The 71,111-nt window shown below is 37.9% G+C and overlaps 3 protein-coding genes and 1 long non-coding RNA gene across 10 annotated transcripts; 2 read left to right on the plus strand and 2 right to left on the minus strand.

The window, feature by feature from the left end:
- Window positions 1–4,691: 4,691 nt before the first annotated feature.
- LOC106699976 (beta-nerve growth factor-like) lies at window positions 4,692–19,122 on the plus strand. 3 transcript variants are annotated; one of them, XM_023349708.1, is made up of 2 exons: window positions 4,692–5,133; window positions 15,783–19,122. In XM_023349708.1, the coding sequence occupies exon 2, from the start codon at window positions 15,802–15,804 to the stop codon at window positions 16,819–16,821; it is 1,020 nt and encodes a 339-aa protein (XP_023205476.1). In that variant the 5' UTR covers window positions 4,692–5,133; window positions 15,783–15,801; the 3' UTR covers window positions 16,822–19,122. The 3 variants fall into 3 exon arrangements, with proteins under 3 accessions (XP_023205476.1, XP_023205477.1, XP_023205478.1); XM_023349709.1 differs by lacking the exon at window positions 4,692–5,133 and adding an exon at window positions 5,379–5,454; XM_023349710.1 differs by lacking the exon at window positions 4,692–5,133 and adding an exon at window positions 13,958–14,407.
- On the minus strand, window positions 13,247–16,170 carry LOC111611739. Its single transcript, XR_002754195.1, has 3 exons — window positions 15,938–16,170; window positions 14,382–14,507; window positions 13,247–13,414 (listed from the first exon to the last, which is right to left on the minus strand). It is a non-coding gene; the product is annotated as an uncharacterized LOC111611739 (long non-coding RNA).
- A 1,109-nt stretch (window positions 19,123–20,231) lies between the features above and the next one.
- Window positions 20,232–59,525, minus strand: LOC102220290 (liprin-alpha-3-like). Of its 3 annotated transcripts, XM_023349303.1 has the most exons (32): window positions 59,353–59,525; window positions 56,773–56,809; window positions 56,208–56,659; window positions 49,410–49,511; window positions 49,072–49,311; window positions 48,939–48,998; window positions 44,489–44,617; window positions 43,250–43,342; window positions 42,350–42,402; window positions 42,172–42,265; window positions 41,963–42,097; window positions 41,101–41,184; window positions 40,843–40,974; window positions 40,230–40,292; window positions 40,068–40,147; window positions 38,483–38,651; window positions 36,171–36,361; window positions 34,960–35,197; window positions 33,850–33,983; window positions 33,174–33,328; window positions 32,998–33,097; window positions 32,296–32,377; window positions 32,017–32,217; window positions 28,469–28,534; window positions 28,025–28,051; window positions 27,690–27,865; window positions 26,703–26,800; window positions 26,196–26,371; window positions 25,568–25,636; window positions 25,331–25,493; window positions 24,035–24,099; window positions 20,232–22,732 (listed from the first exon to the last, which is right to left on the minus strand). In XM_023349303.1, exons 3-31 carry the CDS (start codon window positions 56,553–56,555, stop codon window positions 24,044–24,046), a joined length of 3,714 nt encoding a protein of 1,237 aa, XP_023205071.1. In that variant the 5' UTR covers window positions 56,556–56,659; window positions 56,773–56,809; window positions 59,353–59,525; the 3' UTR covers window positions 20,232–22,732; window positions 24,035–24,043. The 3 variants fall into 3 exon arrangements, with proteins under 3 accessions (XP_023205071.1, XP_023205072.1, XP_023205073.1); XM_023349304.1 differs by having other exon boundaries at window positions 24,035–24,096; window positions 56,208–56,809; XM_023349305.1 differs by lacking the exons at window positions 20,232–22,732; window positions 24,035–24,099; window positions 25,331–25,493; ... (1 more) ...; window positions 26,196–26,371; window positions 26,703–26,800 and having other exon boundaries at window positions 27,793–27,865; window positions 28,025–28,311; window positions 56,208–56,809.
- Window positions 59,526–63,964: 4,439 nt separating this feature from the next.
- Window positions 63,965–69,049, plus strand: LOC111611721. Of its 3 annotated transcripts, none has more exons than XM_023349584.1 (7): window positions 63,965–64,282; window positions 64,987–65,043; window positions 65,156–65,212; window positions 65,315–65,389; window positions 65,477–65,533; window positions 65,886–65,933; window positions 66,009–69,049. In XM_023349584.1, the coding sequence occupies exons 1-7, from the start codon at window positions 64,055–64,057 to the stop codon at window positions 68,235–68,237; spliced, it is 2,751 nt and encodes a 916-aa protein (XP_023205352.1). In that variant the 5' UTR covers window positions 63,965–64,054; the 3' UTR covers window positions 68,238–69,049. The 3 variants fall into 3 exon arrangements, with proteins under 3 accessions (XP_023205352.1, XP_023205353.1, XP_023205354.1); XM_023349585.1 differs by having other exon boundaries at window positions 64,987–65,034; XM_023349586.1 differs by lacking the exon at window positions 64,987–65,043.
- Window positions 69,050–71,111: the final 2,062 nt, after the last annotated feature.

Raw genomic sequence — 71,111 nt, forward strand, 5'->3', positions numbered from 1 at the left:
ATCAACGGTTGCTTCCATTTGAGGGCACTGGCAGTGTTAAATGTCTCGTTCCCTGAGTGAAGACTGCACTTTAGTCTGTCTCTCTATACAGAATAACCCGTTTTAGCAGCTTGAAAACCCTCTTTTCATGACCCCCCTCCCCAACCCGTCTCCTCTCTGGTCCCTATCTCTCTCATCCCTAAACTCTTTCATGAGCAGTCTCTCAGGGGCACGGCGGTAACTCAACCCAACGCTCTTTTGTCTCCATTCTTTCCCTTATCCTTTCATCTTTTTAAACATTCAAGGGAAAAGGGGTTCGGTGAGACAGAAACCACCAATTGGTAAAGGAAAGAAAGAGATAGCATGTGAGAGAGTGACAGAAAAAACAGGGGGAGGCAGAGTTTCTTCCACTTTGTGCTCATCATCCAGTTTATGGCTCTCCTTTTCAACAAGGCCATTCAAGGTGGGGAGGCTCAGTGGCCATTCTCGCAGGTCAATGGCACTGAACTCTTGTCTGGTATGTGCTGCGCCGAGGACCCGCTGAACTGTCTGCCGGCCTGTTTGTCCCTCCACGGACCTCCGCTGCGTCTCCTTTCCCCCAGAGACCCGTTGGTGTACGGAGCAGCCAGCCAGCTGCTCCCGTTTCCAGACATTTACCTTTAAAGGTGATCTGTTAAACTTCCTTGAACAAGTTATGATAGGTCTATTAACTATATAAAAAAATGTTTTTAACTTTTTGTAAAAAAAACAAAATTACCCTTAAGCCGTGATGTTTCGCTCACACATGAAAATGGCTGCAAAACGGTTGCACAATTACACAACTGTACATCATTGAAAAGCAGAAGTGGATCCTCCTGCACAACCAACAAGTTTAATTTAATTTATTTGGTTGGTACAAGTCACATTAATTTTTCTTGCTACAAACAAACAAAGGTTAAAATGAAAAATGTTGTTGAGGATTTAACAAGAATGCATCAAATGTTTTCTGGTGGGTAAGTCAACAAAAAAACACTTGCCTTTTCCAGCAGCCATTGTACAGCGTATTTAGTGGTAAAACCACTAGCCTGACCTCTAAGCCTGTCACAGGTTGCTAAGTGACAGGCTAAGCTTGGCTGGAGTTGCTAGGCATCAGAGCAGTGCCAGTTGAATGAGACTTAATCAGGAGGATTTTGAAACACCTAATTTTCCAGACACCAACCAAAACATTAACCGGCTGTCAACAGCTGGGTCATTTTTTAACCGCTTGGGCTGTTTTTCAGTTGAGACCCAAACCAACCATGTAAAATGTGAATTATACATAACATGTCTCCTTTAAAGACAATCGCAAAACAATTTATGTGAAAATAAATCCTTACATTAACAAAAGTACGTTTCACACCAAAACAAAACTTAAAAAGGTGCGGAAAGACCTCAGCAATGATCTTCGAGAAGAAATAGTTTCTTAGCATCAATCTGGAAAGGCTTAGTCAGCCAAGTTAGCAAATTTTCAGCAGCCATTGTACAGAGCATACAATGGTAAAACCAGCTGACCAAACAAACTGGAGCTCAGCTTAAGTTGCTAGGTAACGGATGGAACTCTGCTGGGGTTGCTAGGTAAATGGCACAGTGCCTGCTGAACTGTTACATTATAATGTTTTTGAAAAAGATCTCCAAAAAAAACATTAATTTATTGGCAAAAACTGACTGGCTGTTGTTTTTGTTCTTTTTTAATCATTTGTTTTTAGAAGCAGCTGAAACCCAAATGGACGTATAAAAACAGTCACAATATGAATTTTGCATAAGGCCAAGATGTCCGTGCTCATCCCACCTGCGCTGCAAGAAAATACACGCCTGTTTGTGCTGCAGCCTCTGCCAAATCACATAGCACTGCAGCACTTAACCATGAAACCAGCGCCTCTAGAAATCTGCACGGCCACAGGTGGCTGAGCCGAGCAGCAGAAGGAAAAACACCCAAGAATGAAACTCAAACGCAGGACAACAGTCTGTTCAAAATCCGTTGCAACGTAATGCATTGGAAAAAAAAAAAAAAAACTTTGCCTGCAGTGCCAATAAGTATTTTTGTTTAACAACCAACTGACTTTATGCTGCTACCGTCTGGATCCAGACCAGACGTTATTATGATCTCACTAAGTGACATTTCTTTCTGAATTAGGAACATGGAAATCTCAGTTTTGCATATTTCAGTTGATCTGCAGCAGCTTTTCGACAGTTTATCTGATAATTTTTTTACCGGTGAAGTTGTTTTGATACAGAGGGCCCTCACCCATTGCCGGTTCAGTAATTCAGTAAAGAAATTCTCCTGTAGTTGTGGATTTTTCATAAAGGAAATCTAAAATATTGAAAAGAAACTGCAGCTTGAGAAGCTGAAATATGCACAGCGCACAATTCAAGGATAAATGAAATAAATTAGGACAAAACTGCGACTTTTAAATAAAAATCTACTCACAAAAATGTTAATGCAACAGTGATTACCTTGTTGTCATGGTAACAAGGAACACATCCACCTGTTGACTTATAGTCTAAATATCTTCTTTTAATTGCTGTATTAAAATTTGACTAAATAGTTCATGCACCTGTTGATTTCTTCATTATAAAAGCCACACAGTATAATGCTGCCACTTCCTTGCTCATTTAGAGCATTGTGATTTATTTTCTTCTTTTAAAATAACATCTATTAAACTGCAAAGAACTGATCCGAAGCAAATAGCAGAAATACGAAAGTGTGAAAGAATCCAAAGGGAGGTTGGTACACATGATCCGTAAGCATGTCCTAACTATTATCATTAATTTAGTTGTTTTTATTATTATCAGTAAGGTAATCAAGAACTTTATGTATTTTTTTACTTTCTTTTTCTACCTTATCAACAAAACCCCATTTTGTACTACCTAATGGACCGCACTGCGCTCTGTTTATAATTTTTTTCCCCAACACATTTTGTTTTGTTTCTGTTTATTCACTTAATCTTGATACATGCATTTAATTTGTTTACATCACAATAATGAAAATTTTTTTTAAAAGGCATGTTCCACACTTGTGAAGATGCACAATTTATCACTATGATCTAAGATGGATTATCATATAGTGGTTTAAAAATGCAGTTATTCTGACATATTTTATTAAAGTAACTCATGAATTAGGAAGAGGGGGGCAGTAAGGACCCCCAGGCCTCAGAAGTCTTGCGTACACCCCTGTTGCAACCAGAAATAAGGATTTAAAGGAAAAAATTTTAAAGGTCTAAATTATGTTTCTCTCATGTTAATTTTTTCCCACATGTGCACCTTTGTTTGATTTGTAAAAGCCAGAATCAGTCATGTTTGCCACATGTTGTGATACTGAAAATCTGGCAGAAGCAACCAGGAAGCAATCTCCACGCAGACTGTTATTTGGCACTAAACTGAAGGTTACATCCTCCGGTTGGCTTGTGCCAAAAGGAATCATGTTGCAGCTCCTTGCGCTTGCAGATGGGAACCTTAATGAGTTTGGGCTTCCAACTTTGCTACAGCCTGTTTGCAATAAGTAACTCAAATACAAGATCATATAAAACTGAAACGTTTCTGGCTGCAGGCCAAAACCGCGTTGGTTTCTATTGCAGTTTGAGATAAAGTGAGCAGAAAAAAATGACAAATGCACATTAATATTGTAAAGATTTATAGCGTTTAGCATAAAAAGCCTTGATTGTTTCTGTTTTGTATTACTGTTTAAGTCAGAAGTTTACATACACTCATCTTGTGTTTTAATGAATTTACAAAAATACATGCAAAGGTCTCAACTTATAATGGATTTAATTTATTTGACTCTGGGTCAAAATTATACATACACCCCTGTTGATTTTGTTTGTTTTTGTTTCAAAAAGTCCTGAAACATCCCAACCAATTTCCTTTCATCTGAGGGTGACAGTTGGAGAATCCCTCTAGAGTATGACAAAATGTAGATTTTAATAACTTTGCTTTTTATTGTTGTTTAAATTAATGATCATGGAATATTTTGTTGTTTAGAAATAACTTCAGAGTGTAAATCAACATTTTTCTGCCTTAAGAGCAACTCACGCATCCTGTCAGGTTCCTGTGTGTTTTTGTTGACCAGAAAATGCACAAACTGGAATTACAAAAATTAATTTACTTAATGTAAACACACCAATTCCAATAAATAAATTTCTGTTGTGTCAAAACTAACTTTTTGATCATTCTTGAATTACAATCAGGGTCCGCACAAAATCGATCCACAAATGGGCCACACTTTGAAAACTGTAAAACTTTCAGTACCACTTGAGAAAATCCACAATAAAATGTAACTTTTGCAGCCAATTCTTGATATAAAAAAATATTTGAATTAGTAAATAATATACTTGATTTACTCTTTAGATAAAGACGTCAAACGCAAGTTTCAAATGAATAACTTCCGTGATTGGTGTATATAAACTTCTGACCGCATGTGTTTATGTTAATATTACAGTTTACATTTGTTGTATGACTTCTACAAGTGTTTCTCGTTTAACACCGTCTTCCCCTCCCAAAAAAAGGTTAGTTGAGTCAAGTTAGCATATAACACCGGAAGTGTCCTATTTCAGCTTCAAAATAAAAGCACTCCGTCGCTCCTACACAGGCGCCGCTCTGAAAAGAGTTTTATTCAGAAGTTCCAAACCGGAAGTGTTGTTGGTAGCTTAAGCTAGCTTGTAGCGTGGGTTTCAGGCGGAGCTCAGAGCCATAAAACATTAGCCGAACTTCTTCCCCAGCTCCACTCGCTCACCTATTTGAACTGAAACACACTTTCCGAGAAAGCGCCCTCCACGGCGGACCAACATATGGGAATATTTCGAGGCTCACTTCCATTTTTAAAACTTCCCACGTTGCATTTTCCCCCTCCTTTCATTGGAAGCGCTCCCTGGAGAACAGGAGTTTTTTAAAAATAGTTTCTCAAGCTGCGCTACTTTTATTTATTCCATTCTTCCAAGTGGGCTCCTCTCTTTGCACGCATGCGATGTCACGGATTACCAAAAGGAGAAAGAAATGTTTGACTTTGTATCCAGTGTTTCCAAGTGAAAGTGATTTTTGAGTATTTTTTTTTAAAGAAACCAGTTGAGCAACTGGCGACAGGACTCTATAATCAATGTGGTGTCAGCTGGAAGGACGCGGGGTCCGGATCTCACCTAAACGGTACGCATATAAATCCTCCTTATTGTTACTACTATTATTTACATGAATAAATGTTTTAAACTAATGCAAACTGCTAGAAAAATAATCACATTTAGCTCCATAAACTTTAATTAATCTATTTTCCTCATGTTCAGACATGCGGAGACATGCAAGCTTTGTAGCATTATTCTCCCGCTGTGTTTTTGTTGCGGTACTTCTCCCACTTCATTTTTTTGCATTTATCTTGGCCGTCTTGCGCCTTTTAGGCTGCTGCGCATTTTGTTTTCTTTGGCAGTCACTCAGGTGAGGTGAGAGCTACGGAGTCACGGTCCCGACCCGCAGGTAGATCACACACACACAACGCCGTGTTGATGTCTAAACTCCGGCTTGTCAGCGAGATAATGGGCCGAGCTGGCGCTGTGGGTGGCATTCCGCTTTTTAGCGAAAAAATGCAAGTGCGAACAGCGCAAGGAGAAAGTTTTTCTCTTATAGTTGGGGTTCTTTGCATGGCTTGAAACGATCATAAAGTTTGAATTAATTGGGTGTTTGCACGGCGGGACGCCAAACATTAACCTGGATGGGTTTTTCCCTCCCTATGTCACTAAATTAGAAACATGCAGAAGTTGCACCCGTCTGAGTTTCAGAGGGTTTCTGAACAAATATGTGCAAAAATAGAATGAAAAAAACCTGGAAAGTGAGACAAAAATCATGTGGAATGTGTTTAAATTGGCATTAGAGGTTGCAAAAGTTGATCCAAAACATATAAAATCTTTTGGATGCAAACCAAACATTCAAAAAAAATAACCTTCTGCCTTTTTAGAGATTAGAGAAAGTTTCTGTTTTGGTGGAAAGTTCGACTTCTTTAACAAAAGGTCACCCATTTTCCAAAGATTTAAAAACCAGAACTTTTCAGGATTAAAACCAGACAAACTCAGCATCTCCTCAATCAGATCAATTAGCTTTTAGTGTAAAGGTGCTTAAATTTAAAAACCTGTTCATCTCTTCTGGTGAATTAAAGTTCAGTTTCATTGGAGCAAAAGGTTAAATTATCAGAACAGGAAAACTCAAAAAGCAAATTAAAAGCTTAATAAAGAGACTGTGATGATTTTATTACAGATTTTTAACCCATAAAAGAGAAATTAAGATTATTTGCAAGAGAGAATCCAGAAAAATTAATCGCTGGATGTTATTTGTTTATGCATGAAAGAAGTATTTGCTCTTCACCTTTATGGGCTTTTTAAGCTTAAAGGAAAGTAAAAGAAAATCCCTGCTGCTGGTGATGCATTTATGGCTCAAAAGATGTGGGATTTCTTAGCTTTGATGCATTCATTGAGGAGGAGAAAACTTTTTTGCCTCTAGTTTTTAAGAGGGAACTGCTTCAGTTTCCTGCAGCTCCTCGAGTTGCACAACTTCAAAGAGTCCTGATTAGCGCAGGACGGGGCGCAGTCGCAACTCTGAGCACGCAGAGCGCGTTACGGGGCCGCCAGGCTGACGTTCGCCACGCCGGAGGAGGGCGACTACTCTGCAAACACGCTAACGAGCAGCAGCCTCCGCCAGGCGCGGAGCTGCTTTGTGGCGTCTGCTCGCCATAAAGCACCACCATTTACGTAAAAATATTCAGTTCAGCTCACGTTTCCCATGTTTCTCCATGAAGTTGAATGTATTTTGTAACTCTGGAGGAGCTGCAGAGATTCACAGCGGCAGGAAAAACAGCCAGCAGCATCATGCTGTGGGGAAGACACAGATCAGGCAAACCTGAAAGTACCTCGAGTTTCACCCTGCAACATACAGAGTGGGTTAAGTCGAACCATGAGCATGCATTAGAATGGCCTAGTCAAAGCCCAGATCAGAATCTGTGGCAACACCAGAAAACTCAGGTTTATAAATGATCTCCATACATTCTGACTGAGCTGCAACTACTGGGCGGCTCTGCAAAATAAATGTTTCACATTTTTATTAGTGCACAACTTTAAAGCTTTCTGCACTGCAAAAACACAAAGTCTTACCAAGTAGTTTAATCTAGTTTCTAGTGCAAATAAGAAATAAGACAAAACTAATTTACAAGTAACTTTTAATCAATATTAAAGAATTAAAACAAGATCCTATATCTTGGTGAAAAGTTACTTTTTAGTTAGGTTTTACTTTTTTAAGTGCATTAAGATATTTGGACAAGAAACTAGACCAAAAATACTTGGTACGATTCTTTGTTTTTACAGTGAATATAAGTAAACCACATTAAGATCTGTTACGATTTGTGAATAATTTTGCAACATCCTGCTAGATGTTTGTTTTTTGTTTCACTTTTATTTGTTTTCTATTGTAACGAAGAAATTGTTATTCAAATGAATCAAAATGTAAAATGTTTTATCTAAATGTGTCTAACTACAGCTCTCCTTCAAATATTTGTTCAAAAAATTGAAAAATCTGGTAAATTTGTTGAAATTTTGTTGGATTACGCTTATAGAAATAATCCAATTAAGTTTGACCAAGTAAATATATTAAGTTATAACGGTAAACAAAGGAAGTTTGACAAAACATTTTTGATTAAAAGTGTTTTCATTTTTCAGTGTACATAAGGAGGGAAAAGTTGATATTTTGACACATTTTTATGGTATTTACTCACACAAAAGGCAGTTAAAGAGTTAAAAGAAGCACGAATGTTCAAACTTCTTCTGTTTCTGAGCATTTCCATGCAAGACATCTAATTAATCTGCAGTCATCGTCTGCGCTAACGCAAACAATAAGATCACTGAAATTAATTCTGGTTAAGGTCATAGTTGGGTCTGTTTATGGGTTTCATGTTTGATTCAGGGTTTTTTCCCCTCTTCTTCTCTTCATTTCAAAGAAAATCAAACATGGAGGTCAGGATCTTTATGCAGACCGGTTGGGTCTGAGCCAGAAGGGGTGGAGGAGCGTCGTGGTCGTCGGTTAGCGCCGCGGCTAAATGATGCGCGTCATTGTAGCAAATGGAGCGCGGCGATGAAGTGCCGCCGCGTTTTTACAAAAACAACACTTACAGGGGGAAAAGCCTGCCTGTCTGCTTTCAACAGTCTGAGAAATACTGAGCTTAGGATGGTTTCTCAGGTCTGGATAAGTAAGAAAGCAGCGATTCTTCTAGAGTTTACTCACAATTCTGTTATTTAGAACTTAAGAAATATACATTTTGTCAAATAAACAACAATTAAAGCTCAAATATCAACATCCACCTTTGATTTGCCACATTAAACCTGAGTTTTTGATCAAAATTTGTTGATAAACACAATCAAAAATAGAAATTGACCATTTTACTGTCTTTTTTTAGATCCTTTCATGGTTTTGAACTGGATATTTGACAAGAAAAATAAATTTATTCATAGAAAATCAACCTGTTCTTTAAAGAATCATCATCCAGTTCTGATTTGAGCCAAATTCAGCCAGTTTTTGCAGTGCAAAAACTATTCCAAAACTAACTTGGAAGTAACTTTTCAGCAAGATATAAAAGCTTGTTTTAAGTAAATAATTTGTTAATATTGGTAGTTCCACTAGCAGATCATTTCATTGGCAACAGGGGAAAAATGTCTTGTTGTAACTGAATTCATTTCCAAGTAGAACTAGTATTTTTTTTTTAATCAATATTAAGAATTATTGATTTTAAATAAGCTCCTATATCTTGCTAAAAAGTTACTCCTAAGTCAGTTTTGTCTTATTTCAAATGTACTAAGATATCTGCTCTAAAGATTAGACCAAAATCTGGGTAAGATTTGAGTTTTTGCAGTGCGATTCATGGTTTCTGTAACATACAACTCAAAAAAAAAAAACATTTTAGTGCCTGAATTTATAGAATAGTTATTAAGGAACATAGTAGTGGCAGAATAATGCTGTGGGATTCCGGTCCTTGATAGAAGTTGATGGAAACCAGTAATAGGATGCAAAACTTTAAAGACTGAGGTGGAGGCTCACAAACAAGCAAATCTACCAAGCAAAGCATATTTATATGTTGGAACGGCCTAGTCAAAGTCCAGACCTAAATTCAATTAGGAATATGTTGCAGAACTTTAAATTGACGTTGGCATTCATTTTCCATTTGAATTAATTTGTAATTGTTTGACATTTCACTGTCTGGTTGAGACAAAGTACTGACCCGGTTCGACAGAACAGAACTGATTACAGACATTCACACATAGATTTACAGCAAAAACATCTCAGAGGTCAATTTTTACAAATCTAACGTCACAAACATCACGATTCTGGATATAAATGTAGAACAAAACAGTCACTGCCCAACTGGAAGACGATGTTCATAAGGTCCAGGGCCGGCCAAAGCCTTTGTGGGGCCTTCAACAGATTTTCATTTGGGGCCCTCATTCCAACATGTCAACACTAGATGCTAAGCTTTTTTAAATAAACATTTCATCGCCTGAAATGCAATAACACAGCATTTCTTTAGCCATAATTATGCCATTTGAAGACTTCTGGGTGGAACATATTTGCAGAAAAATAAGTTGTTGTTTTTTTATCTCAAACTTGATATTTTTGTATTTGTACAGTTTTGGCTTAACGTTTGCTCTAAATATGTTGTTCTACCATCAGTTATATATTTTTTTGCTTTCTAGAGCCTCGTTACTTAATTAGTTGACGATTATTTAAATAGTCCAATTTATCACAATTAATCTGATTATTCATGCTTGCTTGATGCTGTTGAGGGGCCCCTAGTTGTGTGAAGGCCTTAAGGAGCCGCTTAACTCGCATATATCTTGGGCTGACTATGTTTGTGGATCATATCAATAACAAAAACCCAATTAGTAAATTTTCTATAATCAAAACCTGCAAAGCCGAGTAATTAATAGTCGGAAAATGCTGGAATCCTGGCTCAGCGCCACCCAACTGGCACGCTTCTCCATCGTTTAGAGATCTGTCAACATTTGTAGCTTATATGCAAATTTTCCCTTCATTAAAAGTGAAATTTGGCAGACTGGATGGATCGGTTGCTGGCTTGATGTGATTTATGTTCGGAGCACCCGAGGGAACCTGGTCCCTTCCCCTGCTGCCACACGCATTGTGTCCGGGGCGCGGCTGACGATACGTCCATCAGTCGTCACAGCAACTCCCTCACTTTTTATCTCGCGTCCACCTGAGCTTAGCGCCCGGCTCCCCGCAGCCCGAGGAAACTACGATCGGCGCTCCAGTCATGCATCGCTGACATTCCCGTCATTCCGACAGTTTCAGCTCTTTCTTCTCGCAAACAACCAAATCGGTGCTGCGTAGGCAGATGCACTGCAAAAACAGAAAGTAGTAGTTTTATCTAGATTCTAGTGCAAATATAGTTCAGTTTCAATAAGAGAAAACTAACTTACAAGTAACTTTTCAGCAAGAAACAGGAGCTTTGTTTCAGTAAAACATTCATTTAAAACATAGCAGTTCCTCTGGCAGATTATTCCACTTATAACAAGACATTTTTGCAAAGTTATAAAGAGAAATAATTTATCAATAAAACTAGAACTTTATCAATATTAAGTAATATTTGCCTTAAAACAAGCTCATATCTTGCTAGAAAAAAGTTACTTTTAAGTCAGTTCTGTCTTAAAGATTTCAAGCCAACTTGTTCCTGGACTTTATTTACTACACTGTAAAAATACAAACTTTTAGTAGGTATTTTTGGTCTAGTTTCTACAACAAATGTCTTATACTTGAAATAAGAAAAAACAAGCATATATGTAGCTTTTTAGTCACATATAGGAGTTTGTTTTAAGTCAAGACTTCCTTAAGACTGCCAGATTATTTCAGTTATGGGGAAATGTTTTGTTAAGTTAAATAATCTGCCAATTTTAATCAAAATTAGGGAAATATTGGCTTAAAACAAGTCATCTTGATGAAAACTTACTTATAAGTTAGTTTTGTCTTATTTCAAGTTTACTAGAAAGAAAACCAAAACCACTTTAGGATTTGTGTTTTTGCAGTGTACCAGTAGAACAAATAAGTCAATTTTGTTTTATCTGTTTTTATTGACTGTTTAATTTAACTACACTGCAATGAAAAAAAATCTTACAAAGTGTTTTTGGTCTAGTTTCTAGTGCAAATATTTTAGTACACTTGAAATGAGACAAAACTAATTTACAAGTAACTTTTCAACAAGATATAGTAACTTGTTTTAAGTTAATAATCCCTCAATGTTGATAATAAAAATATTATTTCACTTGTAAGTGAAATACAGTGGAACTAGTTCTTTATCAATATTAAGTAATTATTGACTTAAATAAACCTCCTATCTTACTAAAAAGTCACCTGTAAGTTAGTTTTGTCTTATTTCCAGTGTACTAAGATATTAGCATTCTAAATTAAACACACTTGGTTTGATTTCGTGTTTTTGCAGTGTGAATGAAAGTCCGCTGTGGCTGCCACAAAGACGGGGGTGACTGGAATATTTGTCGTGTTAGTCAGAGGGCAACCTCGTGTTGAAATGCGGATGAATCATGCCTTCCCGCCTCGCCGCGCTTCATTTCATCCACACAGACTCACGGACGGCTGAAAGCGTCCGTCTCCGTCCCGGGAAATGTTTACATTTTTTAATGGCTGTGTAACCGTTATCACAGCTCCTGGGAGCGCCCTGGGAGTCGGTACTGGCTCCGTTTGTAATAACAGTTACAGCTGAAATGATGCAGGTTATGGCATGCAGGATATTTAATGTTGCCATCTCTCAATAACGGAAGCTCATTCAGCCTAATGAATCAGTCGTTTGACGTTCCAGAGTAGAACAGAATCGCCCTGCGGCTGAGTTCAGCAAGGATACCTGAGGTTTAGGCGTCGTGTGATCTGGTGTTTGAGTTACAACTAAAATCCTGTTAGTCTTACAAGAGCTACTGGCAAAAAGAAGCAGCATTTTTCAGATTTTATGTCAATAAAACCTCCACCTTGTGCTCACAAGTTCAGCTTCCAGGTAAAACAATGCCAAAACACAGAAATAAGTCAGTTTTGTATTTTTCATGTTCACTGGAAAAACATTACATTTTACCAAGTATTTTTATACTTCAAATATCTTCAGACACTTGAAAAATGATAGAAACCAGCTTACAAGTAACTTTTCAGCAAGATATAGCTTTTTATAAGAGAGTAATTCCTTAATATTGATGAAAAAGTTCTTGCTAAGTGAAATAATCTGCTATTGGAACAAGTACTTTTTTATTTTAATCAATATTAAGCGATTATTGACTCAAAACAAGATTCTATTTCTTGCTGAAAAGTTATTTACTAGACCAAAAGTACTTTTAAAGAAGACTGGGACAAAATTTCTGTTCAGCAGCAAGGCAAAAAAACAAAACAACCTTTTTGTATTTTTGGTCTAGTTTTTAGTGCAAATATTTCAATCCACTTAAAATAAGACAAAACTAACTTACAAGTAACTGTTCAGCAATATATGAGCAAATAATTGCTTAATATTGATTAAAACAAAAACCACTAGTTCCACCAGCAGATTATTTAACTTACATCTAGTATTTTTTCATCAATATTAAATAATTATTAACTTAAAGTCTTATTTCTAACTGGAAAGTTACCTATAAGTTAGTTTTGCCCTTTTTTAAGTGTACAAAGATATTTACACTAGAAACTTTACCAAAAATACTTAAAATCAGTTTTTTTTGCATCATTGCTGTTAAGGAATTTATTTATATTTTCTTTAGAGTGTTACTTTAAGTCAAAGGGTGTCCAAAGTGTGGTCTGGGGGCCACTTTGTGGCCCTTGAAATGTTCCTGTGCAGCCCCCAACCACAGGACACAAATATGACCAAGAAAATAGGAAAAAAAGGAAATCTGTATGCCTTCTACTTAAGAAAGCAGATTACTCTGTTAATATTTTAGTAGTAAAGTTTAAAAAAACAACTTATTTTTTTATTTAAAAAATAATTCCATTTAGGGCAATTGAAAAGGGCAAACAAAGTTCAAGTCACATCATTCAAGCATCTTCAAAGAGGAGAGATCTCCAGTAGCAGTCAGTCTTGCAACTATTCTGGAGAGACCTCTGACTGAAGACAGTCTCATTACAGTCATGACATGCTAGCAGCTCAACATGAAGTAGCAGAGATGATATTTCATTGCAAAAATGTCCTGTATGACAGCATCAGTTGTTGGGAAGCTCTGCTCTGCTCATCCTCAGTTGCTTTTGCTGCGCCTCGTTAAATCTGTCAGGTTAGAGAGATGAAGTCTGGGATACGATCCTGACCCGTTGTGATGGGTGGATGAAGTGGTTTGAATTTCTTTTTCAACTCCTCTGGGGTTTGGGGTCGTAGTTCAAGTATTATTTGAGCTTTGAAGGTGCTAATCAGATCCTCCTGAACAAAACAAAGAAAAAAGGCACCTTGTTGCCACAGTTACGCATCATAACAATAATCCTAACGTAAAAAAGTAGGAGTAAAAATCCTTCCAGCTGCACAGCTGGAGGGATACCAGGGATCAAAAAACCAGAAGGAATAATTGCACAAAAAAAAGCAACGCCTAGATCGTAGAGAGAGAAAAGTTTCCTTTCTTTCTGTCCTCATAAAGCATAAAATACTAACTTACCTTCTTAAGTTTTGAATTTGGTGTGAAAGCCGATTTTGTTCGTCTCAGGGCATATGTCACATAAATCCTTGTAAAGAAATCTAACAATTTTTGTAAGAAATTCACATTTTGCACGTTTTGTACTTCCATTTGGATCTTTACTGCTTCTGCATTGAGGTGAGCCGTTTCAAAAAACTTCAGAATGTAAACTTCACAAAGTATCAGTGACAGCCGTTACCTAGCAACCGCAGCGGAGCTCTGCCCGTCACCTAGCAACTCAAACTGAGCTCCAGCACGTTTGGTCAGCTAGTTTCATCTCTGTATGCGCTGCATAATGGCTGCTGGAAAAGAGAAGTATTTCATTGTTGACTTACCATCCACAAAACACTCACTGCATTATTGTTGGTTGTGCAGGAGGCTCCACTTCTGCTTCTCAGAGATGTACTGTTGTATAATTTTTCATTTGTTTGAAGCCATTTTTACACGCGAGTGTAAACACTGAGCCAGCAGCAAATTATTTGGATGTAAAATGACTAGAGGCCCTAACACTGCTAATTTTGAACCAAGCTAAATGTAATGAACATGCTTTGTATAGACCGTAGATCTAAACTAATCCGTTCAAGGAAGTATAATAGGTCACCTTTAACAGGAAACTTTAGATTTTCAGGGTAAAAAGTAACAGCTCTGAATTAGTAAAACTCTAATTTATTCTCTCTGGTTCTCTTCCATTGATTTAACGAGTCTGAGTTGAGCACATACCAGATTGTCAGCGTCTCCATTTGAAGGTCAGTTCCTCATTCAGCAGAATCTCCAGCATTCCCCTCCTGGGCTCCACATGAAGAAAAGTGCGATCTCTCTGTTCTTGGTCCTGTTTTTCCACAAGTTCTGCCAAGATTTTAAGCCATACGTCAGCAGCTGAAGCTCTTCAGTCATAAAGCTGAGAGCCGCCAGTAAAAACACTCGTTTTACACCCTAATTGGGCCTCACTGTTTCACCGTCAAAGCTGCCAGAGCCGGCCCAAAGTATATGTGAGTTAAATGGCTGCTTAAGGCCCCCACGCCACTAGGGGGCCCCAAAGAGCATCAAGCTAGCATAATAAAATATTTATATTCAAAACAACATTGAATAATACAAACTAAATGGTATTACACATGGAAAAACTATTTCTATATTATTATTATTTATAGTTGCCAACCTTTGGTTACCTAGCAACTCACTCACTCTTTTGTTGCCTAGCAACAACTTGTTCACTAAATTGCAAAGCAGCAGTTTCAGGTTTCGCCAGGATTCCTCGTTGTTCTTAAAAAATAAAAATAAAAAACAACGGAGTGGAGTGAAAACTGAGGATAAAACAAGAAAGATCCCGCCACCAGTTTTTACAGTATTTCAGACATTTAAAACAAAAAACGAATCAATAGTTATCGGTAGATTGATATGAAATGCTTATGTCAGGATACGTGTCTCAGCCATAACGTCCAGCCCAAAGTTTAAAATACTTAAAATAATATGGCACACTTAAATACCATTCAGCATTTCAAAATTATTGAAGTTTTTTAGTTTCCTGCTCCTGTAAGGTTAAAATCATCAGTCATAACACTGGTATAATGTAAGCTAAATACAAATAATGATGACAGAAGCCTGGGAATGATAAATCATCTGGTATGAACATGTTGGTGTGGGGGGCCCAAATGAAATCTGCTTAGGGCCCCAAAAAGGCTTTGGTCATCCCTGTCCACAAATTCTTAAAGTTATAATAATAATAATACATAAAATTTTTGGAGCACATTTTCAGAAACAAAGACACTGATATTGTCTCAGGTGAAGTTTGTGACATTTGGTTTGTAAAAATTAAGTTCTAAGATGTTATATCTAATTATTTTTTTTATCCATTATGAAGGGCCCAAAATGAAAATCTGCCCAGGGCCCCAAAAACGCTTGGGCAGGCTGTGTAAAATATGAACGTTGTCTTCGTAATGGGCAGTTATCGTTTTTGTCCTACATTTATATCAAAACTTGTGAACTTTGTGACATTTGGTTTGTAAACATCTAAAATGTTTATTTTTTTTATCAGTTGTTTTTTTTGGGGGGGGGGGCAGGGGGTCTGAAAGCTGAAATTTTAAGTGAAATATGAATTAACGCCGTCTCTCTTCTCCTTGTCAGCTGATACGTCCTGGGAGTGATGCACTGGCTTCCCCTGGTTGCCATGGTGATCGCCTCGGCCCTGCCCTTCCCTCACAACCCCGCGACCGCGCAGCCCAGCGAGGATCGTAAACAGACCTCCACCTCAGAAGAGGAGAACTGGATAACCTACGAACCGTTCAGCAGTCCGGACGTTCCCGCCGAAGAAGAAGAAGCAGAACCGCTCAGGACCGAGGAAATTTCCCAGGAAAACTCGCTACCAAAGGACTCCAAAGCCAGTAGGAAAGATGGCGACTCGGACTCCATACCGCGCCATTTTAGGACAGGCGCAGCCGAGGACAGCCCCGCCGTAGATGTCGGGTTGGGTCTGGAAATAGACGAAATGTTTCTGGACGCACATCCCCGCGTCCTGTTCTCGCCCTCGCCTTCGCCGCCGGAGCATCCGCCGCTTCTGCTGATGTTGGAGAACGGGCTACTGGAGGACGACAGCGACGGAGACATAGAGGGTCACGGGGATCGCGCCGCCGACCGGACCACGCCGACTCCGACATGGGCGGACTACAACAAGGGCCCCGCCGACGAGGCGTACCGCCCGGTGAAACGGGACAAACGTTCACACCTGATGGATACCCACAGGGGGGAGAAGTCCGTGTGCGAGTCAGAAAGCACGTGGGTCAACAACAAAACCACCGCCATCGACTCGCACGGCGAGCGGGTCACCATCGTCCCGCAGATCCAGACAATGACGGGTGCGCTCAAGCAGTACTTTTACGAGACGCGGTGCCGCCGGCCCGACGGGCAGAGCGGCTCGAGCAGGACGCGGGGAGCGGGCGCGAGGTCCGCGGCGGCCGGCGTGGCCGGGGCCAGCTGCCTCGGCGTGGATAAAAAACAATGGCGGAGCGAGTGCAGAGAGAAGCAGTCGTACGTCCGCGCGCTCTCCAAGGACGCCAAGAACAAGATGGGATGGCGGTGGATCCGGATAGACTCGTCCTGCGTCTGCGTGCTGCTGTCCAGAACCAATCAGGGGAAGGACGTGATGACGAGGCGCAGGAGAGTCTAACGCAAGGAAGGAAGACACGTTTGGACGTCCTGTCTCCTTCCCCCATTTTATGACTTTTACAAAAAACAAGAAGACCTCAATGCTAAATGATTTTAGGGAAACTGTTATATAGACAGAGGTGGGTAGAAAACGACGGCATGTTAGGAGCAATTAAAAAAGAATAACATTTCTGGAAATATTGAAAAAACGCTGAGCATCAACAAGTTGAACATTTGCAAGAAATTTTGTTTAAATGCCTTCTAAAATTTTCCAGAAAAGAAGGAAATTTCATAATTTCAATCAAATTTTCTAGAAAAAAAGATGGAAGTTTCTTAGTTTAAGCAGTCGGAAATTTGTGAGAAAGAAAAAAAATCCAATTTTGAGATCTGAGAAATTTTCTAGACAAAAATGATAAATTTCTGAGATTGAAAAGTTAAAAATTGGCAAAAGAAATTAAGCTGCAATTTTGAGATCTGAGAAATTTTCTAGAAAAGAATGGGAAATTTCTGAGTTAGAAAAGTCAAAAATTTACAAGAAAACCAAAAAATGTTGAGATCTCAGAAATCTTATACAAAAAACAAGGACATTTGGAATTAGAATTAGAAAAAAGAATTAATTTACGAGTTTGAAGTCAAAAATATGAGAAAATAAATCATATTTTGAGGTCTCAACTAATTTTCTACACAAAGTCTTTCCAAAAGTCAAATATTTTCGACTTTTTTTGAATCTCAGAAATTTCCGTTTTTTCTAGAAATTCTTTTTAGATGAATCTAAAAATTTGAGTTTACTTGGCAGAAATTTACTCCTTTTTTCCTTAAAGAGAATGACCCTCATACGCCGCTGTAGTAGAGAACACAAATGTTGTACTCAAGTAAGATTAGCCCGACTTCAACAAGGGATGCAAACAATTAATAAAATTAATTCAAATTGATTAAGTCAGTGTTGTAGTTTGGCTGCAATCCAGCAGAGGGCGCTGCTGGTCATGCTTAAGCGAGCCAGTTAATACAGAAACAAAGATGGCAGCGCCATACCAGAACGGGAAAGAGAAGCAGTCCAAACAAAGTCATGCAAGATGCACTTTATGCGATTCTGTTTAGAAATATAAACATTCGACAAACTCCTAAAGTTTACAAAAAATTGGTTGTTTTTTTTTGTTTGTTTTTTTTTGACTCAGCATATTATGACAAATTTAGCCCTTCATGTTATGGAAAGACAGCCAACCTTCTTCACACAAAAGAAAACTCAGGGTTTTAACAAAATGGCTGCTTATCAACTCACTAATTGATAAAATGCATCTCTAAATTCAACACATTTTTCCTCAAGTAAAAGTAAAAACTACAAAAAAATTACTCAAGACCGACTAAACAGATCATCTGATTTAAAATTAAATAAATGTGACGTTGTGTCCAAATTCTGGTATTTTAAAGACTAAAGTGAAAAAATTAATACATACAAATATCATGATTACAGAATAACAGATTGAGGCAGCAGATGAAGCATTTTTCCAAATAAAAAAACTATAAAACTAATACTGTCAAATGTACTTTGTTGGAACAGGGTGAAATACGTCCAGTGCCAAATGGTTCAGCAGACAGAAAATTAGAAAAACAATTCAGTGAAATTAGCTCAAGAATAGCAAAACTTTGTAAAATATATTACTCAAGTAAAAGTATATTTTTCAAATAAATGTAAGTAGTTACTACCCACCTCTGTGTATAGAGATTTCACACCAAGAAGTACTGTTTTTGTATGATTTATCTTTCATAACCTAAGTTATTTTTGCCTAGTATGTAAGCATGTCTTTGATATTAATATATTTCCTGCTGTGTCTACAACACGACACCAGTATACCTTTTCTGTATCGCCGTGTGTATTTATAGAAGACGTCTTCATGCAGTAGTAGCTCTCTCCGGTGTCTGATGACGATTCCAGCCTTTGGGTCACTCGCCTTGTAAAAGCAAAGAGCGCCACCTACTGAGATTTAATTTCACTGCTCCAAACTCTTACAGCTTTGGGTGAATTTTACAGGATCTGGGTTGTAAATTATGTGACACCTAAAGAAGATCTTATTACATGATATGATAATTAAAGACATTTGTATTTTAGTATTTTTGAGCACCTTTTAATGCATTTTTTAAATTAGCTTTCAATGCATTTGTTTTATTTTTAGTGCTTCTTTGCATATATTATCATATTTCTATATATTTTTTTTCTTTTTAAAGTTCTTTCTCTGCAAAAATCAGACTACTTTGTTCGTGTCGTTAAGATTTTGTTTATTTTCAAAGCAGGTAAAGCTAAAAAAGGTATTATAATAAACTTATTTATCCATTTTTTATTGCAGAGATAATTCAAATCATTTCAAAAAATACTTTATTTACTCCAAAAGGAAATTAAATGCATCTCAAATCATCTAAGGATTTCCAGAGTTTTGACCAGGAAGGATTTCCAGTAGCAGCCAGTCGCAACAAATCAGAAGTGGCCTAAAATATCACAATTTAGCAATTGTGATATTTTCCATTAAGTAAGAGGAATTAAAATCACACACGTGAAAAAGTTTGTTCACTCAGTGAGTCATTAAAAAACATCCTCCCGCCACTTCCTGCCCGAGTCTTTACCCCCGGTAGCAACATCCGGTTGTTGATCATGTGACTTGCATGATGCGGAAAAAAACGTGCTACTATTGCAATTTTGCGAAATACATACAGCCGAAAAATATGACAGCTTAATATGGTAGAAAAACATGAATGAATGAATGAGAAAAAATTAGTAAAAAAAAAAAAAAACTGAGGCAAAGATTTTGAGGTTAATTTCAGAAATGTCGATGGTTGTTTTTTTTTCTAGGAAATTTCTGACATTTTTTAGATTTGAAGCCCAGAAAATTTCTAAAAGTAAAAAAATTGACCAGCTCAGAAAAGTTTTATATCTAGAAAATACATTAAATTAATCTCAAAATTTCTGAGTTTTTATGTTCCTATAGTTTTAGGAACTATTCCTAAACTTAGGAATTGTTTTTTTCAAGAAAATGTCTGAGAAATTAATTATAAGTCTTTTTGGAGAAATGTACTCCTTTTTTCTATCTAAGTCATTGCAAGCAGCAAAATCACCTCATCCTAGCAAAATACCATTCTTATTCAAAAATGGGATTTTTTTGTTTTGTTTGGCTTTTCCATTATGCAAATTTATTTTTATAATTCCTATTTGTGAAATTTTAATGTAAGTGGAAATGCAGCTAATGAAACACCTGAACCTCTTTTCACACTGGAATTTCAGCTGGACTCTTTCTGTTATTGCGTAACAAAGATACCAAATTAAATATTTTTTATAAAGTAATGGAGAAATAATAATCTAAAACCTGACTTTGTGCTATTAATGTATCATTTATAGTCCTAAAAACAGAGAACAAACAAAACAGACCAATAAAAACAAAGAACTGCATGATTATCAGCAAATCCACCTGGATTGCTTTATTTATTTTTGCTTTTACATCACCATTTTCATCATCATCATTGTCATTATTATTAATATTCTTTATTTTTCAGATATTTTCATCTTATTACTACCACTGGAATCATGGAAATCTGTTAAATCGTTGCACAATTTGTTCCTCAAAATGTACACATTTAGCGTATTTGAATGACAATTCTCAATGTTTTCATATTTACTCTTAAAACTCGTCCAAACGAAGCAAAGAACGAAACCGAACATGTACATACGTTTATCCAATACATACCTGAAGAAAATAAATAGTTATCGTAAAAAAAATAATAAAATACAACTGAAAAAAATACACACATCTTACAAATTTGTTTCCTGCCCCCCCAGATGCCCCGCCCAGCCGCCCCAAACCCACCCTGTAGGTTTATCATACAGATATATATTTTTTAATGACACCTCATATCATCTTCACTACCAAAAAAAGTTGTTTTTTTTTTTTAGGTCATTGTCGTTATTGGACATGCATCGTAAACACAGAGGCTAAAGGTTTTGTTTTCTGGGCTTCCTCAGGCTGCCCTCTCCTCCACAGACAGCGTTTCCTTCCTGTTATGGCTTGTGTGTGCAGTAGAATGACCAACTTCTGTTCACATTTTACATTTTTTTTTTGCTTTCCATCCTCTTGGATTGGCTGTTTTTGTCTCTCTGTCAGCTCCGTCCTCATAAAAAACTATCAGTGGAAACTTCATAGTGACTTGGTGGGAGTCTCGGTTCTTACTGGGTAAAACTGGAGGCTACTGTCTAGCTAGCATAGCATAGCATAGCTTTAATCTAAATCAGTAGTTCCAAAACACAAGCAAAGAAAAAAGGAGAGTCCGAATAAGCTGCTGCTGGCTGCAGCCCCCAACTCAATGTTTACACTTAAAAATGGCTGCAAACAGATGCACAATTATACATCTGTAGATCTTTGAAAAGCAGAAGTGGAGCCTCCTGCGCAACCAACAGAATGCAGGAAGTTATTTCTAAATGGCAAGTCAACAACAAAACACTTGTCTATTCCAGCAGCCGTTGTATAGCACAACTAGAGGTAAAACCGGCTGACTAATCATGCTGGAGCTCAGCTAGGTAACGGCAAAGTGTGACGTTTCTGAAACGGCTCATTTTCAAGGCACCAAAAAGAATTATTTTATTGCCAAAAAACACCTGCATGTTTTTTTTTCTTTCAAGTGCTTGGACTGTTTTTAGAAGAAGTTGAGATTCAAATGAAGGTTTGAAACTGTGCAGAATATGAATTTTGCGTTATTTACACCAGAGCTTATACTTTGGTTTTGGTTTTACGAATAAGGAAATACTTAATCTATTAAAATATCAGAATAAAGTCGTAATACTTTGAGAAAAGTCAAAATATTACGAGAATAAAGTTGTAAATACATCAGGTGCTACTGATAATAATCTGATGCTGATGTATTGACTGTTCTCAAAATATTACAACTTTATTCTCAAAATATTATGGCTTTATTCTTGTATAACTACGACTTAATAATGGTAATTTTACAACTTTATTCTACACCATGACTTACCACAAAATTAAGACTTTAATCTCACATTACTGCAACTTTATTCTGGTAATATTATGACTTTATTCTGATAATATTATGACATTCTTCTAATATTATTTCTACTTTCTTCTCACACAACTTTATTTTTGTATAAAAAAAATTCTTAGCGTGGCTCTGATACTCTGATGTAGTAAATAAGTGCTGCAGCAGTAACGCTGCCTCTTTTCAATAACTTAAATATAATTTTTCAGTTTAAGATTTTGCCACTAGAGTGAAAGGCGGATCTATTTTAGTCTGAATAACCAACATAAATCAATTTAAGGGTCATAAAAGCTTCTGGTGACAAAGTTTGCTCCACCAAATTCTCTCCTTTGATGCCCCTTTCAAAAGAGATCACTATCCGCCTTCAAGGTGCCAACAGACAATGGATCTCTGATGTGGTCGGACATAAATGGTGGTTGAATTCAGCCGTGTTTTACCACACCACCCGATCCTGGTGGGGATCAGGGAGGCCAACAAAAAGGGGCTGCGCCGGCTGAAACCGGACACCAGCGGAAATAAAGGAGCGCCGGTGTCGTTTCCGACACATCTGTCTGTCTCCCAGAATCTCTTTTCAGCTTTAACACCCTCTAGATCCGAACTAAACAATGAGTTCAGGTTCTGGCCCGGCCCTTGGTGTCGAGCAGACGTTCTGATGTTTGAGACTGTAAGATGATAAACGGCGGCGGACACTTAGACGGAGAGAGAAAACAGCCGGTCCGATTCAACCCACTAAATCTGAGAACAAGTTTATACATTCTTCATGTCATTTTTCCCCCTATTTTCCTTTGCTACTGTTATTGCAGAATGGCCAGGTTTGCGTTTAGGTTAATTGGTAGAGTCATTGCTTCGTTCTTTGTGGATGAGTGAGAGGGTCCTGTAGGCCCAATCCAGCCAGCGCCCTGAGGAGAAAAAAGAAAAACACCTTTACTCGTTATTATTGTTCTCTGTATCTTTCATTTTAACGTATTATTAACACACATACAAGCAGACGCATTAGAAAGATTAAAAGAGTGGCTTCTGGATGGTAAATCAACAACAAAACACTTCTGTTTTCCAGCAGCACATACAGTGGTTAAACTAGCTAACCAAACGTGCTGGAGATCCGCTTGGGTTGCTAGGTAACGGGGGTGGGCTCGGCTGGGGTTGCTAGGTAACTGCGGAATGCTGGTCGAATGTGACCACAGGTGTTCAGAGTACCCAAAAATTGTACTCAAGTGAGAGCAGCACTACTTCAACATGTTTTTACTCAAGGAAAAGTTCAAAGTAGCCGTCCAAGAAATTACTCAAAAGTGAAAAAGCATTTGGTAAAAAAGCGACTCGAGTACTGAGAAAATGATAAATCATTTAATATTTTCAAATTGCATTATCAGGTTGACCAAAATATAAAGTTACTTGAAAATTTTGGCATTTTAAAGACAAATTAAACACTTGTTTTTCCAGCAGTGTATACAGTGGTAAAACCAGCTAACCAAATGTACTGGAACTCTGCTTGGGCTCAACTGGGGTTGCTAGGCAATGGGCGCAGTGCTAGTTGAATGTGACCAGAGGTCAAAAACTGTACTGAAGTAAAAGCAGCACTACTTCAATCTATGTTTACACAAATAAAAGTAAAAGTATTTGATCCTCTGTAGATTACAGAAAATCAACAATAAATTCAAACTCAAGACGTCCGCTAATCCGCTAACAGCAGAGCTAAGTTTTAGCCTAGTAATTTACTGCACTTTGTTCCCCCACAATAAATTTTTCCAGATCAATTCTAAAGCGCTAAAGTTGTTTTGTAAACTTTCAGTTGAATGAAGTTAGCGGATTAGCATTAGCTTCTGCTAAATACCGTGTTGGTGTAGCGCTTCAGCATTAGCAGAACTAATGTTTATGTTTAGTGTTTTTGGGTTAACAACCAATTCAAGTATTTACAGTACGTTTATGCATTACTGTAATATAAACCTGGAAAAAGAAAGCTAAAAAGAAATGATTAAAATCCCAAATCATCATTGACACTCAAGCCCCACCAGGAGTTTATGGAAACCCCCGACCACAACGGTAAACTGAAGACCTCGGGGGAATGTACTAAAATTCCCAGACAGGTCAGCTAGAGCAAACAAAATGCATCAAACGACGAGTTCAAACGCTCGACACATGTGGAAGCCATCAGCACAGAAACCAGTGGCCACACGCAGGCCGTTTAATTGACATGTTCTCACCTCGGCGACTCAACAGGAGTACGTCCTCACTGAGGCAGATTCACCCCGGGCACCAGAGCTAGCTGCTTTGGAAACCAGAAGACAGAAACACAACGTCATTAACGTAACGGCAGTGACCTTTCTGGAGGTATTAAAGGGATTATAGCATTCTTCTGTACTTTAAAGAGCCTGCACCTTGTTATTGTCGGTTCCTCCGCTAAAGGAGGAAACAAATTCCTGAAGTAAGCTAATAGTAGAGTAACATAAAAGCAGGTTGTATATTTTAGTGACTGCACCTTTAGCCCTAATTCCTGACATGCTCATCGTGTGAGCAAAACTTTTTAAAGTCGCAGCAAAACAACGCAAAACCACAAAACATTACCACCTATTATTTGTCTACTTTCTAATGCAAATATCTTAGTGTGCTGGACATAAGACAAAACTAACTTACAAGTAACAAGATATGGTATGGAACTAAATTGAGGCCATAAAGTTGGTTCAAAAAATGTTATTTGAAACTGAAAAACGGTTTGAAAGTGAAAAAAAATTAGAAACTCGGGGGAAAATTTTGTTTTTGGAAAAGTTACAGATCAGAACTTTAACTTTAGCTGACTCAACTACTTCTAGCTAACTAAGAGTTAGCTAAAAGTAAACTTAGAATTGAAGTTAGCGTGTTAGCTTACCTTTAGCTAACTGAGTCTGTTTTACACTGCAAAAACACAAAATCTTACAAAGCATTATTTGCCTACTTTCTAGTGAAAATATCTTAGTACACTTGACATAAGACAAAACTAACTTACAAGCAACTATTCAGAAAGATAAAGTATGGAGTTAAATTGAAGCCATATAGTTTGTTCAAAAAGTTTTTTTGAAACTGAAATTGACAAACACAATCGTAACTGGAAAAGGTGGTGAAACTGAAAAGGTTTTGAAACTGGACAAAAAAAATATTGTTTTTGGCTCTAAGAATGAAAAGTTAGATATCAGCACCTCAACTAGCCTCAGTTAGCCTAGCTTTAGCATCATTACCAGCTCAGTTTTACACTGTAAAAACACAATATCTTACAAAGTACAAAGTACTAGATCCACTGGCAGATTATTTCACTTTTAACATGGGAAAATGTTACAAGTGATGCATTTTTAATCAGTATTAAGGAATTATTGACCTAAAACCATTTCTTGTTACTTCTTGTTGAAAAGTTACTTGTCAGTTAGTTTTGTTTTATTTCAAGTGTATTGAGACCAAAAACACTTGGTGAGATTTTTGCAGTGAAGGAGTTAAACGTGAGAGCTCCGGAGGTGAAAGGTCGGGCTCACCGTCACTCTGAACCTTTCTCAGGGTGACGGAGGGTGTGGAGATGGCTGAGGCACGGAAGTTAGCGGGCAGAGTCTCAGCGGAGTCGGAGGTCACGCCCCGGAGGTCCTTCTCCCTGAACATCTTCCTCCAGGAGGGCGAGCGGGTGAACGTCTTCGTTCCATCCTGCCCAGAGAAACACCCAACAAGTGAAATAAAGACGCTAATGCTGACGTTTTCAAAAAGCCAAATATTCTGACCTCATCGGGTCGTCTCTCCGTTCCCATGGAGATCAGGGAGTTGTACTCCTGCTCCAGAACCTGTCTGGCCTGCAGGAGAGAAGTGACAAGAGTCTTTTAAATACTTTTTATGACTCAACTTTAAATTAAAATTTGTGAAGGCGCTATATGCATCTAAGATTCCTGCAAACAACCAACTGGATTTTAACCAATCAGATTTTAGATCTTTTTGGATGATGGGAAGCAGGAAACTGACAGTCCGTTTACAGTACCTGTTGGGGTTGCTATGGGTTACCTATAGGACACGTTCAGCATACCTAAACTACTACCTTAATTTGAAGCCAAATTTATTTGTATAGCACTTTTCAAAGTGAAAACATCATAAAAACATTGTACAGTAACCAATTATGAAAGAAGCAATAAATATTATGTTTCAAATGCCATCATTTGAAATACACGTCAAACATGAATGCTTCATTTTTTATGGTTCAAAAGCCGCTCAGGTGGGTTTTAGTCTAGATTTAAAGGAACTCAGGGTTTTGGCTGTTTTGCAGTTTCCTGGAAGTTTGTTCCAGATTTGCGGTGCATAGAAGCTGAACGCTGCTGCTCCATGTTTGGTTCTGGTAGTTTAGGTCAGTAAATGCATCACCTGTGTGTTCTGGTTGGGGATCTGCAGCAGGAGGGCCAGGTCGGTGTAGTCAAAGGTGTCGTCCAGAGCCAGCAGAGCGCCGTGGACGCCGCTCTCTCTGAGGTTGTCTGCGTACTCCTTCAGGCCGATGCTCTGGACCCAGCACATCACGCGCTCATTGGACCACACCATCACATCTGGACAGGAAGAGCAGAGTCTGATCACCGATAAAGTCATAAAATTATCCTGATAGGCCTGTTTCTAAAATAGAAGCTAATAAATAATCAAAGTTTCTGGCTCTCTAGCGTGACCCAACCACTCGTATCGGTTTGGATCTGATCAATCTACATTTATTCTGCATTTAATAAATTAACTGCAAATATAAAGCTTTAATATGAGTAATATAAGAATAAGCACCTGTGTTATACTGGAATTATTAATAAATGCTTTTGGAAAGACAATATTGCTTTAGTCTGTTAGGATTTTAGCAGAAATGGTGAAGTAAGATGATTAAAAAGAGGAGATTACCTTTGTTCTGGTGGACGCTGTCCTCTCTCCTCCTCTCCAGCTCTTTTCGGTCGTAATTCAGGCGCTTTAGGCACATGATGCCGTAATGCAAACTGACCCTGGGCAAGGTCAAAAGAGCAGGAGAGTTTAACAGGTACAAGCAGGTAACTGGGGGCTTCGCTTTTAATCTGTGAAGCACTTCAGGCTTTCAGCACAGAGCCTTGATCTGACGCCACGCCGAGTCGTCACTGTCGCAACAACGGGAAGATTCCCCTGAAAAACGCCCTCAGTTTCTGAGTAAAAATAACTTCAAACTTATAAATTACAGTGATTCATAAGTTCAGTTTCTTCAGAAACTCAGTTCAAAAGGTGCAACAAAAAAGCAAAAACAGATGAGTTATAAGCCTAAAGCATTAAAACATAAAAGTTTGGGAAATTTAAAGTGGTAATTTTGACTAATAAATTACATGAATTTCAACACGTTAAAACAAATTGCATCTTTCTAACATAAAAAGATTCCAGAACTTTGTTTCTAGAGCGTCTGTAATATCAACATTTTCACTAAACTCATAATTCTGACTTTTTTCTCAAAATTCTAACTTAAATTACAGAATTTTGACTTTAAGTCAGAAATTCTTACTGTTTTTCTCAACATTCTGAGTTTTTTTTTTTAAAGAATTTACTTTTTCTAAAAATTCTAACTGTAATTTCAGAAATTTTACTTTTTTATATCAGAATTCGAACCTTTTTCTGAGAATTTTGACTTTTCTTATCTGAATTTTTACTATTTGTTCTCGGAATTCTGACTTTAATCTCAGAATTCGGAATTTTTTCTCAGAATTTTGAATTAAATTTCAGGATTTTGACTTTCAGTCAGAATTCTGAGATCAAAACTCTGAATTCAGTTAATTTAATGAAAACCAAAAAATCTTGAACCAACAAACCTGCATACATGTTTTAAGTAAGGAACAACAGTCAGTTTTTTACAGTGTTGGCGGCGCGCCGTACCTGTGGAAGCTGTCCACCATCTTCAGCTGTCCCCTCAGCTCCTTCTTGGTCAGGTGGTCCAGCATGCGGGCGTCCACCAGCGACTCCATGAAGTAGCTGCGGTACTGGGGCAGGCCCAGGCTGGGCAGCCAGTCGTTGCCCACCCACTCATGATTCATGTCGCCGTAGGCCAGAATCTGGAGGGGGACAAGCGCAGATGATCGACGCTGAATCACACTCAGCTTTACATTTCACGTCTGAGCGCTCATGACTCACTGCAGATGAAGAAACTGACAAAATAATCGGCGCGTTTTGTTAGTAAAATAAAAAAATATATGTAAAAATGTGATCCTCACCTGATCCCAGCTGAACTCCTTCAGTTCCTGCAACGCCGAGAGAAAAGACAAGGCAGAAAGAGAGGAAGACGGAGCGAGTGGAGTGGTGGGGGGAAGGGAAGGGAAGAAGCGGTGTGGACGGATGGAGGGATGAATGAGGAGAAGCAAAAGAGGGAGAGGTCACAGCAGCAGCAGCAGCAGCAGCAGCAGCAGGAAAAGAGGACAAAAGTGAGGAACAGTGTGTTAGTGAACGGGTAATTAGTTTGAAGCAGTTCACGTAGAAACAGGGAGATGCTCAACACTATGGCCTGGGCCCACAGAGGAGACAGACGGAGAGAGGGACAAATACAGAGAAAGAAGAGGAGGAAGGGGGGAGACTCATCAACGTGATTCAGACCAGACCAGACGATTATGCACAAATCCTGACCATAAAAAGGGAATCTGACGGGAAACGGCACCACTAACCGGAGGCTTGGTGGCGGCGTTCAGGGACTCCATCTCTGCGTGGGTCATCCACACGTTGCTGGTGGACTGCAAAAAATGTAAGCACAGACGTTTATTCTGAGAGGTTTAAAAACAAAACACCGATTGCCTTTTATGCCTCGAGCATCGGAGGTGAAAGATTTCCCTACAGGAGCCATCAATCAAGCAGCAAGGCGTCCTACAGGAACAAAACGTTCAACCGGTTTCTTTGAACTGATAGTATCTGTTCAGGGTGTCGAGTGAAATCCTTTGAATGATTGTTTCCCAACGTTTCAATCAAAATAAGCAAACAGCAGGAGCCAAAACAAACCCAGCCAGGCAACAGCGGCAAATTCCACAGCAATCAGGGAGAAACTTCAAGTTTCCTCTGGAATCTTCTTTAAAACAAAAACATCCGATAGAAAGAAGAATGACGCTGTATTAGGGCTAATATAGATATAAAACATACATTTCTGTCGAAAAACTTAGCAAATTTTTAAATTAATCGCAGATATTTTCTAGAAAAACTTGTAAATCTCCAAGTTTCAAAAAGAAACTTGGAAAACAGCTGTCTTAGCTGTTTTGTCTAAGACAGCTAGACAGAACAGAAATTTTGAGATTAATTTCAGAAATGTTCTAGAAAAGAAGACTCTTGGAGCTCCAAAAGTGGAAAGAAAAAGCTCTGAAATTTTGAGATTAAGTTAAGAAAATTTCTAAAAAATCTTTTTTATATTTCTGAGCTCCAAAAGTAGAAAATTTGCAAGACAAAGCTCAGAATTTTTTTTTTAGAAAAACCTGGACATTTTTGAGTTTCACAAGTGAAATTCTTTTTATTTTTGGAAATTTTCTGAGTTCAAGAAATTAAAGAAGAGGAGTACATTTCTGTCAAATAAAACAACAGCAAAAAAAATCTAATTATTTCCAGAAACTTTCTAGAAATAACTTGGAATTTTCTAAGTTAGTTTCGTCTTATTTAGAGTGCAATAAAATATTTTCATTATAAACTAAACAAAAGGTTTTCTGTTTTTGTAGTGTTTCCTGTTGTGTGCATGCAAGGTTAGCCAGAGGCAGATCTGTCACACCTTGGAAAGATTTTTATATTCGTAGCCTTCGGGTTGTTCAGATCTGGTGTCCTGCTGTATCTGGTCACTCGTCAACATGGATACGTACAGGTGTGAACTCGACCTGGACGGGTTGAGGACACGGCGTCCAGGAGAGCAAGCATTTCATTACTGAGAATTCTGGTAATCCAGGTTATTCCAGGGCAGAGTTAATAAAAACTTCCAGCTCCAGAAAAACTCCCATCTTCAAAACTTTCCCAAGACATTTGGCAGCAGCAGAGTTTAACAGAACTGTTTACAGAAGGCATTTTTCACCAGATATGAAGCTAATATTTCTGCCGCCTGAGGAAAGTCATATCAAGCTGATATTCTTAAACAAAACAACGCACACAAATCCAAAACTGTGTTTTAATTCAGCAGCTGAATGTATACAGGAATATAAACTGAGGCAGGGAGTAGTTTGAAATTTGACAGAAAATTCGGGGTGCTGTTCTGGTACTTTCAGGCGTAGCTTTAGATCGAGGATGTTCAAAGTGGGAATTTTTGGATCTACGTTCCCGTCCCTACAAAAAATAAAACCATTACTTTATTTGTTTAACTAAAAATGTTTAGGTTTATTTTTGAGTGGGTAAAATGGTGACAGACAAGTTTCAAACAGTTTGTAAGCTCTGTGAGGATACTACGACATGCTAACAGTTAGCTGCTAACAATGCTAAGATTAGCATGCGCCTTCAAAAATCCCTGTTTACATTAGAGAGTTTTACAGTTTTTAATGAGTCTGAATTGTCTCCTACAGCGATTATGCATGCTTTAATGCATAGTCTGTGATGTATTTAACTTTTATGCTGTTTAAGTACAGAAAAATAAAGAGGGTTATGGGTTAGCCAAACCCTGCTATAGTTTAAAAAAAAAAAAACATCCCAAATGTAAAAATGCACATTTTTCAGGCAATTTTTTCATAACAATATCAAACAATACATGTATGGGATATGTTTTTATGTTTGAGAAAATAATTGTACAGAAAACTGTCAATAATTCTAAACAGAATTGAAGATTATTATTGATTATTATTGTACGATCATTTACTTCTCTTCTTTTGCACAAACTTGTTGAAGTATTTTTAATTCTCTGCAGTAAATGTGACTCATAAGAATCTAAAATGAATTATATGTCAGCGTTCGGACAAAGGAATGTGTTTTTGTAGCAAAAACATGCTATGTGCTTGCCGTATGACGCAGGCTGCATATTTATTTACATGAAGACTTGGTAACTGAGCATGTGGGGATGCATTTCAACACAAAGTGTGAACACACATAGCTGCAGCTGTCAACTTGTTATTGGATCGCTAAGCCTTCGTGTTAGCACCAAGTATGAAGAGCAACACTAAGCTGCATGTTGGACAGAGCAAAAACAACCAACTCCCTACTAAGAAAACTCACAGAAAAAGTTTTTACAAGACTGCTAAGGTCAGCTCATACAATGTGAACCAAAACAAAGTATTACAAACAAAAAGTGTATAAAGCAAAAAGAACAATGTGAGAAAGACTGCAAAACACAAAATCTTACCAAGTAATTTTGGTTTAGTTTCTACTGCAAATATCTTAGTGTTCTTGAAATAAGACAAAGCTAACTCACAAGAATGTTTTCAGCAAGATACGGGAGCTTGTTTAAGTCAATAATCCCATCATATTGATGAAAATACTCCAGTTCTACTGGCAGATTATTTCACTTAGAACATAGGAAAACTGACTTGTTATAAATCAAATAATCTGCCAGTGGAAGTAGAAGTTTTTCTTTTTTATCAATATTAAGAAATTATTGATTTAAAATTTAGTTCCTAAAATAAGGAGCAAAATTTGGGCCATAAAGTTTGTTTCATAACTGAAACTGATTAAAGAAAAAAAACAACTTGAAACTGAAAATAAGCTTCTTTTTTTTTACGTTCCAAAAGTTGTATTTATAGCTTCACTACTTTCTTTTTCACTTTCAACGTTGCTTCTGACATAATTTTTTAAAAATTAAGGACTTTTTTTATTATTATTCTTTCCGTTTCAAAATATGTCAGTGGTTTGAAACTGAAATTTTCAGTTTCTAAATTATTTTTTCAGATCCAAATCTTTTCTTGTTTCAAAGTTATTTTCAGTTTCTAAACATTTTTGTCAAATTATTTTTTTTTCCAGTTTCAACACATTTTCAATTTAAAAACTTTTTTCATTTTAAACATGTTCTTTTTCAGTTTAAAAAAAATTAAACAAACTTTTTGGCCTCAATTTAGCTCCATACTGTATAGTGCTAAAAAGTTACTTTTAAGTTATTTTTTTCTTATTTCAAGTGTGCTAAGATATTTGCACTAGAATCCAGACAAAAAATACTTGGCAAGATTTTGTGTTTTCACAGCGAACATAAGGGTTGTACCTGAAGACAACAACCTTCAGTGACGGTGCACTCCCACAGATAAAAGCAGATATTAAAACCAAAGTGAAGCCTTACTGAGCGAGTGCTGGCTGGGGCAGACGGGCTGGTGAGGGACACCATCTCCTGGATGGCCAGGCGCAGTTTGAGGCGGTGGAGCGGGTTACTGATGCCGATCTCCCGCTGGATCTCTGTGTCCGACAGGTTGGCCATGATGGCGCCGCTCTTTACGTTAGCACGACACGCCGCTACGTACCAGGCGGGCATACCGACCCACAGCTGGAAGGAAGTGACACAATTAGACATAAAATTGTGCTTAATAATCCATGAATTTATTAGAATTTGAGTATGACATACCTCTAACCAAGACACAACAGTCGGTCCATCCCAAGATGCAAACGGAAGTCCTTGGCGACAAGCTTCTTCCAGAAGTTCATGTCTGACAAACAGACAAGAAGGGTTGAAAACCAGATAAAGCAAATAATTAAAAGTGACCCATTATGGTTCCATTATGGAACAGGTCAGGATAGTCTATGGAAACACAAAACGTTGATGACATTTTTGGCACAAAATTATTCTTAAGATAATGACATTTTAGCTGTTTTAGGGACTCTTGTCACTTTAAATCCAAATAAGCACAATTATATAACTGTACATCTTTGAAAAGCAGAAGTGGAGCCTCCTGCACAACCACCAAGAATGCAGCAAGTAGTTTCCGGATGGTAAGTCAACAACAAAACACTTTGACAGTAAAACCAACTGACCAAACGTGCTGGAGCCCTGTATGGGTTGCTAGGCGACAGACGGAACTCTGTCGGGGATGCTAGGTAACGGCATAGTGCTCCTGGAATGCGACTTATTGAAAAGTTTTTGAAACGACTCGTTTTCCAGACAATAAAAAAACACTAACTTATTGCAAAATTAACATAAAACCGCTGGGTGTTTGTTTTTTTAAGTGCTTGAGCTGAAGCAGTGAAAACCAAAGTGATAGTATAAAAACGTGCAAAATGTAAATTTTGCATAATAGGTCCCCTTTAAAACACCACAATATTCACTGACTTCTTTTTGCTGCGACGGTCTTTATCTGCCGGACCAAGAGTTCCCGTCTTGTTTATCCCCATTGCGTCTCCAGATCCGAGGTCTTCAGAAGGCGTAGACGCTGGGAGAGACATAGAAAGATCAACTCGACTCAAAAACAGAAAACCGTGGAAGGAGGTAACACTATTATTGTTTACCAAGAGAGGCAGACTCCTCACGCCCAGGTTGGCCCAACCTTCCTTTCTCCTTCTTCCCAAAAAGCCGACCGATGGAAGACTTGATGCTCTTCTTCTTGCTGGACTTGTGGAGAGAATCCTGGCTGCTGTTGGAGCTGCTGCCGTCTGCAGAAAGGCTGGGAAATGGAAAAAAAAAAATCAGTAAATAGAAAAATATGGAGGTAAATTAGGGCCATAAAGTTTAATAAAATTAAACTAAAAAAAATAAACCTTGAATCTGAAAATTACTTTTGAATTTTTTTAAAATTCACAACTTTTTCTCAATTTCATAAGTACTTTTCCATTTCAAAAATTTTTTTTTTCAATTTTAGAAATATTTGTTGGTTCCAAAACTTTTTTTCAATTTAAAACTTATTTTTCAGAATTCAACACTTTTGTCAAGTTTCCATTTTATTCTTGTTTCAAAACTTTTCAGTTTCAAAATTATTTTCCAGATCCAAAACCTTTTTTCGGTTACAATTTTTTTTTTTTTTTTTTGAGTTTCATTATCAACACATTTTTTTCCAGTTCTAAATAAATTTTTTCTTTTTCGGTTTCAAAAAAACCAAAAAAGGTGGACAAATCTTATGGCCGGAGTTTAGCTCCATAGAAAAAAATGTAACCACAAAAGCTGAATGTTGTGAATTGTCGACGTTACCTGCGAAACTCCCGGGGGTCGTCGAGCATGGCGCCCGGGTGGGTGAGGTTCATTCTGTCCAATCGCAGCGCGCGAGGAGTCGGAGGAGGCGTGGAGTCGAGGAGAGCAAGAGATCGATCGTCCTCTTTGTTGTTCTGGAACGTGAAATGTTATCTCAATTTTAAAAGTCTCAACGTATTAAAAGCAATTACCCCGAAAGATTTTATGTTTTTGCTTTTATGACACACCTACATATTTCATCCCCTGTAAAACCAAACTACTTAACGTTCCAAAAATTTGGTAAAATAAAGTTATTGATGATTAACCACTTTTTCCAGAGCGGTTTCTGAATGGTAAGTCAACAACCAAACACACTTGTCTTCTCCAGTAGCGCAAGCAGCAGTTAAACCAGCGGGCGTTCTGCTGGAGTTCCGCTTGGGTTGCTAGGTAACGGGGCTGGGCTCGGCTGGGATTGCTAGGTAGCGGTGGAATGCTAGCCGAACGTGACCAGAAGTGGAAAGAGTAACCAAAAATTGTACTCAAGTAACTCAACATGTTTTTACTCAATTAAAAGTAAAAAGGAGTAAAAAATTATTCATAACAAAATTCTAAATGAATTTCTTTCAATTTTCAGCTTCAGTGAAGTAACTCACTCCAGTATCCAGATACTTGCAATAATTTATAATAAAATCACTCAAGTAAAAGTAAAAAGTACATAGTAGTAAAAATACTCCAAAAAGTATATCTTTTCTAAAAGTTGCTCAAGTGAATGTAATTAAAAATGACCCATCTCTTAATGTGACTTAGCAACCGGGAGGTTTTTGAAACGGCTCATTTTCCAGATACCAAAAAATATTAACTTATTTCCCAAAAACGTGACTTGGTGGTCTTTTTAAGTGCTTGGACTGATTTAAAAAAAGAAAAGGAGCAAATTGGAAGTCTAAAAATGTGCAAAAGTGAATTTTGCATAAGAGGTCCCCTTTAAAAGATCCCATTTTTGTGTTTCCTACATTTATCGGCTTTGCTGGACGACTCCCTTTCTGGACGAGCTATTTTGCATAAACAGGGAAGTAAAGTAAAAATGTTAAACACTGGCTGGAGGTTTTGCATTCCAGGACCGGTTACTGGTACCTGTCTATCGGTCTCGCGGGCCGGGGAGTGAGGCAGGCGAGGGGTGGAGTGTCCAGAGCTGGGGGGAGACGGGGAGGCCAGGGTGGAGGACGTGATGGATGACGGGATGAAGCCCCGTCCAGTGCCGTCTCTGCCCAAAGAGGAGGGATGTGTGGGCGGGCTGTCCAACGCCACGCTGACCCGGCTCTCGATTTCCTCAGCTCGCAGCTCTGTGTTCTCCTTCTCCTCCTGGATCAGCCTGGTTCAAACAAAACAAAACAAAACAAAACAAAACAAACTCCATTTTTATACTTTAGCAATTCCTCCATTAGCTTTTAGCGCAATCAGCCAAAAACAGGCAGGAATTAATTGTTCATGAAATATTTTTGACTTTACTAGAGGCATTAAATAACCAAACAGTCTTGATTTTCTGTTGAATTATGTATTATGTTAAATGATCAATAATAGACTAATCTTATCACAAGACCTTTGAGTGAAGCAGTGGAAACGAAAAGAGGCACAGAGTCTAATATTTCATCGATGTATAGTTTTATGTCATATGTACATATGACATAAAAGTCAATATATATGAAATATATACCTAATATTTAACACAATCACATTGAAAGTTAAGAACATTCTCAAAAGAAGATATCAAATCAGACTATTTATCAAGTTTTGTTTGTTTTGTATTTGCTTGAAATTTAAATCCAGTTTTGTTGTTTCAATCGGATTCTTATTGTAAATATTCCCAAACAGTGAACTGCAAAGATAGTAATAGTTTAGATTTCAGAGTTTTACTCTTTCAATCTTTCATTGTAAATAAATGTTTTCTTTATATATGTGTGTGAATAATTGATATTTATGTTGGCCAGACTTTCCTGGATTATGTGCAAATGTTACAACAACAGTATCAAAATCATGTGTTTTTCAAAGTAGGTTAAAGGTCAACGAAGATAAAAAATCCATAAAAAGGAAGAAGGCCAGTTGCTTTTTCTACCTCAGACATTTTATTACAGCTCAGATTTATCTGTTGACCCTTTAAATATCAACATGTTCATGAATCGGTTTTAAGAACCGTAAAATTTAATCTCTGTGTTTATTTCTCCCCTGATGCCGTATCAGAGAGCTGATGGTGTGTTTCCAGGTAGGTGATGATGTGGGTCAGGCTGCAGTTTGTGGGGAGGGATTTCCTGAATTATTGCCTCCCTGCTTCCCTCCCTCTTTCATACTTGATCTCCTTATTGATGGCCTCCAGCTGTTTCTGCAGCATGATGGCCAGGGTCTGCACGTCTGTCTGTCCGCTGGGGGAAAGCAGCTCGAATCGAGGCTCCCCGTCGTCCTCGTCATCGGAGCAGCAGCCCACGTCCAGGCTCTGCTCGTACCCGGTTCCCAGCAAAGCCCCGCTCTCCCAGTCTGGGTACTGCAGAGAGAAAGGCAAACCAGAGCCTTTGTGACACAAAGAACTGTTTTCAGTGTCTGGACTCATTTCTGTTTTCCACAATTCAAGAATAAAAGTACAACTTTTAATTCCCCAACTGTATTATTATCCTGGCGGGCCACCAGGCTTTACTTGCGCCCCCACCAGATTGAGAACTGTTCGTTTATTTCTTATACGTTTTTTTTTTATAGACCCTTTGCGTGTTAATGTTTACATCAAAACATTTTGCACCTGCACACAACGGTGGAGGGCAGAACGACGATACTTTAAGGCGCCATGAAGGGATTTTCACACAGCAAAGGGAAAAATGTTGCACAAAAACATTGAAGAATAACTCCAAACCACTTGTATTCGTCTTTTTTCTGCTCCCTGCGTTGGCTACGCTGCACTCAGACTGGTTGCCATAGCAACTGATAACTACGCCACTATATGCATCAGGATTCAACACCAAAAAACATACCCTTTTAAATCTTACTATACACAAGTGAAAAGCAGGAAGAAGAAAAAATCTGCCGCTTTCTCAATAATTAGAAAATAAATTTTCAGGGTAGTATACATTAAATTAACAAGTTTAAAAAAATATATATTATTCTCTTCATTATTAACTCAGAAGTGTAGAAGATTTAATCTTATAAACTGTTTTTGTGAATCTTGACTGCGAGAAACTTAGCCAGCTTCTTCCAGTGACGCTGCGTTCAGGAACAAAGCAGAAATCTGAATTTCTGAATGCGACAAGAGAAAGCAAATGACCGTTAAGAAACAAATTGTGTATTCAGCTGTGGTGAGAATAAAAAACATTCTCAGATTTTGTTACAGTAGCTCCTTGATTATCCTAATTGCAACTCGTTAAATTTAATTTGCCTGATTCACTGCTCCTGTCAGCCGTTGATGTCATTACGTTTGACAGCTTTATTAACCCGTAGGCCTGCTGTGGAGCAGGAAGAGCAGGTCGCCTACAAACAACTGTGCAACAAAAGGGACACCTTTCCAGCCACTGCTACAAAAATATCGAGGACATCGAAACCCAAAGCAGATCATTTGAGGACGTCTTCATTTCACCGTTTCTGTAATTTATTTGTGAGATTTTGACTGAACTGGTAAATTAACTGAGTGTGGGAAAAGTTTAAAACCTAAAATCGTTTAATAAATGCATTTGCTTTATTGGTTTGATACGATTGTTTTCCCAACAGTTGCACCTCTTCTGGAGCTCTTATAAATAAAAAGTGACATTTAATTTCTTTTAAAAAATTGTATTTAGAAAAGAAACAGTCAAAATCTCAGAGTTATTTGTGTTTTTTTGTTTTACTTTTTGTGGAAATACCTTAATACGTATGGAATAAGACAAAACTAACTTCAAAGTAACTTTTCAGCAAGAAATAGCTGCTTATTTTAAGTCAATGATTTCTTCATATTGATAAGAAAAATAACTAGTTCCTTTAAGATTATCAAACTTATAGCAAGATATTTTTTCCACGTTACAAGTGAAACGTTTACTCTTTCATCACTATTAGGGAATTATTTACTTAAAACAAGCTCATATATTTTGCTGAAAAGTTACTTCTAATTTAGTTTACTGTTATTCCAACTATATTAAGATATTTGCACTAGAAACTTGGAAAGATTTTGTATTTTTGCAAAACTACATTGTTTTACAAATGTTGCCCCTTTTGTTGAGCTCTTATAATAAAAAAATGATATTTTATTTAAAATTATATTTAGCAAAGCAGAACAGCTAAAATCTCTGAATACTTGTACTTTTGTTTACTTTTTAGTGCAAATATCTTAGTAAACCTGAAATTACAAAAAACTAACTTAGAAATAACTTTTCATCAAGAAACAGGAGCTTGTTTTAAATAAGTAATTTTTTAATATTGATCAAAGAAAAGTACAAGTTCATCTGGAAAATTATTTCACTTATAACAAGACATTTTAGTTTTGACTTATTTGCACTAGATTACTAAGATTTTATATTTTTGCAGTGCAGCTACACTGTTTTCCAGTAGTTGCTCCTTTTCTGGAGCTCTAATAAATAAAAAAGCCATTTTATTTCCTTAAGAAGACATACTGAGGAATAAAAACAGTAAAGGTTTGAATTATTCGCACCTTGCTTGAGTCCTCATGGGCGGTGCTCCAGCGGGCCCTGTGGCTCCGTCTGCCCACCCCCGCGACGGAGGCATTACCGAAGGGATCCAGGTGAGTGGTGGAGCCGGTCGGGAGCGACCCGCCTCCATGGGAATACCTCAGCTCCAAGGCGCTGCCTGGCAGAGAGCGGCTGCAGGGAAGACAAAGGAAAGATATCTCCAGATAAGATTAAAAGGCCAATTATCCTCGTGGTGGATGAGGTTTTTGTGGTAACTCGTCTGTGACAGTTTAACAAAAACAAACAAGTTGAGGAATGTTTCGTGGGAGGGCATTTAAAAGTGGGAGAAAGGAGGTAAAATCTGAAGCTCGGTGTAACTGGAAGACACCTGGTGAACGCTGTCGACAGGAGGCTCTGACAGATGGTAAAAGTGACAGGTATACATGTTGGGTAATTCAGGTGTCTATGCAGTGAGCGTGAAACATATATCATGGCAGTTTACGTGAGCGCTGACAGCGTTTAGTGAGTGATTTATCGGCACAGGAGACGCTAAAGTTTAGCATTTTATAGGCAGGCAGGATTTAAAGAGTCTAACACACAAAAAAAAAACCGAGACATTGTTTACAAAACATGAACTACTTTCAATCTGTGTACACAAAAGATTTAATGATTAATATTTATCACAAATTACGATAAATTCCATCGCATTGCAGAGTGTAAAGCCACGGCGCCATTTTGTGATGTAATGAGGGTAAGTCGACGTGTAAACAACTGTGGCGGAAAACACAGAAGCGGAAGAAGTTATCAGTGATTTTAGCGATTTGAAAGTTTTGAAGGAAGATGCTCCAAGTGATGAAGAACTCAGGACTTTTCAAACTCAGAAATGTCAACGTTTTTTCTATTAGATTTCTGAACTTAATCTAAAAGTTTCAAAGGTTTTTCTCTCAAATTTTTGACTTTTGAGAATCAAAGATTTTCAAGTTTTAAAAAGAAAATCTCTGAGTTTAATCTCAAAGGTTCTCAGTACTTTCTAGAAAACTTACAACTTTTTGAACTCAGAAATTTCCAAGTTTTCACTAAAAGTTTCTGTTTAACCTTTAAATTACGCAGTATTTTTTTATTTTGCAATATTTTGACTTTTCAAACTCAAAAAAATTTCCCGTTTTTTCTAGAAAATTTCTGAGATTAATCCCAAAATTTCTGAATTTTGTTTAATGAATTTTCAACTTTTCTAATTCAGAAATGTTCCTATTGTCTCTAGAAAATTTCTGTTACTAATCTCAAAATTCCTGAGTTTTTCTTGCAAATTTTTGACTTTTCAAACCCAGAAATTTCCAAGCCTTTTCAAGAAAATTTCAGGATTAATCTCAAAGTTTCCAATTTTCTCTGCCAAATTTTCCGCTTTTCAAACTCTGAAATTTCCTTGTAGTTTCCAGAAAATTTTAGTATTTTTCCAGAGGAAATGTACTCCTTTTTATTTCTCTGTACAGTGGCTCTAACACGCCATCGTGTGTTTCATACAGTTGATTTAGAAGCTTCCATGTAGACAGATAAAAACTTCATCTTTGTTTTATTGTGTGACAGACTTTCTGTTTGCGGCGAACGGACCTGGAGTAGGAGCCTCCGGGTCGGGCTCTGAGCTGGTCCACCTCCAGCTGAAGACGCTCCAGCTCTGCAATCAGCTGATCCTGGAAGTGAAAAACGACAGTCGGTTCAAAGGAAGAGCGAGTGTGCAGAGAGGAACAGGAAGGCTGCATGCAGGAGTCGCACCTTGTTTGCTAGCAGATCGTCTTGGAGCTTCTTCATGTTGGACAGTTCCTCAGAAAGGGCGTTCTGTAAGGAAGGTTTTAACTCTTCATCAACGGGAATTTACACGGCTACAAAGCAGAATGGATGTTGAAACAATGAGAGGAACATCGAGCTTAATTAGGGGAAATATGGAGAAACAATGGTGTCTTTATCCTGCTGATTGGTTTAAAATGTACTAAAATTATTTTAAAAATATGAAAAATAAACATGGAAAAACCTGAAATCTAATTTAATTGTTTTAAATACATCCATCAAATCATCCATCCATCATTCATCCATCCATCCATCCAACAATCCATCAAATCATCCATCCATCCATCCTCCATACATCCATCCATCCATCAACCATCCATCCATTCATCAAAGATCCATCCATCCATCAACCATCCATCCATTCATCAAAGATCCATCCATCCATCAACCATCCATCCATTCATCAAAGATCCATCCATCCATCAACCATCCATCCATCCATCAACCATCCATCCATCCATCAACCACCCATCCGTCCATCCATCCTGTCTTTATTTCTTGTTGTTTCCTGTGTTTCATGCTGATTAAAGATGGCCGCCACCTTCTCCTCCAGAGCGGCCATCCTCTCCTTCAGGTGGAGCTGCAGCCTCTCGTTGGACTCAGACAGCAGCTTGTCCACGGTGTCAGAGAGACGCTTGTTGTGTTCGTCGTTCATCCGCTCCCTCTGCCTCGCCTGGGGAAAAACACGGAGGTGGGAGGAGAGTTTAACACTCAGGACAAAGATTTCCATCTTTTGAAAATCAGCACGTCTTTGTATCGCAAAAAAAACGGGGGAAAAAAGAGAGAGAACGTGACTCACTCTCTGTAGCTCCTGGTTCTTCTCCTCCAGTTGTGCCTCCATCTGTCGCAGCCGCTCCTCAAAGTTGCCATGACGCTCCTCCGCCTGAATGATCGCAGAGGAAGACGGGTGAGAGCGGCGGCCATGTTGCAACACTTAAACAAATTATCACAAAGGACCAAGTCTGCTAATTGGTTACATGCCTGTGCAGATGACAGCGTGGCGGGAGGGAGTCTGTTTGCCTGCTGCTTAGCGGGGAACTTAATACGATGCTGCCACGAAAGCCGTCCTGCCTGAACACGCCAGGCGAAACTACGGCGAATGAAACTGAGTTCACAGGAATCTAAAGAGCTTTAAACTACCAAAATAAAATGATCTGGTTGGTGTTTATCATCATGAGATTAATTTAAACTTTCTATTTTTGCTTGGATGTATACACTTGGAATTTGCCTCTTTTTAGATATATTTAGATAAAATATATCTAAATATTCTTAAATCTTACATTTATTTTTTTGTCACAATAATCAAATTTTCTTCCCATATCTTGTCTTTGCCTTTCAGCCACGTCTTGTTCGGCTGGCAGATTATTTCACTTATAACCACAAATGTTTCATCAACATTAAGGAATTATTCCGAATTCTGACATTTTTCAGATTTTATTTTATTGGCTCTAATCTTTCGTGGGTTTTGCATTTTACGCAATAAAATGTTCAGTTTCTTATTTCAAAAAAGGAAATTAATTATATTTTTATGTGCATCTTTTCATGTATTTTCTAATTGTACATAAAGGGTTAAGAAGCCTGCGGAATGTTTTTTTTTTTTTAATGGATCAATCATCAGGATAATCGATCGATACCAGACCAATGCTTTTGTTTGCACACACCTTGTTGAGCGCGGCCACTCTCTGCGCCAGCTGCGCCTCGATCTCCGGCAGCGTCTCGGCTCGCTGCAGCGTCTGCTGCAGCTTCTGCTTGGCGTCGTCCAGACGCTCCTGCAGCTGCCGGTTCTTCTCTTCGCTCTGAGGAGAAACGGGCAGAAGCTCAGAGCGGCGGTCGCCCCGGGGCGGCGGCCCCAGGAAGAGGCTTTCCCCACCTGTCTGTGCAGAGACTCCTTGCTGGCCAACTCGTTCTCCAGCTTGTCTTTTATGTCGTGGAGAGACGTTGCCTCCCGCTGGGCGCTCAGGTACCTGCAGGCCGCAGCAAGATGGCAGCCGGAGGAGTCAGAGCGCTCCAACAGTTCACAGAAATAAAAAATTTTAAAAAACACAAACCTGCGCTCCAACGTGGTGATTCTCTCCTCCATGTCTTCCCTTTGACAAAGCGCCTGGAGAAATAAAAACGGGGATTTAGACTAGACTTGCTGCTGACACTCCTTATGGAGCCGATTTAAGAAGATAAAAGAGAAGGAAGTGGAGAGAAATAAATGTATATCATATGACTTTCAACCACTTTCCGTTGTATGTTTTTCCTTCCACTAAACCTTCTATTAATACACTAGAAATATGTCACTTTAAAAAAAACATATCAGTAAATAATACTTAATATCTTAATACTTCAAAAACGTATGTTTTACTTCTGTTTTTCTACAGATATCCTGTCTTTGCATTTCAAGCATCCCATACAGAGAAACTGGTTATCTACCCTCCACTAAACTTTCTATTTATTCTTGGCTTTATACATTTGAAATATGTCACTTTTTATTATATAAATCATTATAATGTTTTACTTAAATTTTTCTTCCCATCCTGACTTTGAATTTGAGGTATCCAATAGAGAGGCTGGTTGTCTACCTTCCACTAAACTTTTCTCTAAATTTCCATTTGTGCTTGGATTTATGCATTTGAAGTGTATAATCCTCGTGTTTCTTTCCTTTGAAAAAGCATCTGGGAAGATAAGGATGTTTAAAAGTTGTAGATCTGCAGCTAGTTGACAAATGAAAGTTGCTGCTGACAGATTCCAGCATCTTGCGGCTCTGATGTCATTAGATTAAAGAGCAGGAAGTGGAGGGAAGCGGTTGTGAAACTGACTCGCCTGCCTCTCATCCCATAACACATGGTTCACTTTTCACAGCTTATTCTGTTTATGGGGTGGAGGTTCTTCGGGTTCCAGTCTGGACCCGGTCTGCTGCCAGAGGCTTCGTTAGCTTAGCAAGATGCTAAAACTCTCCTCACCTCCTTCAGGTCCCGCTGCAGCTTCTGGTTGGCCTCCTCGGATCGGGCCAGCTCCCTCCTGGCCGACGTCAGCTGCTCCTCAATCTCACCAACCTGACATGAAAAACTCACATTATTATTTACAATTTGACTTAAATAGAAACCGACACAACTTAATCCAGATACAGAGGCTCTCAAAGCTCTTTTATTGTCCTACACTGCAAAAAACACTAAATGTTAGTATTTTTTGTCTAATTTCTTGATACTCTTGAAATAAGACAAAACTAACTTATAAGTTAGTTAATAACATATCGTTAGCAAGATATAGAAGCTTGTTTAATTCTAAAATTCTTCAAAAAGTAATAGTTCCATCAGCAGATTATTTCACTTAAAACAGAAAAATGTAACAATCTGCCTATGGATCGAGTTATTGATTTAAAAAAAAAAGTTATTGATTTAAAATAAGCTAAAACTTTACCAATAAAAAAGTAGAAAAAAGAGAAAAAGATGAAAAAAACAACCAATGCAAGAGTTAAATCTAAAAAATAGGAAAGAGAAAAGAGAAAAAAAGAGACATTCAATTAAAGAACAGTGACAGTAAAAAAAATAACAAAAATAAAAAAAATTAAAATACAGATAAAAATGAAAAACATCAGAATAAACAACCAATAAAAGAAACAAAGCTAAAAAGATTAGAAGTCAAGTTAAAGTTTATTTATGCAGCACATTTACAACAAATAAATGACAAAACAGAAAATAAAATTAAGTTTTTAAAATAATAAGACAAATATAAAATTGAGGGGGAGCGAAAAACTCAAAAAAGGAAAAAAACAACAACCAAATAACCCAAAAAGAAAGAAAAATAATTAGAAAAGAGAAAAGGCAGAGAAAAAACCAACGAATAATTAAAAAAAAAGTTTTCAGGAATCTGCAGGAGTTTGTTTTAAGTCAGTAAATCTTTAATAATGATGATAAAATGTTTCACTGACAGATTATTTCACTTATAGCTAGTATATTTCCATCAGTACTAATGAATTTTTCACTTAAAACAAGCTTAAAACTGAAAAGTTACTTGGAAGTCTTGTATTATTTCAAGCAAACTAAGATACTGGCAATAGAAAAAAAAAACATTTTGTGTTTTTACAGTGTGAGATGTGAACAACAACCGTTCACATCGTCTCCTAAACAGCTAAATATCCTCGTAGATTTGATCCTATCAATCCTAACTCAGTGGATCTTGACTGTTTTGGTTTTTGGTACCTGTCTGCACATGAGAGCCAGCCTCTCCTTCAGCTGCCCCAGCTCCGATCTCTGCCGCTCGATCTCGCCCTCTCTCTGCCGGTCGATGTCGGCGTCATCCAAGATGGATGCCGGTCCGTTGGGAAGGCGCTGGGGGGGGAAACATCCACATCAGCTGACAGAGCGTTCACGACGTTTTGATCAGCACAAATAAACTCTGATTAGGGATCAATTTCAACTCCACAGGGATTGGGATGATTCGTCTGAGATTAAATGAATCTCTGATGTAATAAGAAGTTAATATTTGGCGTATATAATAAAAATAATACTTTATTTTTACAGAACTTTTTAAAAGAAATCTTACAAAGTGCTTCACATTAATAAAATAAATTAAAATAGAAAAATAAACACAAAAAGTATACCAAATCCATTAAAAATATCTAACACTGTAAAATTAAATAATAAAAACACAAAAGAAATTCAAACATTGAAAGGAAGTTTTAGCTAATGATTTAAAAGAAAACAATTAAGTTTAATATTTCTTATTGGATGGTAAATAAAAAATAAAATTATGTTTTTAAATAAATGAAGCATTTATAAATGCTCAGAGAAAATTTTGGCAAAAAACATAGCAAGTTATCTCATTTATTAAAAATGTTAAACTCTGTGGTATTTTTCCACAAAAAAAATTAACATTTACTTTAATGAATCCACACTAACAATTATTTTTGTAATTGATCGTTCTGACGATTAATTAATCAATTAATCATTTTAAAAATGGGCACATTTGGGATTTTTTTCATTTAACCACTTGAGCCTATTTTATACATTCATAAAAGGCATTAAAAAAATATGTATCATTAGAAATACATTAAATGATGCGACTAAACAAATAATTAAATACATTTTTCAACTAATCTGCAGCTTTAAAAAATGACATCATCAAGATGTGAAAAGTTCAGCCCTTTATTCTTGACTTAACACAATGTAATGCTGATTTGTTCATAACTTTTTGTATTAACTGATAAATAATCGGATAACAAAAATCACTTACATTTACATTACTTATTTACTTATTTATTCTTTGAACCAAGTGAAACTAAAACTGTCTGACCCGAGGAGTTTTCTGTAAACATATTTAGAGTTTTTTTATTTTAAATACAAAATGTATATATTTTTTTACTTAGTTACTGCTCTGACTTTGATGTTTAAGCAAATTGCCTTTTCTGAGTACAATCCACTTAACGATTAATTGATTACTAAATTAGTGGAAGATAATTTTTTTTTAATTAATCGTTTTAGTCCTAATCCAGAGTCTGATCTTTTCTGTTAACTTTTTACTTGAAGCTTGTAGTTGTAATCTTTCAGTGAGTTTGTGAGCTGCTGCTAACGCTCAGCTTGTGCTTTAGAAAGTGTTTTATGTGTTTGGATCTCACTGATCATCGGCCAGATTTCCTTAACAGCCTCCACTTTTCCAAGCAGACACTGTGGGGCCAGCATGCGTTTAGTCTGGCAATCGGTGTGAGACCATTTTATTTATTTTATTTTAATTACAGATAAATACATAACATTTTCTGTGCTGTTGTTACGTTTCTGATGAAAAGGTTTTGGTTGTTCATTAGGGATGATGGGATGGAACGGACAGATAATAAGCTAAGCAGAAGACAACGGATGGATGGAAGTTTTGAGTGGAAGTTACAAACATTAAAGAATCAATGTTTGTAAATAATATAAATTGGAAAAATGTTGTGATGAATGCAAAATAAGATAATGAAACAAATATGAGAGTTTTAAGCTTAAAAAATCCTGATTTTTTTTTTTTTACTGAAATTATTATGCTTCCTTGAACAGGTTAGGATCGGTCCATGTTCTATATGTAACATGTTTTTTATATTTTTAACACAAAATCACTCTTAGATGATACGATTTTAGTCTAATCAGTTCAGAGTGAGTTGGTTTATAATGTCTTGTCACTTTAAATGCAAATAAGCTGCTGCTGGCCACGCCCCCCAACTCAACGTCTACATTCACTCCTGAAAAAGGCTGCAAACAGATACACAATTATACAACCAAACATCTTTGAAAAGCATAAGTGGAGCCTCTGGCACAAACAGCAAGAATGCAACAAGTGGTTTCTGAAATCAAAGCATTTGTTTTTTCCAGCAGCCATTGTACAGAGTCTACAGTAGCTGCCCAACCGTGCTGGAGTTCCGTCTTGGTTGCTAGGCAACACACAGGCCTTTGCTGGGGTTGCTAGGTAACCCCGCAGTATCCAACTTTTGTGACTCAAAACAGCTCATTTTCCAGACACTAAAAACCATTAAATTACTGCCAAAAAACAACTGGATTTGTTTTTTTGTCATGGGATACAATTGGTTTCACATGTAGGTACCAGTCAATCGGCGAGAAGGTAAGGACATTTTTGGGAAATAGTTGTTTTAAATTGAAAACCAAGTTTTTCCAAAACTGCCGTGTTTCCATTAAACAAATTTATTTTCTAAATATCAAATTGTGCAGCTGTATGGTCAATGGAAACTCAGCTTATCTCTGGTTTTACTCGTTTGTATCCATGTTTTCCTCAATGTTTATTTAACGCATTTTGAAGTATTGCACCAGAAAAGGTTGATGGAAACAACAAACTTCTAAATAATCTCCTCAAATTAGAAAAAATATTTTGATGCTCGCTTGAGGTGGTTTTTGGATTTTCCAAAAAAGAGACAATGGGAAGTTGGAAACATTTCTGACGTAGTAAAGAAACGATGGTGCCCCATCAGTGCCTTACCAGAGGCACAAAACCTTTATCTGAGATTTGTGGTCAGTTGTAGTTTGCAACTTCTGCATCTTGTTTATTACAGTCTTGCGTAGCATCAATCCAGGGGCTTTTTTGCTAAATTTTAACAGTTCAATCAAAACTTACGTGACAATTGATGGAAACAAAGCATGTTTGAAAAACCTTTTAGCCAAGAATACTTTTTTTGGTGTTTGAAAACCGTCTTCATCTGTCAAATGTTGATATTTTGCCTTGTGGTGCTACTTTAGCTTACTTCAATGCATTTTTGTCTCATTCAGTCTTCCTTAGAAAAGACTAGTTCAGGTGGATATAGAGAAAAATAAATAAAAAACACACAACACACTCTCACTGATTGAAGCTTGAACTCTCCGACTAAGCTCATAAAAATAGAAGATGGTGCATAACTTCCTCCTCACTGAATGACACTGATGGCTGGAAGCCATATGGCACTGAAAAAACATTCAGGAATACGCAGCAGACTGTTACAAAAGCTGCAACAGCTTCTGGCAATCAGGAGCCTCCTGATCGGCGCTCCAGCTGCAGAGTGAAGAAAGAATTATGCAGCATTTTAGACAATTTATATGTTTTACTGACGAGTGGAAAAGCAGCTTTGCTTCTGGTTGATATGTGTCAGATTCAGTCCCAACAAGAACCAAAATATTTGTTATGTCAGTTCTCGTATTTATGGGATTTTATGCTACATTCCAGTTACAAGAGCTGGATTTCAACATGGCGCCATCGGTAGCTCTTACAAACATCATTTTAATCTTTACTTTCCATAAACGTAACATTTTTTTAGTTTAGACTTGCAGGTGCTTCTTGTAACATTTATTTTCTATGGACTTTTGAAAGAGTGTCTTAAAATAAACATGTTTTTCACCACATCTTAGTACTGGTGATGGCGAGGGGCGGCCATGTTGAAACGCAAAGTCCATCTCCCAATTCGTAACTGTCAGAGTTGCTCCCAGTTTCCAAGAGGAAAATTTGACTTAGAAGGTGTTCCAGTTGATTTTACTGATTGGGAAGTTGGGATTACTGGAACACAGCAATAGTGTAATAATAGAAATTAACACCTGTTAGTCCAGCGATTTGGTTCGATTGGGGAACAAAATTGCAACATTTGTTACTTTTTCAGCTGCTGTGGAATGATTTCACACTACACTGTTTCAAATTATCCAAATCCTTAGAAAAAGCTGTTTCTCTAATCGCCTGTGGTGGCGCTATACCACAAACTACTCGAGAAAATGACACAAAAACCTTTGAAAAAGACACTGAGCGCAACTTCCTTCTTCACAAAATGTAAACAAAAATGGAGTAGCATCAGATTTTAGCGATTTGTCTTTGGTAAAAGACTCCGAGCCAATCCTTCTGCTAGCGCTAGACTCGCACCTTTGTTTTGGTTGTATTTACCCTGAACGCCGTGCACTGTAGTCCACTTCCTGCTTTTGGAGCGGTCTCCGGTCTGCTTGGCGTTCACATATGCATTCAAACCACACCAGAGTTCATCCAAACCGAGATTTATAGGTGGACCAGAGTTCACTTTGCGTGTTGCATGTTCACAGTTCCCCAAACAAACTGGACTTTTTAGCTAATTGGATGGGAGTTTGATTAAAGTGAACCAAAGGATCTGGTGTGAATGCTTATTCTGCAGGTCCAAATCTAAAGAAACCATCACTTCACCTCTTTGCCGTTGTCTAGTCCTTGCTGCCTTCGCTTCACTTGTTCCCTCAAAGACACGACCTGAAACAACAACAAGCACTGATTAAAGGTGGAACTCCAAACATCCATCAGGCTGGATGAACAGTGTGATCACCTCTTGGGAAGAAGACTGCAGCTCTTCTTCTAGGACCGACACGCGCTCCAGCGCCACCCGTAGCCGTTCCCGCACCTTCTCATCCAGCGCTTTGTGGTGCTCGAACAACGACTTGAGGGCTTTGAGGACTTCCACCTCGCTGGAGACGCCGGTCTGAGACTGGGTCAGCCTCTTCACCACAGTCATCCTCAGGCTGCGCTCGTGGCGGGCCACCAGGCACTCCAGATGTTCGAGGAGCAGCTGGAAGTTTAAGGTTTGCACACTGTAAAGCTGTCTGGAGTGATTACAGCATGCAGAGTCAGTGGTGTGAGCGTGAGGAGGCACAGAGGAGCGCTGACCCGTGTGTTGTTTCGCTCCGCCTTCAGCTCGGCTATCTCCTCTTCCCTCTCTAGCAGCTGTTCCCGGCAAAGGTTCAGCTCTTTGGTCAGAACCGCAAACTCCTGAAAGGTTGGAAGAGGTTGTTAGTATCGACCGACTGCTGCATGCTGATCACACACACACATGCACACGCACACACACGCTAAAGATAACACACTCAGCACACTGCAATGGTCACTGCAACTAACATGCTCCAGTGAACCACTGCATGATTCTCTATGGAAAACCATAAAAATTACTGATGTGACATGATGACAACTTAGAGATGCATCCATTGATCCATCCATTCATCCATCCATACATCCATACATCGATGTATCCAACCAAACAACAATCCATCCATACATCCATACATCCATTGATCCATCCACCAATCAATCAACCAGTCCATCCATCCATCCATCCATCCATCCATCCATCCATCTATCCATCCATCCATCCATCAGCTTCCCTTACTGATGTCCCAGATGTCTGGCGTTTTTGCCTTAGAATCAGCTCAATGTTTTCTCAGTAAATGTTTGATAGTTTGATAAATCTTGATTTCATTATCAGACCAGCAGCTTGAGCTTTAAATATCTGTGAAGCCATTCTGTGGAAACCAGCTTCCTGAGGCTGGCAGAGTACAGTGTGAGCTGCGCTGAGGTTCAACGAGTCCAGGCGCGTTAAACTGGCCCTTCATATTAAATATTACCACCGGGTTTATTGCACGTTTTGATCCTCAAATTGGTTTAATTGCACAGTAAGCTCAGCTGCCTCTTTTACTTATCATTAAAAACGTGGAGTTTAAAACAATCCGTAAAAATAATGGAAATCAGACCAGTTCACTGTGAAGTTTCCAACTGGTCCCCACCACAGCGAATGATGTTATGTCGTTATGTTATTTACTCCCAATTAGCGTACTGGGTATAGTATTTTTTTACTACTTTATACTTTTCTTCCAATATTTCTCATAACTGTAATCTTATTAGATCAACAGACATCAGCACCTCTACAACTTCAGAAAAAAACTTAAAATAAAATTATCATTTTGCTGTGAATATTCCTTGAAGTGTTCAACTCTGAATGTGAATTAGTCTTTTTAGATGTTTGAAACCCTGAATGTAAAAACAGCTCCAGCAACGGTAGTGTTTTATTTATTTATTTGGGAACACTTCTGCTTATCCACTTTTAATAGAGCTAATTTTTCATAGCACTTTAGGTAACTTTAAAAACATCAAGTGCCTAAATTAATTATTCCAGATTAATTTTAAAACGCTAATTTACTTGCCCGTTTCGTAATAGATCTGTGTTGAAGTTTTGGTTTTTGTCTGTTAGGAATCCTTCAAGACGTCAGACGTTCATAATCGTGCTCTTATTTTGAAGGGGGTGAAAACCGACTACGCAGCAGTTCCTGTTTCCTCTCCTCAAGGTCTCTCTGTATTTTTCTCCCAATAACGTTATTTCAAACAGGAACAAAATAAAACAGGACAGTAGAGAACACAATACAAACACAAATATAATATCTAAAGGTATTTAAATCGCGTCATACTTAAAATGGTGCTCCACGGTTTTAGTGTTTTGTGCTAACATTGAGTTAAAGTTAGCGCATTAGCATTAGCTTGGTATGTCTGTCTCAGCTCAGCTGTTGGTGGAGTGTGACTTTATCAGATTACAGTCAAATTAGCTTTTCAAAAATGTGTTCTTATGCAAAAAAACAAGCAAAATATAAATACAACCTTATTGTTTAGTATGAAGAGCAGATAAAATTATTTTTAAAAACCATCTGCTAACTGCTAATTGAAAGTTCGACCCAGTACTCATTGAGTCATTATTCAAAATATACTTAGTTCAACTAGAAGAGAAAAGGTGATTCAATTTAAGAGATATTATATGGATTTACATCATATTCATATCTTGAAGAGCTAAAATATAAAATGATTATTTAATTTAATCATAAAGAGAGTTGGAGGAGTGAAATATAAGCAAAACAAGTTGCTGTTTAGAGTCTCGAAGCCATCAAGGAGATTCCCATTAATGCTTAAAGAATGAGAATACTATAAAATTTAAGGAAGATTCTAAGGAATAGGTCAGTTTGCTTCATAAAATGTTTGAATCGTATTGTTTTTTTAAGCGCTAAAATGTTTTCTCATTAAAAAAAGGAACTTGTTCATATATTTCCTTTAGTAGTTCAAGTAGCTACTAGAGAAAGGGGATTTTTTTTATGCAATTAATTAATTGTCAGAATAATCAAAAAAAATTGCTTACAATAGCCATAATTGAAATCCTATTTGTGGTGTTGCTTATCAGTGTTTACCACGTTCATCTCTGCCTCTCTTAGATTTTTCCTGTGATTAAATTTATGTTTTTGAGGGGGTTTTTTTCTGACTCGCACGCGACCATGGCGTGACACACTCATGACACACACAGGACATCCTCGAACACGTGTGCATCATCAACTCATGCATGTTTTCACTTATGCAAACGAGCCATTAAAGGGCACTGATGCATGCATGTCGCCACTGCTGCTGCTGCTGCTGATGTCTTCGCTCCACGTGTTAGCAGTGATCACTTTACCCCACACACAGCAAACCGGCGCCTCAGACTCTTCTTTCTGAGGCGCCTGCATTTCAGCCAAAATGCATTAAAAAAGTACAGCATGTACAGGCGACGTGGCTGGGCTGAGAGACACGAGAGGAATGAGAGGAAGGCAAGCATTTGAAAAGAAGGGAGGAAATCACTGTGTGCAGATAGCATGTTCTGGGCCCAGAGGATGTCATAACACTGGGATTAATCCATGGGAAAGAAGGAGTGAGACACTTTCCTCCCTTCTCCTGTCGCTTTCTTTTTCTTCACAAACAACTTCCATACATTTTAATCCCACCAAGGTTATTATAGTTAACTAAAACCAGAATTGGGTAGTAACTAGTGTAGTGACATTTACTTGAGTAACTTTCTTGAAAATATTTACTTTTAGGAGTATTTTTACAACTTTTACTTGAGTAGTTTTATTATGAAGTATCTCCACTCTTACTTGAGTAAAATTTCTGGATTTTCTATCTACTTAATGAAAACCAAACATGTTTTAACCAAAAATTCACCACACACAGATACACACCTGCAGCTTTTGTTAAAGTCTCATAAGTTTTTAATTGAAAAAACTGTTCAGAAACGGAGTTCCACTGGGGTTGCTAGGTGATGGACGGAACTCTGCTGTGGTTGCTAGGTAACAGGTTTGCTGATTTGTGACGTTACATTTTGGACATGTTTGAAACAGCTCATTTTCCAGACACCAAATAACATGAACTTATTGGCAAAAAACAGCTGGGTGGGTTTTTTTAAGCGCTTGGGTTGTTTTTAGAAGCAGCAGTGACTGGAAGTATAAAAATGTGTATTTTTTTCCACTGTAAGAGCTCTGTATGAGGGAAAATATTTTTCCTCAGAACTGCACTGTATAGTCTGGGAGGTAAGGAGTTGGGTAGTACGTTTTATATTGAAAGAAACTGATTTGGAAAATATTTATTTTGCCTGATTTTGTTCTTTTTTTGTTGCTATTGTAATTTTTGTCTTTAAAATCCCAAAATTTCCACTTAACTTTATATTTTGGTTCATCTGATGATGTAATTTTAAAATATCAAATACATTTGATTGCTTACTCAGAACTTGAGTAAACTTTTGACCAAATATGTATAACAAGACATTTTCCCATGTTATAAATGAAACAATCTGCCAGTGCAGCTAGTACGCCCCTATAACTTGCTAAAAGGCTACTTGTAAGTTAGTTTTATCTTATTTCAAGTGTACTAAGGTATTTACAGTAGAAAATAGATCAAAATTATTTGGTATGATTTAACAACTTTGCCGTGTGAATTTCATTTTGCTTCTTATCTTTAAGATATATTCTCTTTTTGGTTTTGTTTTCCAGTCTTGGCAGACAAACTCTGTGAACTCATCTGTGTATTACACTAATCCATGTTTTCTTCCATCTGCATGTGTGTGCGGGGTTGTGCGCGTGTGTGTGTGTGTGTTTGTGCATATTGATCTGCTCGTTCTGAGGTAATATGGCCCTTTCATGTCCGGTCACTCTGCGTTGCAGCACCTCGGCACCAGCAGTTATTTTGATCATTCAGTCGGAGCGACAAAGGAGGGAAAAAAAACCCTGAAAAAGGTGCAAACAACAAGGAGGAATCATCGCGGCCTGAGGCACCAGACTCCTGCCTGAAAATAGAGACAGAGTCCTTCTGGGTCGACTGCAGCTACAACCTGATTAGTTCTGGAATGTAGCATAATATTGGCAGCATTTTCTCTCCATCTTAAGGTTCTGGGTGGTCCCAGTTTGTTATTGAAACATCTGAAAAATTTGATGTGCTGTTAGATTATCATATAAAAGGAAGGAAGTGATTTCAGGATGAGCAGAATACTTATTTTTTATTTTAATTACATTTTATCTCCTCCATAGGAATTAAGATTCTAAAACAAATAATTCAACTGAATCTCAGTTTATTATTGAGAATCATGTAGAAGATCTTCATAAAGTTAGTAAAGTTTAAATATATTTTATTTCGGTTTATTTTTATTTAAAAACAGCCTAAATATATGCATTTATCTTTTATTTTGAAAGTCCGACATTAAGATATAAATTTTTCAAAACTAATAATATTTAATGATTCTATTTATTCTTCTTTTATTTTATTTTTTTATTTTAATATTATTTTATTGCTTTGAATAATCCAAGAATTTTTTTTATTTAAAAAATATTTTCAGTTTATATCATTTATTTGACAGTTCATCAAATGCTGTAACATTTAACAGCTTACTAAAATCACAATGCTGTATACAGTTTTCACGTGACTATATGTACTTATTTTAAGTTTCTTAAAAGGTATTTTTATACTAAAAAAATTTAATTATATTTTTTATTTTGTTATTACTACCTTTCTAGATTTCTGTTTGTTGTGAAGCAAAAGATTCAAATAGATTTATGAGTTACAAATATTATACAAAGTAAAATATTCTGTGCAAAGCCCAAAATTCTAGATGGGTCCACAGCTTCTCTTAAGAACTGTGCTGTCTTATTTTGACTTCAACACAGAAATCGCTTTTAAACTACACACATTTGTTTGATTAACTAATATTTTGAACTGTACATATATAAGATAAAATTCCAATTTGTAACAAATTTAAAGGGAAAATACTGAAAATCAGAAGAGGAGTATAAAACTAAAACCTTTTTAGCTTAAAATAATAGTTTTCACTTTTATCCTTTGCCATTTTCTGTACAAACAAAAAGAAAACATTACTAAACGATTATTTTTGACAATTAATTTTCTGTTATCGGGTCTAAAAGAAATAAAACTGATGAATTCTGTGACCATGCGGTTGCAGTTTTACTGTTTGTACCGGACCGACCCAGCGCCACCTGGACCAGCTGCAACAATAACATCCTGATTACAGGTTGATGCATCAATAATTCAGCACCAGGCCACTAACTGTCTACCTTCAATTGGAGCTGAGACTTTGTTTTGATTTTGCATGCAGGCATTATTCTGTTAGCTAAAACTGCAAATTCAAACTGTAAGCATCGTCTCAACTGGATAAGATATAAACTTTTCATCTCTTCTATCACAGTAATATTAATACTTTATTTTAAATTAGCTTTTGCACTAGAAGCTAGACTGAAAATACTTGGTGAGATTTGTGTTTTTGCGTTGAAGAGACAGTTCATGATCAAATGTGACTGAATTTAAAAGATTCTGCAAAGAGTGGGCCAAAATGTCTCCAAAGAGCAGCTGTGGACATCAAGAGTGGCACAGGCAGTTTGTCCTTGAACAGGGTATGATAGGTCTATCAGGTACTATTTTTACACAAAATCATTCTTAGATAAGGAGATTTTAGCCTAATGAGCTCAGAATGAGTTGGTTTATGATGTCTTGTCACTTTAAATTCAAATAATCTGCTGCAGGCCACGCCTTCCAGGTGAACATTAACATTCACCTGTGAAAATGGCTGCAAACAGATGCACAACTATACAACTGTACATCTTTGAAAAGCAGAAATGGAGCCTCCTGCACAACCAATAAGAATGCAGCAAGTGGTTTCTGGGTGGTAAGTCAACAACAAAACACTTGTCTTTTCCAGCAGCCATTGTACAGAGCACACAGCAGTAAAACCAGCTGACCAAACAGGCAGGAGCTCCGCTTGGGTTGCTAGGTAACGGGCCAGTGACCGCTGATTTGTGACAATACATTCTGGAAGGTTTCTGAAACGACTCATATTCTAGACACCAACAAACTTTAACGTATTGCCAAAAAACAGGCTCTGTGTTTTTTAAAGAACTTGAACTGTTTTTAGAAGCAGTAGAGACCGAAATGGAAGTACAAAAATGTGCAAATGTGATTTTTTTTTTTCACTTAAAGAACTCTGTACTCTATACTCCGCTTGGGTTGCTAGGTGACAGACAGAACTCTGCTGCGGTTGCTAGGTAACGGGCAGTGCCTGCTGATTTGTGAGGTTACATCCTGGAAGGATTTGAAACGGCTCATTTTCCAGACACCAAAAGACATGAACTTATTCCCAAAAAAATGGCTGTTTTTTTTCCCTTGGGTTGTTTTTAAAAGCAATAGAGACCAAAAAGGAAGTACAAAAACGGGCAAAATGTTAATTTTTCCACTTTAAGAGCTCTGTAAGTTGGTAAATACTTTCCCTCAACACTGTACTGTATTGTCTGGGATGTACGCATGCTGCCAGGCGGGGCGTCCCACCAGTTAAAGTCGTGTTTCTACCTGCGGTAGGGCGATGGACAGCTGCCTCTGCAGGGACTCCTTCTCGTGGCCCAGCTCTCGCAGGCGAAGGTGCGCCGTCCCCAGGCTGTCCTGCGTCTCCCTCAGGCTCTCCAGCAGCCTCTCCCGCTCCGTCAGCATGTTCACCATCAGCGACTCCAAGTTACCAGAGCTTCCCCCTTCATCACTTCCTCCTCCTCCACCTCCTCCTCCACCGCCGCCGCCACTGCGAGGATCTCGGCTTCCATAGCCTCCCATCCCACCTGCGCTCCCCGCTGGCGAGGACGAGCCGCCGCCACCTCCGCCTCCACGGCCGTCCTCTGAGATGGTGGGCATCACCTCGCACATCATGGTGAGGCCTGAGGAGTTATCACAGGGGGGGACTAGGACGGTCTGCTGAGGAGCTTCTTCCTCGTCATGAAAAGTACGGCTGCTGGTTTTTGTAAGGAGGGATTCTGTCAGGGGAAGTTGTGAGGAAGACGAGGTGGATTAGGTACTGGGGAACAGGGTAGAGTGGGGTGCAGGAATGAAAGGGACAGATGTGGGTTTTTAGTGAGCGACCTCTGACCTCTTGGCTCCAAGGATTACTGGGCTGCCAGATGAACCTGAAAGAAGAAGAAATCACAAGGTTATTTTTTAAACAATACAAACAAGGGGTGGACAATGAATTGATGACATATCGTAATGATCACTAGATCAATATAAATAAATAAAACGTCTGATTGTTTAATCAATATCACTGCAAAAACACAAAATCTTAGCAAGTATACTTTGTCTAGTTTCTAGTGCAAATATCTTTGTACACTTTAAATAAGACAAAACCAACTTACAAGTATCTTTTCAGTAACATATAGAAGCTTGTACTAAATAAATAATTCATTAATGGTGATGAAAATGTACTTTTTCCACTGGCAGATTAATTTACTTATAATATGGGAAAAATGTCTTGTTATAATAATCTGCCAATGGAACTACAGTTTTCTTTGATGCATATAGATGATGGCAGAAAGATAAAAAACAAAACAGCTTAAACTGAGTTGCTACCTCTTCCTGTTTACGTTGACGCTAACATTAGCAGCAGAGGATATGGATAGATGCTGCGGGAAATTATCAAGGATTGGTTCAATAGTTTCATTGGTTTTTACGTGAAAAGGCAATCAGAACTGTCATTAGTTCTTGTAGAGAAGGAAAAAACTGCCACCACTAAATCCCTAAGATAGCATTAGCATTGTTAGCTGTTAGCACAGCTGGCTAGTGCAACAGGATAGAAAAGCAGATGTTAATAATTGTAATTGCTACAAAAGTTAGTTTAAAAAAACTACTTAACTTTGTTTTTTACATAAAAAGAAGATGCTAATGAAAAAAATGTTGAACTGGCATAGAGGCTGATAGAAACACTTAATCATGATTTTTTTTAAGCTTACAGCTAGCACTGCAGCACAGCCAGCCACCACAGAAGGTTAGAAAAGTCTAAAAATAAACTAGACCAAGAATACTTGGTAATATTTGTGTGTTTTGCAGTGTAGTGACTATCAATGAAGAAATATTTATTTTCCCGGTACGCTAACTTCCCCCCAAAGTACAATTTAAATAAAGTGGAAGTTTGACTAGAGTGGCCAATCCAGTTCATTTGTAAAAACTCTTAACTTAAATTATAAAACATTAATCCAACAATTACTCACCCATAATAACTTATTGCAACCTCAGCATGGTTGCAATAAAGAACATATTGTAGCAAGTAACAGATTTGTTGTTATAGAAAAGACAAAAAAAGAGCTGGTTCAAGCTAGCTTTAGCATAGTACCAAAGTTAGCAAAGTAGCAGTTTATACATTCATTTAAGACCAATAGTTGTTTGTTTTGTTTGTGTCTTTGTGACGCTGTGTGATAAACTGGTGACCTGTCTGTGATGCACCCCAACTTTGACCCAATGACCCCAGAAGTTATGCACCGTTTTCTTTAAAGATGCAATATGTAATTTTAATAAAATATTTGTTTTTAATTTGTTAAAACTGTCACCATGTCGTGACAGTTTGCTTGAGACAGATAATCTGTGAAAAGATCGATCTCCTCTCACCGCACCAACCAGAAACAACCAATCAGAGCCAGGAGGCGGGTCTTAGCGCTGTCAGTCAATAACTTATCTTTATCCACCGTCATATATGGTCATACCTAGCTTTAGCATAATGCTATCTGCACTGTACTATAGATTTTGACAGAAAGCGCTAAAACCCTCCTTCTGGCTCTGACTGGTTGTTTTCAGTTAGTACTGGGAGTACTGGGAGAAGGCACAGGAGTTGGGTTTTGTCACAGTTTATCTACTATACTGTCACCACAGAGTGGCAGTTTCAACAAATATGTAAACATTTTTTATGCTTAAAAGTAACATACTGCATTGAATAAGTGGGTATAACCAATAGACTAACTTTTATTTAATCTTTCCTCTGATCCATCCATTACTCTCATACTAAAAAATAAAAGCACACATTGCCTCCTTTCCCCCTCACACTACTGATTCAACCATAGTGCATATCAGAGCCGTCTAGATCTCATAATGGTAATGATAAATGCGTATGATGAAAAGACAGAATAATAACTGTCAGGCCTGTGTAGGTTACGGTAGAAATATGCGGCGCAGCTGTTAACATTCATGTGGAGGGAATGAAAATGGGGTGTCATCATAAATTGTGTCACCGGGGGATTTTTATTTATATTTTTATTCTTTTGTTAACGTTTCCGGCACCCATTTGTGGAAACATTCAGCAGGCCTGTGATGTTTGTGTTGCTGGGAGGGAGAATGAAACGCTGTCTTGGGGAACAGAGATCGTACATTTCCGTGCAAGGTAGCCTAACGCCGCTATCACATCATGGTGGGAGGTGCCAATCATCCAGTAAATGATGCAGGCCTAATTAACGAGATTACACCAAAAGATGTCACACCTCTGGATTAAAATCTGTGGCTGCGATTAACACAAGTGGCGCAAAACCGTTGCGTTTAATCCAGTATTAAGGTGGATATTTCCCATCAACACCCCAGTGCTGCTGCTGCTCCCCCCTCCTTCTCCTCATCCTCTCCTCTTCACCCCCCACCCATAAAAACAGCTGGAAACGCGCCGCTACAAATCCGAACAGCTGTTTGCGCGGCTTACCGTTTCCATGATCGACGGAGACGGGAAATAAAAGCGCATATCCGGCCGGCTCACTCCATCAGAGCATCCGAGGAGAGACGGGAGGATGCAGGTTATCCCTGTTCCAGCCCGGTTACCAGCCTGGACCCATCCCCTCCCTGCCTGAGCTGCTGGAGCGACGACGGCTCCGAACCGACGCTGCGTCAAGCCGCACGCAGGCGGCGCCACAGCCACTTCCGGTACGGAGCATTTCCATTATTTTACAGGCAGATTGTCACGTTTATCAGTCAATGGCAGAGTTGGGTGGAAACTACTTACATTTACTTGAGTAACTTTGGGGGGGGTATATATTGCCCCCCCCCAAATATATAAATATATATATATATATATATATATATATATATATATATATATATATATATATATATGAAGTATATCCACTCTTACTTTAGTAAAAGTTCTGTTAATGTTTTAACCAAACATTAACCAGACTCAGAGAGTTTCTATAAAAGTTTCATAAGTTTTTCATTGAAATAAACTGATTTTGAATTTGTTATTTTTGTTAGTTATATGAATTAGAGTCATTTTGTGCATTAAAATTCCAAAATGTCCACTTAACTTTATACACTGCTCAAAAAAATAAAGGGAACACTCAAATAACACATCCTAGATCTGAATGAAAGAAATATTCCCATTGAAACTTTGTTCTGTACAAAGTTCCATTTGCACAACAGCAGGTGAAATTGATTGTCAATCAGTGTTGCTTCCTAAGTGGACAGTTTGATTTCACAGAAGTTTGATTTACTTGGAGTTATATTGTGTTGTTTAAGTGTTCCCTTTATTTTTTGAGCAGTGTATTTTGGTCTGTCTGACTATGTAATTTTTAAATATTAATTAATGATTGATAATTTTATCAGTTACTCAGTACTTGAGCAGATTTTTATACTAAATATTTTTTTACTCTTACTTGAGTGATTTCTTGGATGGCTACATTTTACTTTTACTTTAGTAAACATGTTGAAGTATTGCTACTCTTGAGTATTTTTGATTACTCTGCCCCCCTCTGGTCACGTTCAACTGCGCCGTTACCTAGCAACCCAAGACATGCACGTAGAAATGGCAAATTAAGTTTTAAAAGGTAAACTGAAAGTTGATTAAATAGGGCAAATGGACAAATTGAAAATTAAAGAAATGCTAATAATAAACACCAGATAGAAATTTAAACTGTGGTGAATTTCAGAGGTGAGTAAGATTAGCACTACTTCAACATATTGTTACTCAAATAAAAAGTATGGGGTAGTAAAAATACTCCTAAAAGTAAATTATTTCAAAAGTTATTCAAGTAAATATAACTAGTTACCCAACCTCTGATAGCCAGCAAAGAAAATCCTTAAAATGTTCAGGTTTACAAATCATTAAATAGACTCTCGCATGAAGAAATGTCTTTTTTAAAAAAACATTTATTTTTTAAAAACAATAAATAAAGTTTATTTGTTTTGTTTACTGTCTTGTCTGCTTGTTTTAAATGGCAACATAGAGAAAAAAAATAAATATAAATGAATAAAATATAAATAAATAAAATGTTTTTAAATGGAAAAATGAGAAGGTTTGGTTCTTTATCTATCTATCTATCTATCTATCTATCTATCTATCTATCTATCTATCTATCTATCTATCTATCTATCTATCTATCTATCTATCTATCTATCTATCTATCTATCTATCTATCGTAATAAACAATAATTTTGAATAGTAAGCAGAATAAAAACTTTATTTTATTAGCTAATTAATTGTGTTTCCTGTTTCTTTGTGCAACTTAACGGCTTCCTGTCATCTTTCCTGCTTCTCGTGAAGATGCTGGATCTTAAAGGAACAAGGCTCCACCGAACCGACCGGGGATGCCCATTATCTGAACTTTTACCTTCCACCAAGCTGTAGGTTTCTGTCTCTAACTGCGCAGTATGAAGTACTTGAGACGTTTCCGCTGCTTTATTCGAGCCGCTGAGATTCAAAACATGACAATTAAATGGAACAATTGCGCCCTCTGCTGTTGAATCTCGATAATGCAGAGAACTACACGCTTAAAAAATGTCTTCTCATTTGCGATACTATCACTATTTGGAGTAATTCTCCAAGTAATGTAAATTTCGGGCAAAAAATCTTCGTAAAAACGTGGAAATTTGGAGTTTTAAAAGTAGAAAAAAGTTTTTAAAAAAACAGAATTTTTGAGGTTAACCTTAAAAACTTTCTAGAAAAAAAGTGAGAAAATTCCGAGCTGCTGAGTTTGAAAATTTGCTGGAAAATTTCCGGAAATTTGAGTTTAATCTCAGAAATTTTTAGATTAACTGGCAATTGTTCAAAAAGTTTTCTAGAAAATTGCTGAAAAAACTCACCAAAGGAAATTTCAGAGTTTGAAAAGTTGCCAGGAAAAAATGTTCCAAAATTTCGAGATTAATCTCAGAAATTGTATTTTAAAAACTCAGAAATTGTTGAGGCAGAAGAAAAACTTGGATATTTTTGAGTTTGCAGAATTTAAAATTTCTGAGAAAAAATAATCTCAGAAAAAATTTGAAATTTTCTGGTTTTTTTCTCAAAGATTTCTGAGATTAATCTGAACATTTTCTTATTTTTACAAGCAAATGTTCAACATTTCAAACTCAGAAATGTCCTTTTCTGAAATTGCTGAGGTTAATCAAATCTTTTTGGCAGAAAGTTGTTCCTCTTTTTTTATAATCTACAACATGCTGTCGTATTAACCAACTTAAACTTTAATCACGTTTATATTTTCCTAAGGTTTATTTTAAAGTCCTTCAGTTACGTATCAATGAGAAGAAAAGTTATGAACAAACTCCATCATCATCTTCTTCTTTTTCCCTATTTTTTTTTTCATTTTATTCATTTTTATTAGTAGTAGTAAAAGCAGCATTATGATGTTCCCAAATACTGTCACATTATCATCTTCCTCCTCGTCCTCATTTTTGTATTTTTCAGTTTGTTCACCTTTATCATCTTCATCTTTATAATCCTCAGTATCATCCCTGATCTTTCATCATAGGTATCCTCTTTTAGTCACTTTTGAAAAATATTAACTTCAGCGTTGTTTTAATAAAATAAAGCGCTTAGTTAAAGTTTTCCATTAGCATACTTAGAACTTCTTTCTGTGTATCTCAGCTATAATATTTGATCATCTACCCAGGAACTTGAGGCTTGTGAAGGTTTCTTAAGAACGATACATCTGACTCCAAGAAATGTCACTGACCTCGTGGCAGAGAGATCTTTCCTTAGACGTCTATATTTATCAGGAGTGACTGCGGTTACTGACGAGCGGCAGCTGGACGGACACTGGGAAGGGAGGCACCCTGCAAGGTCACCAAAGGTCAGCGGGTTAGAGGAATGCAGATAGGAATGTGACAGTTTGGGGTGCAAATACTTTAACAGGCCAACCAATAAAGATGGAACGAAATCACCTGGGAGAAGTGACAGAAGAGACCAAAAACTGAGTTTACAAAGACAGACTGAACCTCCTGATAATACATTAACACATTAACTATATAAAAAAAACATTGTGGATTCTCTCCAATTAACGTAGGATCAGAAGTATTAGGGCCGTTGTAGGTAGAAAAAAATGGAGTAAGGTTTTTCCAAAAAACTCAGAAATTCTGAGATTAATCTCAGAAATTTTCCAGAAATGATTGCAAATTTCTGAGTTGGGAAAGTCAAAAATTTGAGAGAAAAAACTCTGAAACTTTGATATCAATCTCAGTTTTTTTGACTAAACACTTGGAAAATTATGAGTTTGAAAACTCAAAAATTTGTGAGAAAACAAATTTATTTTTTAGCTTAATCTCAGAAATTTTCTAGAAAAAACATGGAAATTTCTGAGTTTAAAAGTCAAAAATTTGTAAGAAAAAACAAAAAACTGTTGTGCTTAATCTAAGAAATTTTCTAGAACAGCACATATGTGAGTTTCAACACATTCCAAATATTTGGTTAAATTTGTGGAAATTATGTAATCAGATAAATTAAAATAAAAATGTGCAATTACTATTATTTCCACAATTAATGCCAAGAAAATTTTAAAAATAAGCACAAATCGTTATTAAATAACAAAGTAAGAAAGAAGAAAAACTTCCAAGTGAAATTTTTTCAAACTGTTATAATAGAGAAGTCTGAAGCGAATACTTACAGTAGATAAATATATTAGACAAGAACAGTTCAAAGTATTTCTGTATGATGGATTATGCTGATTGTAAGTCAAGATTTTTCCACTAAAAAATTTGTTTGTTTGTTTTTTCTTTTAACAGATTACGTTCCTAAAATAATGGCCTTAGTTATATTAGAAAATATATAAATCACCACCTCTTTCTTTCCAAGAGATGGTTTAGGTACAAAAAAAAACATTTTGGCCAAAATTACTTTGGCCATCATTTTAGGAAGGTGACAATCTTTAAAAAGAGCAAAAAGTAACATATCGTTTCTTTTATTTTGCGTTATCTTTATGAAATCACGATTGTTTGGTTTAAAACTTACTTGTTAGTCAATTAGCCGAGAAAAAAAGACACATTTAAATAAAAATAAAACAAAACGCAAGTTATCAATCGCGTTTCCGGTGTACACCGGAAGTAAACACAAATGACTCGAGGCGCTTCCTTGTTGCTGACAAAAGCGGATGATTCTTCCCCAGATTTATATTATGTTATTTCACTAAATATCAAAGGAAAAAATGCCTCGTAGAAACGAGATTCCTGAAGGCATCCGGTCGAAAGTTGTAGATCTGCACAACGCCGGGATGGGATACAAACTGATTTCAAAGAGTCTGGAGCTGCATCACTCCACAGTTAGGAAGATTATCCATAAATGGATACGATTTAACACCGTGGCGACCCTGCCGCGGAGTGGGAGACCCACGAAGAAGCTTCCGAGCAGGACACGGACAGCTCAGCCGGAGGAGGTGAGCCGGGTTAACGGGAAGCTGCAGCTTTTTACCCGGCAAAGGGAATCAGTGGAGCGGGTAAAAGATGCTGAGGAGCTGGAAGGGCTCCAGGTTTCTGGGATGACAATGGGATCTTTAACATCACTGGTTTGGCGTGAATAATTTTATTTATGAGTGTGTTTGTTTATTTTTTTTCAGGAAGAACATGTTGAGTTTTACAGCATTAAAGGCAAAACTGACATATTGCAATGTCTCACTCTAATTTCTTCATGTTTTCCTTCCATCCATCCATCCAACCAACTTGATCATTCCTCCTTCCATCCAGCCATCATCTCTCTCCATCTACCCATCCTCCTCTATCATCCATCCATTTTTATCCATCTACCAATCTGCTTCTACCATTCATTTATCCATCCATCCCTCCTCTAATTTCCATCCATCTTTACCCATCCATCCATCCATCCATCATCCTATGATTCTGTTGCATTTGTGTCGTTTTATGATTAATGAAGCATAAATGAATCATTGATTCAAGAGCTTTGCCTTTTAGCTCACAACCTTCTTCAGCATCACAGCATATCCTCTACTCTAGCATCACTGGTAAACAGACACTTGAATCCTTCTGCTTAATGCAGAGACTGTTGGCCAACTCAGCTGGTTCAGAGCTGATGATCCAACTTGTTTCTTAATTTGGACACGATTTATATTCTTTTGTTTTTTAGGCTGATCATGCTGGGCCTGCCGGTGATAAAGGAGGGAATAAGGCAGAAGTAAAACATGTATATATTATTAACATTTATCTTCACTCTTTTAAAAATGAGCTCCGTATTTTACTTTTGTATGTTTGTTGTAAATATAATCTAAGGATAACATACTTTCCTCCATTTCTAGGTTGATCTGCATTCAGCTGGACCAGCACATCTTATTAAAGACCCAGATGAGAAAATGGTAAAATAAATATAAATAATAATAGTAATAATAAATGTACTCAGTGTGGGTTGAGATTGTTAAAATAAAAAACGACCATTCTGTTTGTCTTTTAAATCCTAGCGAGAGATGAACAGTGAGTGTGAAGATGCTGACAGTGCGGACTATTCATCTGATTCTGACGAAGAAGACCCCATGGTGCTAAATGTTTTAATAAACCTAAAAGATATGCTACTGGTAGAAACTGTAAAATATTCAGATTATATTTTTTTCTCTGACTTTTAGCTCAGGATCCTGTTTCCCACAGTGTCAAACGACAGAGAAGTTCCAGACCACAAAACGGTAAAATAGATTCATGATGCTGATTTTTGACTTCAATGAGCTTCCTCCAGTCTTTGGGACTCTCCTGGACAAATCTATTTTCTTTTATTGAAAAACATGAATTGGCGTGTTTTCATTAAGCAAATTAGTTTTCGGGATTCCGGTTTCTGCAGAATATGGCCAGTAGAATTCCAGCTTGAGATGCTGCAAAAAAAAAAGATACATTTATTTGAAGATTTTGTTCACATCTCGATCAGGATTGACCATAATTGTAAAGGACGGCCAGTTTTTTTCTCCAAAGGGAATAACATGTTTTATTGAACTGTATTTGCTTAATTCATCTTTTTAAGTCTCTGTCTTTTCTGTTTTTCAGCGTAAAAATTCAGCTTCATGTGACGACACACCAGAAGACGATCCCATGGTTTGTTCCTCCTATATCCATTTTTATTTAATATCATCCCGTTTACTTTCTAATTTTCTCTCCATAACATTTCAGGAGCAAATTTTTGACCCAAACTTTGACGATGAGAAGAAGATTTACGCTGGTTCTTCGGTCAGTGTGAGAGCGCTCCTCCTCCTCCTCCTGGCCTTCATCCTGAAGCACGACTTGTCAAAAGCAGCCACCAAAGACCTCCTGGCCCTCCTCAACCTCATGGTGCCTGGATGCATTCCCAGCTCTCTGCAGTTCATAAAGAAGCATTTGACTGACATTGACAAGAAGACGGAGATCCACTTGTACTGTCCCAGGTGTGAAAACTACCTCGGTGTAGAGCCTGGGACCGAGTGCGGAGTGTGTCAGCAGCGCTTGAGCAAAAGAAGTCTGCTTGAAAAGGCAAACTACTTCCTGGTGTTGCCTCTAGAAAACCAACTGAGGAAGGTCCTCAAACGCCTTCACTCAAAGCTAGGCAAGCATTTTACAAAGGACGATTACGTTTCTGACGTCAACACCGGTGGTGAATATAAGCACGAAGAGCAGGAGGGCAGTATTACACTTACCTTCACATGTGACAGCTCTCCTCTTCTCAACTCATCCAAGTTTTCAGTCTGGCCCATCCTGTGCACGATCAACGAACTTCCGTATGTGGAGCGGTGTAAAAATGTTCTGCTGCACACGTTGTGGTTCGGCAAAGGAAAGCCGCTGCTTCAGTGTTTCTTTACGCCGTTCATTAACGAGCTTCATAAACTCTCTCACGAGGGCTTCACTTGGGAAGACGAGAGCGGATTAGAGCTTAACACCAGAGTGATGGCGAAAATCTGCGTCTGCGATTCAGTGGTGAGGTCAGCGGTGCAGAACTTTCAGCCGTTCAGTTCGGAGTTTGGCTGCGGGTTCTGCTACCACAAAGGAGAGCTGGTTCAGAAGGGTCGGGGTTACACCAGAGTCTATCCGGTTCAGGTTGACGGATGTGACCTGCGGCACATGGCTGAGACGGAGCAACTGGCCATCGTAGTGATTGAGAATGGGTATCCACAAGGTCAAATGGGTGTCAAAGGTCACAGTCCGCTGCTTCTGCTGCCTTCGTTTGATGTCGTCAAAGGTTTTATCCCAGATTACATGCACTGTGTTTGTCTTGGGGTTGTTCCTGAGTTTGTCAATCTTTGGTTGGATCCTCTTTATGGCAGAAAGCGCTTCCACCTTTCACCTCAGAGTTTGAAGAACCTGGACAAAGCTTTGTCTGCCATCCAACCCCCAGATGAGATCAGACAAAGACCTCGGCGTCTCAGTGAGAGGATGCATTGGGAGGCATCCGAGTGGCAAGCGTTTGCTCTTCTCTACTCTCCTGTAATACTGAGGAAGGTTTTACCAAACCTGTACTACAAACACTGGATGCTTCTCATTTCATCACTTCACATCCTCCTCTCCCCGTTTGCCTCCCAGGAGGAGATCAGCTGTGCAGAGCTGTGCCTGGTTCAGTTTGTCTCCCAGGTACCGTCTCTGTACGGACTTGAGCATTGCTCATTTAACTGCCACTTGCTGACGCATCTGTCAGAAAATGCCCGTAACTGGGGACTGCTGTGGGCCAACTCCACCTTCGTCTTTCAGGGTGTCCACAGTCGACTCCTGCAGATGTACTCCAGGGCTCAGTCTGCGCCATCCAACATCTTCAAGCAGATAGTTTCCTATGATGAGATTATTATAAAAGGAAGTGATGTTCTGAAGAATGCTAGTACAGAAATCACAGACCTGTTTTCCTCCATGACAAGCTGTGGTATCCTTACCAAATTATCCAACTGCATCAGTAAAGATGTGTTTACTTTGGGATGCGGATCTCAGAGATCTCTAACTGTGAGAGAACTTGCTGCATTGCAGAGCAAAGATACACGGCCCGTTACTGAATACGCACATTTTGTCTACAGAGACATGCTGGTCACCACTTTGGACTGCAGCGTCTCTTGCAAAAGGAACAACTCAGTCATAGAAACGACCAGCGGCTTTGTTCTTGTAGAGTCCGTGGTGGTCGTCGAGGGGCATTGCAGCTGTGAGAGATCGTCCGACTGCTCCTGCAGAGAACTGGTTGCTTTCTGCAGAAAACTGCTTCCCTCAAACTCCCAACCAACAATCCAGAACAAACAGATCAACAGAAACATTGCAGAGTTCCTCGTAAGAGTGAGGATCTCGGATGAATTCTGCACAATGACATGTCGGGACATTGTTGCGAAATGTTTTGTGATGGAGCAGAAGGGTCGACTATATGTCATCAGAATGCCAGTACTTGAGACACGATAAGTCACATGTTGAAATACCATTAAGCACATTTTGTAATATGTGTTTGTGGGTTTTTGCATGACATAAATGTGTTGGTGTTGTGTCTTAAATGGAGCAGTAGGTACATATTGAAGCACACTTATTTTACACCAGGATCTTAATGTTGATCCTGCAGTGATTTTTACATAGGTCTATAACAATTTTTTTATCATATCCAAAATATGATAAAAAAAAATGTAAAAAGTTTATTCTGGTTTGACTATGTTCTCATTTCTGATGTTTACAATCAGAAGACATTCCTGTACCATATGAATGTTTTTGCTTTTTGTGCCTGGAGTTTTGTATTTGACATTCACATTTTTGTTATGTACATAAAAAACTTAATGTCATTGTACTATTTAGGTGTTGAAAGACATTTTCATATATTCACAGTACTTTGAATATTTATGACAAACATGTACACATGGACTAAAATATCTGCATACATGCATATGAGCCTGCTATCATTGAGTTTTGGGGGTCCAGTTGTTTCCAAGTTGTAATCAGCCAGCTGTTGATTCAAGGTAAAATTAAATAATTTGGACATAGTTTTCTTTTACTTTTTGCAATGAACCTGTACAATTTGCAGCAGAACAGCCTCATAAAACCAGACAGTTGGTTCCGGTGTCGTGCGGTGAGATTCATAGCTGGTGAGGCGCTGACTTAATCATAATCAGATTTACAAATATAGACCCCCTGCATGTTATTGTTAACTCTGGAGGGCAAAAAGACTACATGTCATCCACGGCTGCGCTGCTGCAGTAGAGTAATTCCATTAAACTCAATCAAACCTGGATATGTAGACATTATTAATTTCGCGCTGTGCTCCACAGCAAAGGGGAAAACCGTTAAAGTACAACTCAAAACCACGTCTTTCTTTCTCGCTCTCTGTATCAGCTCGGCGCAGACTCGTTGCCATAGCAACTGACAACAACGTCACAAAAAACACTCAAATATTTCCCACACAAGGAGCAAAACATCCAGTCTGTTGCAGTAGTATGGTTTTTGCGATTATTAATAAGTGATTGCTGTGGTAGGAGGAGAAAACTATAAATATATCGCTGCACTTGACTGTTTGGCTAGCTGCATGGCTAGCTCGCTGCTACTGTCTCTTACTCTGCAGTTGTGGAGTCACAATGTCTGGGATCATGAGCGCCCCCTGCCATGAAGCAAGAGAACTGCCTGCCTCACCTCGAATCTGTTCTCTAAACGAAAGGAAAAGAAACACGTTACACAAACAGTTGGTGACAAAAAAAACACTGTACATTATATACATAAGCTAAATTATGGAAAAACTGTTCATACATTAAATGTTTTTTAGCCATTTTATTGGCAGACAGACAGGAGGAGCATGCTCCCATGGCAGCCAGTTACCGAGAGGTTGACCAATCCCAGGTGAGGCTCAACTCGCTGCTGCTTCACCGGCTTCGCTTCCGTGCATTTGAATGGGAAAATGCGAAAATTCAGCGATTTTGAAGAAAAAGTCATCAGAATTTGTTAAACTCCATGAAAAATAGGTACTTTATAGTACAAACCACAAGGTGAAAATAGCAATATAAATAATTTTATCATTCTATATTATTTTTTCATGATAACAGGCGAGGCTCTGCCTCCACTGACTCACATCACTGGTTTGTTCAGTGATCTTAGATTTAAAAGCATTACCTTAACTTCTCCAAACCTTCTTCTTGTCATTTGTCCAAAGATATAGGCTTGTTCATGTAGCAGCTACTACTACCAGAAACTGACAATACTGACTTGGTCAGTACCTTTCAGTCCATGAAGATAAAAAAAAATGGTTTCCCAGAGAACAGTGACACTGGTATTCCAACAGTTTCCAGTTAGGCCAGACTTGAGTCATGGTGGCAAAGTGGTGATGTATTTTCAAATGTTCAAGAAACCATTTTGAATGGATTTGGACAAGGGAAGTGATCCTGCTGTATGTAAGCAACAGAAAACATGGTGTATGCACAGCCTTTTGAAATGATATTAGAATCTGCAGCTGTTTAATAAAAGCTCCAAAAGATTTCCTAATCTTCCATCTTGTCTCCTGTTGGTGTCAGTGCCAGCAAAGCGACACAAAACCACAGCTATGCTTCATAAAAGATTCCCAACACCTCTTTGACTTACTCATACAGATATGAGCAAATTTTAGCTTGTGTTTGTGCTTTTGGGTCAGCAGAGGTCTTATACTGGTCAAAGGTGTTTGACCGGCTGTGTCTTCAGGAATCCGGGGGCAGCCTGTGATAATTTCCTCTTTCTGATACTTCTACTTCCAGTATGCTTCCGACTGTATCTCTAGGAAGATTTAGGGTCTTTCCGATATTTTGTATGCTTTTCTTTGTACAAGATTCTTCCCTCAACTGTTTGGACTGTATTAGCAACATGCCATAAAACGTTATGATTAACGCATTCAGTCTCAAGCTCACCTAATGCATCTGACAAAGCTCTTGACAGGTTACATCAGGTGTGCCTGAGACCGTATTAGATTTGCAAATATCTTCTCCAGTTACTTTGTGTGTGTATTTATGAAAGACTTTGAGATGAAGGAGGAGCTGGCAGCTCTACGGCCAATGAAGGACACTAGAACAGGGAGTGGTTTGTTCAGAGGTAAATGTATCTGTAGAGGTAAGCTGGTACCTCTACAGATAAACTGGTAAACTGGTGAAGTTACCTCTGGTAAAAGTACCAGAGGTACAAACTGGGAGGTGTTACAACTGATTTTTGTAGAAATTTGACCAGGGTAATGTTAGTTTTGAAATTAACCATATAATGTCGCAGTGGTAGGAGTTTGTCTTGTAATCGTGGGTTGCTAGTTCAAGACCTAATCCGTCTGCCTCCAATGTTGTGTCCTAA

This window comes from Xiphophorus maculatus, chromosome 16, assembly GCF_002775205.1.
Source record: "Xiphophorus maculatus strain JP 163 A chromosome 16, X_maculatus-5.0-male, whole genome shotgun sequence".
NCBI lineage: Eukaryota > Metazoa > Chordata > Actinopteri > Cyprinodontiformes > Poeciliidae > Xiphophorus > Xiphophorus maculatus.

Excerpts from the sequence above, each read along its gene's own strand:
- LOC106699976 (XM_023349708.1), top strand. The coding sequence starts at position 15,802 with ATGCACTGGCTTCCCCTGGTTGCCATGGTGATCGCCTCGGCCCTGCCC.
- LOC102220290 (XM_023349303.1), bottom strand. The coding sequence starts at position 56,555 with ATGATGTGCGAGGTGATGCCCACCATCTCAGAGGACGGCCGTGGAGGC. Across the intron at positions 38,652-40,067 it reads CCCGGAGGCTCCTACTCCAG|CCGCTCTCTGCCAGGCAGCG; the intron begins GTCCGTTCGCCG and ends TCTTCCCTGCAG. Across the intron at positions 33,984-34,959 it reads CCCGCGAGACCGATAGACAG|AACAACAAAGAGGACGATCG; the intron begins GTACCAGTAACC and ends TTCACGTTCCAG.
- LOC111611721 (XM_023349584.1), top strand. The coding sequence starts at position 64,055 with ATGCCTCGTAGAAACGAGATTCCTGAAGGCATCCGGTCGAAAGTTGTA. Across the intron at positions 65,213-65,314 it reads AAGACCCAGATGAGAAAATG|CGAGAGATGAACAGTGAGTG; the intron begins GTAAAATAAATA and ends TTTAAATCCTAG. Across the intron at positions 65,934-66,008 it reads CACCAGAAGACGATCCCATG|GAGCAAATTTTTGACCCAAA; the intron begins GTTTGTTCCTCC and ends ATAACATTTCAG.